This window comes from Aotus nancymaae, unplaced genomic scaffold, assembly GCF_030222135.1.
Source record: "Aotus nancymaae isolate 86718 unplaced genomic scaffold, 86718_ANA_hifiasm-v0.15.2.pri h1tg000053l, whole genome shotgun sequence".
NCBI classification, from domain to species: domain Eukaryota; kingdom Metazoa; phylum Chordata; class Mammalia; order Primates; family Aotidae; genus Aotus; species Aotus nancymaae.
In genome coordinates, this window is record NW_026988467.1 from 17,373,317 (window position 1) to 17,434,264 (window position 60,948).

The 60,948-nt window shown below is 47.4% G+C and overlaps 1 protein-coding gene across 2 annotated transcripts; it reads left to right on the top strand.

Moving 5' to 3' along the window:
* The first annotated feature begins 35,087 nt into the window (after positions 1-35,087).
* Positions 35,088-59,923, top strand: CDA (cytidine deaminase). 2 transcript variants are annotated; one of them, XM_012439739.2, is made up of 4 exons: positions 35,088-35,301; positions 47,236-47,347; positions 54,281-54,338; positions 59,482-59,923. In XM_012439739.2, the coding sequence occupies exons 1-4, from the start codon at positions 35,148-35,150 to the stop codon at positions 59,596-59,598; spliced, it is 441 nt and encodes a 146-aa protein (XP_012295162.1). In that variant the 5' UTR covers positions 35,088-35,147; the 3' UTR covers positions 59,599-59,923. The 2 variants fall into 2 exon arrangements, with proteins under 2 accessions (XP_012295162.1, XP_012295163.2); XM_012439740.3 differs by lacking the exon at positions 59,482-59,923 and adding an exon at positions 55,137-55,211.
* Positions 59,924-60,948: the final 1,025 nt, after the last annotated feature.

Here is a 60,948-nt window from a genome sequence, read left to right on the forward strand (position 1 = left end):
CTTTTAGTCAACATTCTCCCTGATCTTAGGTACAAGATAGCAAAATGAACCCTGAATCAGAGGTCAGATGGTTCAGCCCCTGTGTCTCTCCTCCCAGTGTCCATTTCCTACCTGGAAAATGAAAACGGAGTGGAGCGACCCACTGGTTTTCAAACCACATTCCTCCTGACCTAGATGTCTCAGGGTGCCCCAGGAGCTGCTGCGGGGAGTGATGGGGAAATGGAGTAGGGAGACCCTCCCGCTTCGCTTTTTTTTGTTGTTGTTTTTTTGAGACGGAGTTTTGCTCTTGTTGCCCAGGCTGGAGTACAATGGCGCGATCTCAGATCACCACAACCTCCGCTCCCAGGTTCAAGTGATTCTCCTGCCTCAGCCTCCTGAGTAGCTGGGATTATAGGCATGCACCACCACACCTGGTTAATTTTGTATTTTTAGTAGAGACAGGGTTTCTCCATGTTGGTCAGGCTGATCTCGAACTCTCGACCTCAGGTGATCCGCCCGCCTGGGCCTCCGAAAGTGCGCCTGGCCTTCCCCTCGCTTTAACTAGAGCAGTATGTGTTACCTGTTTGGGGGTCCTGCGATTCCATTTGAATAATGGGATGTACAGACTTCTGAAGCAATTGAAATCACTGAGCTCTCTAAACCTTCCCTTCCAGCCCTGAGGCTGTACGGCCTGTTGGGCTGACTGGGTGTGAGAAGTATTATGGGAGGAGGTCAGAGATTCTCAGAGGCAGTGGCAACAGAGGGCTTTTCAAGAATCACAGGCAGCCAAGGACGATGCAGAAATGTGTCCCCGGGGAGACCAGCAACTCGGGGTCAAGACTCTTCCTGGACCTTTGGGACCTATCTCCATCTCTTCAGCTCCCACTCCATCACTCCAACAAGGCTGGACTGTGACCAATGTGACATGTGACACAGTACATAGCTCACAGAATAAAGTCAGTCGGCCCAGCCACCAGTGCCATCCTGGCCCCCATTGGTCTGCTTCCACCCTGCAACCCTGCCACTCAGAACTGCTCCCTGCTCCCTAGACCACCACGTGTTCTACCTCAGGACACTCTTCTCCTTCCCTGGAATGCCCTTCCCTTTCGCTACACATTTTCTTTTCTTCCTTTTTTCTTTTTTTTGAGATGGGGTCCCTCTCTGTCGCCCAGGCTGGAGTGCAGTGGCGTGATCTCGGCTCACTGTAACCTCCGCCTACCGGGTTCAAGCAATTCTCTGTCTTAGCCCCAAGTAGCTGGGATTACAGGCATCTGCCATCGTGCCTCGCTGATTTTTGAATTTTTAGTAGAGATGGGATTTCACCATGTTGGCCAGGCTTGTCTTGAACTCTTGACTTCGTGATCCACCTGCCTCGGCTTCCCAAAGTGCTGGGATTACAGGCATGAGCCACCATGCCCAACCTGGCGACACATTTTAAAATCCTACCCTTTCTTCAAGGCCCAGCACAAATTTCACCTCTTTGAAACTTGTGTTAATGTATGCCCCTTCTCCACTCCTGCCGAATCTGGATGAGATCTCTCCTCTCAACCTCACACAGGCCTTGGTCTGTGCTTTCTCTTGGTCCTCTTCATGTTTACCTTGGACTACTCTTTATTATTATTATTATTTGAGACAGAATTTCTCTCTTGTTACCCAGGCTGGAATGCAATGGTGTGATATCGGCTCACCGCAACTTCTGCCTCGAGTTAAGCAATTCTCCTGCCTCGGCCTCCCGAAGTGCTGGGATTACAGGCGTGAGCCACCGCGCCCGGTCTAGACTACTCTTTTTATATGAGTGCCTCATCGTTCATACTGATCCACCTTCATTTCCTCACCTCCTTCAGTACCTTGTCCAAGAGTCAGTGCTCAGTAATGATGTGTTGAATGAATACATGAATGAATGAGACAGATGGAAGAGCCATCATAGGACAGGAAACCAAGTGGGTGGAGAAGCATTTCCTCTGCCAAGCTTCTGCCTGGAGATACTGAAGGAGAACTGTCCTCACATGGCCTGTTCAGACGGACAGCTATTCGTGGGGGAGAAGATCAGCAGCCGAAGAAATAAGGCCAGAGGAGGAAACTGAAGCCTCTGTCCCTTGGGTCCGCTCCGCATTCTAAAGTCTCAGGACTGGGCCCTCTGACTCTCTGGGCTCATCCAGGGCACTCAAAATTGTAACAGCAGCTCCTGGCAGTGGGCAGCCATCCTCCAGACACACTGGCTGGGATTTGCAGACTTGGAAAGGGTGTTGAGAGGACCATCAGGACAGGTGCAGTTTATAATGTAGCACAAGCAGTCAAACCTGGGCTTTGGCATCAGAGAGACCTGAATGCCAGCCCCAGCACTGCCACCTGATGGCTGGATAACTTTGGGTAGGCTTTTGGAGCCTTGGTTTTCCAACCTTGAAAATACAGTGCCAGGCACGGTGGCTCACACCTGTAACCCCAGCACTTTGGGAAGCCGAGGTGGGCAGATCACCTGAGGTCAGGAGTTCAAGACTAGCCTGGCCAACATGGTGAAACCCTGTCTCTACTAAAAATACAAAAATTAGCCAGGCATGGTGGCGGGCACCTGTAATCCCAGCTCCACCGGGAAGCTGAAGCAGGAGAATCATTTGAACCCAGGAGGCAGAGGTTGCAGTGAACTGAGATGGAGCCACTGCACTCCAGCCTGGGCAACAAGAGTGAAATTCCATCCAAAAAAAAAAAAAGAAGGAAAGAAGGAGGGAGGGAGGGAGGGAGGAAGGGAGGAAGGGAAAGAAAGAAGGAAGGAAGAAAGGAAGGAAAGAGAGAGAGAGAAAGAGAGAAAGAAAATAGGGATAGGTGAGTTTATTTATTTATTTATTTATTTTTGAGAGAGGATCTCTCTCTGTTGCCCAGGCTGGACTGCAGTGGTGCGACCTCAGTTTACTACAACCTCTGCCTCCTGAGCTCAAGCCATCCTCCCACCTCAGCCTCCCGAGTAGCTGGGACCACAGGTGCATGCTGCCACCTTGCCTGGCTAGTTTTTTATGTTTTGTTTTTTATTTTTGTATTTTTTGTAGAGACAGGGTTTCACCATGTTGCCCAGACTAGTCTCGAGGTCTTGGGCTCAGCAGTCCACCCACCTCAGCCTCCCAAAGTGCACCTAGCCTCTTTTTTTAACACTATGAAATAATTGGGGTTTTATTTTGTTTTGTTTTGTTTTGTGTTTTGTTTTGAGACAAGGTCTCAGGCTGGAGTGCAGTGGCAGGATCATGGCTCATTTGCAGCCTCGCCCTCCCGGACCAAAGCAATTCTCCCACCTCAGCCTCCCAAGTAGCTGGAACTACAGGCATGTACCCCCAAGCCAGCCAATTTTTTAATTGAGTCTTTATTGTATACAGTTGTTGGGGGAATGATGTAAGGTATTACATTTGGATAATTTATTTAGCACAGTGCCAGATACACACAGCAAGTGATGGCTACCGCTATTCTGTTTATTATTATTTTACCTGGAATTCTCCTAACAGCTCTAGGATAAGGAGTTCAGCTGGCCGCTGAGACACGAAATATGTTGTTTGTTTATGCCCCAGATGGTTACCCACCTAAAGTCTCATTCATCTCTAAACCAGTAGATTGCCTTATTAACAATTTCTCTCTCATCGTTCAACCTACATAAGCCTGGGTGCTTCGCCACCAGCTCAGTGGATACAGTATCTTATACTTCCTGTATATCCTTTTTGCCTTAGCACCCAGCACAAGGCCAGGCACACAGTACACACTCAGAGGTGAGGAAATGAATGACTGCATGAAGGATTCACTGCTGCCGACAGCAATGTTGGCACACAACCTTCCCTGCCAAGTTCTTCCAATGGCTGGGATGCCACGTCTTTGTGATAAATGGGTCTGCTTCCCCTCCTGGTCCCTGTTTGCCTTGAACTTCAGGTGAAGAAGAGAATGCTGTTGGCTGAAGGGAAGAACATCAGAAAAGCATCGGATGACTGGCTGCAGACCCGGAAGGTCTCTGGGCCAGAACTGCTCCCTCTCACCTTTGCTCCATTCCTGCCTGTCCTCAGAGGGCTTTGTCATCTGATGCAGAGTGACTGATGTGCATCAGCCCCTAATAATCGGAAGAAGGTTGTGTGGGGATCAGAGGCGAAGCTGAAGCCCAAGCCGTCAAAGAGGAGACCTCAGTTGGGAAGATGGGGCCAATACTCCTACGTGCCAGGAACCCATGACCGAAAAGTCCCAAGGAGCTGGGGCTGTACTAGAAAGGTCAGGAAGACTCTGGCGTTTGCCTGCGTGGCATCCATCCATTCCTCCTTTACAGTGGAGACTGCTTCCTCTTCCCCTAGGCACACAACCAAACTCCCTCTCTAGTCCCGCCTACTTAGGTGTGATCATGTGACCGAGTTCTGGCCAATAGAATTGATGCATGCCATTCTCAGGTCTGGATCCTAGGAAGCATGACCTACCCACCTGGACAGCGTAGTGAGACTTCATCACTACAAAAAATTTTTTTAAAATTAGCCAGGCATGGTGGCATGCATCTGTAGTCCTAGCTACTTGGGTGGATGAGGTGGGAAGATGGCTTGAGCCTGGGAGTTCCAGGCTTCAGTGAGCTGTGTTTGCACCACTCCACTCCAGCCTGGGTGACAGAGCAAGACCTTGTCCCCCCCCCAAAAAAAAAAACATGGTCTTTATTTCCCTGCCTGCCTCTGGATGTTATCGCCTAGGGTTTTCTTGGAAGCTACATGTTAAAGATGACAGAGCCCCTCTATCAGCCTGGGTCTCTGAGCGACCGCATGAAGTAGAGTCCTGTCCCTGCCACCACAGGAAGCAGAAGCCATTTGTATTGTGTTCGGTCACTAACATATTGTCGCTGTTTATTGCAAGCATGCTGCTTGCCTTGACTAACACACTCTCCTTGTAACCCACTACCCTAATGTTTTTAGTGAAATCACCCATTCCCTACTCCCCCTCCCTGGAAGTCCAGTGGAGATGACTCCATATGGGCTCTGGGGCAGGATATGTGATCCAACCGATGTCTGATTCAGTCCTGAGCAATCAGGATAACCCATCTCCCTAGCCACCAAGATTGGTTCAGGATAGGGCGTAAGACACCATCAGAGCCAGTGGGACTTAGCTCTGGGATTTTTGTTGAAACTGTTGGGAAGAGAGATGCTCACTTTCTGCTGGAGTTGCTGAGAAGGTGGGAGGTGTGTCTGGTGCAGCTGGCCGCCTTCCTGCCAACACGAGGGGAGGGCGCCTGAGAAGGAGGCCAGCACAGTGGAAAGCAGGGACCACGTCCAATGGCACTGCTTGAACCCCTGGATCCCACCGAGCCTGCCCAGATCTGTCCTTGGAGTTTTCAGTTCCTTGAACCAGTAAGTTGTACTTTTTCCTTAGGCCATTGTGGGTGGGGCTTTCTCTTCCTGTGTCTGGGAGAACCCTGGCCCCACCATTGCTATTTTTATCCAGTCCCAGTTCTGAGTAAATTCACTGAAAGACTTCGGGGGTCCATCATCACATTACCTGGTTATAGGACATCCAGCCAGCACGTGAGATCTGAAAGCCCCAGACCCTTTCTCTCTCTGGGGCCACGTGGCTGCCCCTCACACACTTTCCCAGTCTGCGCTCTGTGGACTGGCTTCCTTCCCCGTTCAGGGCACCCGCGCCCTTGTGCCTTCCATCAGCACGTGGCTCTGATGCTGACTCCACACACTTCTTCAGTTCAGTCCAACCAAAGCCTGAGACCTCTGTTCAAGTGCTAAGGTGTGAGGCTGATTTGTGGTCACCTGGTGGTCACAGCCCAGTCTCTGGGTGGTCCCCAGATCACAGATCCACCCGATCCACTCAGCTGCAACTGGGAAGTGAGTTCACTGGCTATGAATCCGGCTTACTAAGCCAACCTCTTAGGGGAACTTCGACAGGGAGGGGCACTTCTGAGGATGCAGCATGGGCTGAACAGGCTGATCCTGGAGTCTGAGCCTGGGATTGCCTTCTACTCATCCTGGGACATGGACAACTCCCTTTACTGCTTCAGTCTCCATCTTCTCTGCAATATGGAAGTAATAATCCCCACTGTTCCTGCCTCAAGGATTGTTCTGAGGGGCCATTCAAAGGAGAGGGAATGCAAGAGGACTTTGAAAAGCATCAAGTACTAGCCAAGAGGCAGGGGCAGGACGATTCCTTACTGGCTCTAAGACAAGAAAGCTGGAGTGAGGCAGTAACTTACCTACTGGCCTTCCTTAAAGGCTCTTGCCTGGAGGATGAAGCCCCCTGCCAAGGAAGCTGGCAAAGACTGCAGTGAGGGAGGTTTCAAATGGGCATTTGCAGGGATTTCCTGGAGGGAGAACATGACCGGGAAACAGCTTGCCGAGCTCTAGCAATAAGCTCCCCCACTCCGCTACTGCCCCCTATGATGGGCCTGAGGGGTGGTGGGTACATCCCATTTGTAGTCAGAGGAATGACTAGGAGGTCCCAGAAGACCCTTGCAGCTGGAGCTTCTCATGCCATCATCACGCCTGTGATCTCATATCCCACAGGAATACAGAATGTGATCATTCCGCAGCCTTTGAGTTGGGGGTGGGGATGCAGGGACGGGAGGTGGATATTCTAATAAAATCAAACTGGGTCCTGCTCACTCCCATTCCTCTACTTCCCTCAATCCCCAAAGGACAGAAGACCTAGAGATCTTGCATCACATCAACCCTCTGCCAAAATTCCACTGATTCGCGCAAGCGCAGATGGCTGGCTGGGCCCTGCGATGTCTCTGGATCTCCTCGGGGAAGCATACATGGGGGATGACAGCCATGGGTTAGGCATGGCCCAGGGAGGAGTGCATGCTGTCAGGGGCCAGTAGATGCCTGCAAGGATGTTTCCCTGGCAGCTTGACTCCTTAGAGATGTACTAAGCTCTCCTTCTAAGATGATAAAAGCAAAAAAATAAATAAAATAAAATAAAAGCAACACATTTTTACTTGAAATCAGTGAAACAGCAAATATTCAGACAAAATGGGCCAGGAATGGTGGCTCATGCCTGTAATTCCAGCCCTTTGGGAGGCCGAGGAGGGCAGGTCACTTTAAACCAGAAGTTCAAGACCAGCCTGGCCAAAATGGTAAAACCCTGTCTCTACTAAAAATACAAAAATTAGCCAGGTGTGGTAGTGGGCGCCTGTAATCCCAGCTACTCAGGAGGCTGAGGAAGGAGAATTGCTTGAACCCAGGAGGCAGAGGTTGCAGTGAGCTGAAATCACACCACTGCACTCCAGCCTGGGTGACAGAGCAAGACTTCATCTCAAAAATAAAACATGAAAAATGGATAACCTTCCCTTATTCCCTCTCTATTCCCCATTCCTCATTCCCCACGCTTGTAGCACACACGCACCTAGGTTACTACACTTACAGCCTGGAGCTTGTCTTCCTCCGCTTTTCCCCATACTCGTGAATGTGAACAAAGCCCATACACACATGGATAGAGGTTTTGTTGTTTGTTTTCACAAACAAACAACAAAAAATGACATCATTCTCTAACACACTGTTATTCTGCAACTGGCTTTATTCTCGTTTATATCACGCATGTCCCTCCAGCTCAGTGGATTTAAGTGAATAGCTCATTCTTCTTTTAATAGCTGTGCAACGTATGAGACCATTCCCTGTTAATATATGTTCAGATTGTCTCCTGTTCTCAAAAATGTCTACTACGTGATGGTTGCATGCACACTTCTCACAAGAAGGAACAGACATAAGCAGGACATATCAAGCTGAAAATAAATAGGATCAGGAAGACTTTACATGAATTCCTGGTGCCCCAGGTCTCAGCCAGAAGAGCCCTTAGAACTTGTGGTCCAATCCCCTGGTTTACAGATCAGAAAACCGACTTGTCTAAAGTCATACAACTTGCTACTGAAAAAACTGCAGCCAGAATTTAAGCTAGCTGACTCCCTGATGAATGTCCTGTTACCTTTACAAAAGCTGTTAAAATAAAAGTAGAAATTGGTCCCAGAAAGGTTTGTTTGTTTGTTTGCTTCCTTGCTTGTTTTGAGACAGGGTCTTGCTCTGTCATCCAGACTGGAGTATAGTGGCATGATCAAAATTCACTGCAGCCTTGACCTCCTGGGCTCAGGTGATCCTCCCTCCTCAGCCTCCCAGAGAAAGGTTTATTTAAGCTCACAGATGCCCAAAGTTTAGGGGTCAAGTTAGGAAGTGGGTTATACTCAAACCTCAACGGAGTTAACGGTGAAAGTATAGGGCCTCACTTTATGTTCTTCCTCCTACCGCCCTCCCCAGCATTTTTCTCCCAATGCTCCAAGCTTACTTCTGCCTCAGGGCCTTAGCACTGACCATTCCTCCTCCAGAACTAGTCTGCCCTCATATTTGTGCACGGCTGCCTCTTTCCCACGCATAGATCTCAGCTCCAAGGTCACTCCTCAGAGAGGCCCTCCTTGTTTCCAGCCTCGCCCTCCACTGGAAGCCGTCCTGGCGCACCCGGCCTCTTCTGTCCCCTTTCTGTGCTTGTTGTCTTCACTGCCCTGTCACCATCTGAAATCATCTTGATCATGTCTTTACTTCCTTGTTCATCAGCAGATGCCTCCATTGGAATAGAAGGCCCGTGAGTTACACATCCAGCCTTGGGAGGACAGTGCCTGGCACACAGTAGGGGCTTAGTTGAGATTTGAAATGATAGCACCTGAGTTCTCTGACTGCTGGTCCAGGGGTGCCTGCTTCCTCTGCGCTTCTTAGCATCTTTGCTACATCAGGGCTGCAGAGGCTGGTGGCCCCAGCTCCTGGCAAGAGCTCCTCCTGTGGAGGTTGGGGAAGGGGTAGGGCACCTCTAAGTATTCAAAAGCCTCAGGTGGCCTGGGCACTGTGGCTCACAGCCTCCCGGCACTTTGGGAGGCCAAGGCCGGCAGATCACAAGGTCAGGAGTTCGAGACTGGCCTGGCCAATATAGTAAAACCTCGTCTCTACTAAAAATACAAAAAAATTAGCTGGGTGTGGTCGTGCATGCCTGTGGTCCCAGCTAGCAGGAGGATCACTTGTGCCTGAGAGGTTAAGGCTATAGTGTGGTACGTCTGCACCACTGCACTCCAGCCTGGGTGACAGCAACACCCTGTCTCAAAAAAAAAAGAAGATAAAAGAAAAAGGAAATGTCCTTTGGATGACTCTAAAGCCTGGACGCTCAAAGGCTGCTACCTGATAATTGTGTTTATTCTTCAAAACTGGAAAAGAGGAACCAGGCTCCTTTCTGTGTCTTTGTTTGTTTTTGAAATGGAGTCTCGCTCTGTCGCTCAGGCTGGAATACAGTGGTGCCATCTCGGCTCACTGCAACCTCCGCCTCCCGGATTCAAGCAGTTTTTGTGCCTCAGCCTCACGAGTAGTTGGGATTACAGCGTACACCACCATACCCAGCTAATTTTTTGTATTTTTAGTAGAGACGGGGTTTCACCATGTTGGCCAGACTGGTCTCAAACTCCAGACCTCAGATGATCCACCCACCTCTGCCTCCCAAAGTGTTAGGATTACGGGCATGAAAAACATGCCCGTAATCCCTTTCTATGTCTTACATGAAAAACAAGTCCTGATAAAAGAGACTGGAATAGGCTGCCCTGTGGAAGCGGATAATGACATGGCACCATGGCCTCTTGTCCAGAGGAAGCTTCTCAGCTCCAGTGGAATCTGGGACCTGGTCCGGCAAGGTCTGGGATCCTGGGGTGGGGAATTCCACCCCCTACAGCTTTCCCAGCAGGCAGAGGAGAGACATCTCTCTAGCACCTAACATGCTCTGGAAATTAGACTGCAGGCCAGGGGTCCACATCCCTCATTCATTCAGCTTTCTTTCATTATTGAAATATTTTTTATTGATATGTAATAGATGTACATATTTGAGGGGGTACATGTGATAATTTGATACATTCATGTAGTTTGTAAAGATCAAATCAGGGTAATTGGGATGTCCATTGCCTTAAATATTCATATTTTCTTTATGATAGGAATGCTCTAATTATTTTCTTCTGGTTATTTTGAAATGTACAATAGATGAATGTTAACTATAGTCACCCTACTAATCTATCAAACACTAGGTCTTATTTCTTCTAGTTAACTATATATTTGTACCTCTCTTCATTGCTCTCCCACCATAACCACCAATTTGCTCTCCATCTTCATAAGCTCTACTTTTTTTTTCTTTCTTTTTTTTTTTTTTTTTGAGATGGAGTCTCACTCTGTTGCCCAGGCTGGAGTGCAGTGGCACGATCTGGGCTCACTGCAACCTCTGCCTCCCGGGTTCAAGCGATTCTCCAGTCTCAGTCCGCCGAGTAGCTGGGACTATAGGCACACACCACCACGCTGGGCTAATTTTTGTATTTTTAGTAGAGATGGGGTTTCACCATTTTGGTCAGACTGGTCTCAAACTCCTGAGCTCAGGTGATCCACCCACCTCGGCCTCCCAAAGTTCTGGGATTACAGACATGAGCCACTGTGCCCAGCCAGGATCTGCTTCTTTTAACTCCCACATATGAGTGAGAACATGCAATATTTGTCTTTCTGTGCTTGGCTTATTTAACTTAACATAATGGCCTCCAGTTCCATCCATGTTGCTGCAAATGACAGGATTTTATTCTTTTTATGGCTAAATAATATTCCACTGTGTATTTAAACCACATTTTCTTTCTTTTTCTTTTTTTTTTTTTTTTTTTGAGATGGAGTCTTGCTCTGGCACCCAGGTTGGAATGCAGTGGCACCATCTCGGCTCACTGCAAACTCTGCCTCCCAGGTTCAAGTGAGTCTTCTTCTTCAGCCTCCCAGATAGCTGGGATTACAAGCACCTGCCACCAGGCCCAGATAATTTTTGTGTTTTTAGTAGAGACGAGGTTTCACCATGTTGGCCAGGCTGGTCTCCACCTCCTGAGCTCAAGTGATGTGCCCTCCTCAGCCTCCCAAAGTGCTGGGATTATAGGCATGAGCTATCACGCCCAACCCGAAACCACATTTTCTCTGTCCATGCATCCACTGATACACTGGGGAAGATGGACAACCATATGCAGAAGAACGAAACTAAATCCCTATCTCTCACCATATACAAAAATCAAATCACAATGGATTGAAGACTTAATTCTGGCCAGCTGTGGTGGCTCACACCTGTAATCCCAGCACTTTGGGAGGCCAAAGCAGGTGGATCACCTGTGGTCAGTATCACCAGGAGGTCAAGACCAGCCTGGCCAACATAGTAAAACCCCATCTCTACTAAAAATACAAAAATTAGCTGAGCATGGCAGCACACTCCTGTAATCACAGCTACTCGGAAACTGAGGCAGGAGAATCGCTTGAACCAGGGAAGCGGAGGTTGTGGTGAGCTGAGACTGCGTCACTGAACTCCAGCCTGGGCAACAAAGTGAGACTCCATCTCCAAAAAAAAAATGGATTAAAACCTTAATTCTCCAGCTGGCATCAAATGGCAGTATTAAACTCATATATATTCAAATTGGATAAAAAGCCAAAACCCATTGGTATGCTGCATTCAGACCCATTTCACATGCAACGATACACAAAGACTCAAAACAAAGAGAAGGAGGAAGATTTACCAACCAAACAGAGAGTAAAAATAAACAAATAAATAAAAAGCAGGAGATGCAATTCTCGCCTCTGATAAAATAGACTTTAAAGCAACAAAGATCAAAAGAGGCAAAGAAGGACATTACATAATGGTAAAAGGATCATGCAACAAGAAGAGCTAACGATTCTATAGATCAACGAGACAGAAAATTAACAGGGACATCCAGGACTTGAACTCGGACCTGGAACAAGTAAACTTAATAAACATTTATAGAACTCTCCACTTCAAATACCCAAAACATACATTACCACCTCACACCTATTCCAAAGGTGACTATATAATTGGAAGTAAATCACTCCTCAGTAATCGCATAGCATTTCATAGGTTTAAATGAAAAAAAAAAAAAAACCTTAATTCTAAGACCTGAAACTATGGAACTACTAGAAGAAAACATTGGAGAAATGCTCCGGGACATTGGTCTGGACAAAGATCTTTGTGTGTAACGCCTCGAAAACACAGGAAACAAAAGCAAAAATAGACACACGGGATTATATCAAGTTAAACAACTTCTGCACAGCAAAGGAAACTATGAACAAAGTGAAGAGATGACTCACAGAATGGGACAGAATATTTGCAAACTAACCACCTGACAAGGGATTAATAAATACAATGTATCAAGAGGTCAAGCAGTTCAATAGCAAAAAGAAAAAAAACAAATAATTCTACTTCAAAATGGGCAAAAGATCTGAATAGACATTTCTCTTTTTTTTTTTTTTTGAGACAGAGTCTTACTCCGTCACCAGGCGCCAGGCTGGAGTGCAGTGGCACGACCTCGGCTCACTGTAACCTCTGCCTCCTGGGTTCACGCAATTCTCCTGCCTCAGCCTCCTGAGTAGCTGGGACTACAGGCACACGCCACCAGGCCCAGCTAATTTTTATTTATTTTTAGTAGAGATGGGGTTTCGCTATATTGACCAGGATGGTCTCCATCTCTTGACCTCGTTATCCGCCCACCTCGGCCTCCGAAAGTGCTGGAAGACATTTCTCAAAAGAAGACATTTCTCAAAATGGCCAACAGATATGTGAAAATATGCTTAACATCACTGATCATGAGAGAAATGCAAATCAAAACCGCAATGAGATATCATCTTACCCTAGTTAAAATGGCTTTTATCAAAAAGGCTGGGGATAATGGATGCTGCCAAGGATGCAGAGAAAGGGGGATGCTTTCTTGCACACTATTGGTGGTAATATAAATTAGTATAGCCACTATGGGAAAGAATATAGAGATTCCTCAAAAACTAACCATAGAACTACCATATGATCCAGCAATTCCGCTATTGGGTATATATCCAAAAAAAAAAAAAAAAACAGGAATCAATACATCAAAGAGATATCCGCACCCCCATTTTTTTTATAGCAGTATTCACAATAACCAAGATATGGAATCAACTTTCTTTTGATCAGTATCATATTGAGTGCCTACTACATGCCAGGCACCGTCCCAGTGTGGAGGAGACAGTGGTGAATAAAGCAAAGAAAGCCCTTTGACCTTGGGAGGCACATCCTGGTGAGGAGGGATCAACAATAAACAAGAGGCTTAATAAATGCATAAATTACATTAAAAGATGCCATGCTATTGTGGTGAGAGGTGTGAGGAAAAGTGGAGAAGTGTAACAAAAGTGAGCGCCTCCCCCTCCCCTGGTCCCATGAAATGCAAAATTCCAGTATTACCAAGTCCCTGGGCTGGAAACAGCAGTCATGGCAGAAACTGACTAGATGTTCAACCAAACCCATCACCTCTACTTCCAGAGCCAAAGCAACACATTTCCCAGGTTCCTCTGCAGCTAGCTACAGCCATGTGACTAAATTCTAGCCAATAGGATGTGAGACTCTTTCAAATCTGGCTCATAAATACTTCCTACTCCTTCAGTTCCCCCACCCTGTGAGCAAAACGTGTTCCCTGTTTCCCCATCTGCTAGCTGAAGGGAGGGAACACTGAGAACCTAGAGGAGGGCAGAGCCGTAGATAGAAGGGGCCTGGATCCCTGAAGACTGCATAGAGAGGTGGCCCCCTGGCCCTCACCTGTTAAGACTTTACATGGGGGGACGGCTGATCACTGGGCCTGAAGACCAGAAGAGGGTGGTTTGCAAACCATTTTAGGTAGCAAAGAGAAGCCAAGGGCTTTCAGGGATTTCTTTAAGGGTTTCTCCATGCCACAGGTCTATTTTTTTCCCATTTTCTCCCACCTGCTGCTTGAAATCCCCTATTCATCTATTCATTTATTTGCTTATTCAGTAAATATTTATTGAGCACCTAGTATATCCCAGGCACTGTTTTAGGCACTGGGGATACAATGGTGACAAAGTAGCAACAACCCCAGCTCTCAAGGAGCTAGTAAGCAAGAACAGACAATAAACAAAATGAAAGAAAAGATCAACACCTGTAGGGGTGTTTGTTTGTTTGTTTGTTTTTGTTTTGTTTTGAGACAGAGTCTCACTCTGTCACCCAGGCTAGAGTGCAGTGACCTGATTTTGGCTCACTGCAACCTCTGCCTCCCAGGTTCAAGCGATTCTCCTGCCTCAGCCTCCCGACTAGCTGGGATTACAGGTACATGCCACCATGCCTGGCTAATTTTTCTATTTTTAGTAGAGACAGGGTTTTGCCATGTTGGCCAGGCTGGTCTCGAACTCCTGACCTCAAGTGATCTACCTGTCTTGGCCTCCCAAAGTACTGGGATTACAGGCATGAGCCACTTGCCCAGCCAAGATCCATACCTGTGAAAGAAGTGAAGGAAAAATAAGAGCTTTGTTACAAACCCACTTTATAGATGAGAAATATGCAGAACAAACAAGTTAAGTGACTTAAGCTAATATAACTTTGGCCAACTGTAATAAAAGAAGTGCAGCTGAGAGCTCAGCGAAGATGGACTTGACATCTTGTCATTTCACAAGGTGGCGTCTTGATTCCTCCAGGTGAGGACTTCATTGCCTTTGGAAGTCAGTGAAGATACTGAGGCTGCAAGCAAAGGATTTCTGTTCCCCTCTGCCTTTAGTAGCTCTGGGTCATGGAGCAGATTTCTTACCCTTTCTGACCTTCAGTTTCCTCACCTGTAAAACATGGATAATAAAGTTCTAAACTCTATGGTAGACTGCTTGGTAATGGCCCCAATAAACATGTTTTCCCTTGCGTGGTCTCCTTTCACATTGACTCTGGGCTTGGCTATGTGACTTCCTTCAGCAATAGGACATCAATAAACACAACTCAAGCAATAGCTTGAAAAATGCCATAAGCCTTGCTATCGTGGAACTCTGCCATCGTGTGAAAGAAACCCAGGCTGGCCTGCTGGAGACATGTGTCCCAGCTGACAGTCAGCACCAGGCACCAGACACATGAGCGAGGCCATCTTAGCCCCAGTTGTGCCGCTGGATGATTGCACATGACCAGCAAATGAACCACCCAGCTGAGCCCAATCCAAATTGCTGGCCTACAGAATTATGGGCCAAAAAAAGTTATTCTTTTAAGCCACTAAGTTTTAAGATGATTTGTTATACAGTAATAGATAACTGATTCAACAACTTCAAGGAGCATTTCTGAGACTTGAATGAGGAAATGCACTGAAAACATTTAAAATCTTTTTTGGCACAAAACATAGCCCCAAAATATAGTTATTATTGTCATTATGTCATTTAAAGCCAAGTTTCTTCATTTTTGGAACTCTCCATGTTGGCCTCTGTAGTTACTCAAGTATAAAATGATTGATGTGGAAAATTCTGTGAGATCACCCTGAATCTATCCATGGTGGCTGTGGGCTTGGGAGGTTAACAGTTGCCTTGGATGGACTTTAGTCTGACTACTCTTAAGTAGGGAGAAGAAAAGAGTAGGGAGAAGAATTTCAGATAGTGAAATCATCACTCTCACTGGGAGTTATTTAAGATTAAGGAACCAAGATTAGCAGCTATAGTATGGGCTTTTTGATCTCTTATGGATCCCCAGAGATTGCCCTAAACTACACTTTGGGGGTTTCCTCTCTCCCTTCTTTCTGCTTATGTTTTTTGATCCTCTATTGTGTTCCAGACACAGATCTAGCTACCCAGACAAAGCAGGATACAAGACAGACATTCATCTATTGTTATAGACAGACAGTAAACCCATAACTAAAGTTACCAGACAGCAATAAGTGCTCTGAAGAAAACTGAGCAAGGAAATGGAACAGTGATGGGTGATGGGATACGTAGTCAAGGAGGGCCTCTTGGAGGTGGTGGTATTTGAAGACCACAGGGAAGAGATGTCCAGGGAGTGAGAGTAACTTGTGCAAAGACCCTGTAATGAGACTCACCTTGATATGTCTAAAACCTCCTTGGGACTAGATGTGGCTGTTGGATGGTGGAAAACCAGCAGGGGATGGGGCCATGGAGGCAGGCAGGCTATGACCAAGGTTTTGGGTTCCATTCTAAGTATTAGGATACTTCTGGGATATTTATGTTTTGGAAAGCACACTCAGGCCACTTTTTAAAGGATAGGATTGGCAGGAGGGTGCTACAGTGAAGAAGGCAGTAGGAAAGGAAGCAGGAGAACCAGTCAGCGGGCCCTGCAAGGGTCCAGGTGAAAAATGATGGTACCTTGGACCAGGACTCTAACAGTGAAGATGGTGACAAGTGACTGGATTCAAAACGGGTTTGTGTTGTTGTTTATTTCAACAGTTTTGGGGGAACAGGTGATATTCGGTTACATGAGTCAGTTCTTTAGTGGTGATTTCTGAGATTTTGGCACACCATCATCTGAGCAGTGCACACTGTACCCGATGCGTAGTTTTTTATCCCTCATGCCCCGCCCACCCCTTCCCCCGAGTCCCCAGAGGCCATTGTATCATGCCTTTGCCTTTGCCTCCTCATGTCTTAGCTCCCACTTTGAAGTGAGAACATAAGATGTTTGGTTTTCCATTCCTGAGTTATTCACTTAGAATAATGGTCTCCAACTCCATCCAGGTTGCTGAAAATGCCAGTATTTCATTCCTTTTTATGGCTGAGTAGTGTTCCATGGTGTGTATATATCACACACCACGTGAGATAGATATATAGATATATCATCACTCATGACTGCATATCCCATCACCCATCACTGTTCCATTTCCTTGCTCAATTTTCTTCAGAGCACTTATTGCTATCTGGTAACGTTAGTTATGGGTTTACTGTCTGTCTATAATAATAGATGAATGTCCATCTTGTATCCTGCTTTGTCTGGGCAGTTATAGCTAAGTCTGGCACACAGTAAAGGCTCAAAAGAATATATATATATTTCATATATATATGTCACATTTTCTTTATCCACTCATTGACTGATAGGTCAAAAGAGGTTTTGAAGGTAGAGCCAGGGCATGGGAATAGATCGAATGTGAAGGTGAGGGAAACAAGGCATTCAGGGGCATGTCTCAATTTCTAGCCCAAGTAACTGGGTGATTGGTCATACCTTTAGCTGAAGCATAGACTGGCGTGGGGTGGGGACAGGTTCAGGGTTGGGTGAGGAGTGAAACAGAAGTCACTTTAGACTTTCCTGTATTAAGAGGCTAATTAGACATCCAAGTGCAGAGGTCAAGTGGGCAGTTGGAGCCATGCAAGAGTTTCCAAGAGCAAGGCACGCAGGTGTGGGAGTGATGATTCTAAAACGGCATCTCGAGCTATAACTGGATGAGCTCACCTTGGAGAGAAGGAGCAAATGTAGACAGAAGCCAAGAGAGCTTGGGACTGAGCTATGAGACACGGGCCCTGTAAGTAGCTGAGCAAAACAGAAGGTAGGCAAGGATGGAGAAGGCAGAGAGGTAGGAGGAAAACCAAGAGAACACGGCATCCTAGAAGCCATCAAGAGGCCAAAGCGGGACGATGCTCCAAGCCCAGGAGTTTGAAGTGACAGTGAGCTATGATCTTGCCACTGCACTTCAATCTGGGCAACAGAGCAAGACCCTATAAGAGAAAGAAAGCAAGGAGATAAGTGGGGGGAGGAGAGGGGGGAGAAGGGGAGGGGAGGGAAGCGTGGAGGAAAAGGGAGGAGAGGGAAAGGAGGAAGGAAAGAAGGAAGAAAGAAAGTGAAAAGAAAACAAGAAACAGGGAGTTGACACATCAGATAATCTTCAAAGTTGAAAATGATGGTGTCAGACCTTAGCAAGAGCCATCTCAGCTTCTTGCTGGGAATCAAAGCCTTAGTAGGAGAACATTAAAAAAAGGAAAGGAAGTAGGGAACAGAGACAGAAGAGAGGGGATTTTGCTGTGAGCAGCTAAAAGAAGTGGAGGCTGGAGGGAGATTGAGGTCAGGGGAGCCATTCTCGGTCTCTCATCCCTGTTCCAGCACATGGTCTACTAAACACTAGAAGAGTCAGGCACCATGGGAGAAGCTGCAGGCACAGTGGAGCACGGGACTGTCACCTCCTCAGGCCAAAAGGCCTTCTCATCCTTCCTACCTAAAGTGGAACCCCTGTGCTAGTCCCTGTAACCCCTAAGATATTCTTCCCAGCATCCTCCTTTACAAGTCCTGGAACAAGACCATATACCTTTGACACTTTAAAGATTTTCTCATTCGTATCTACAGGGAAAGAGGGTGGACAGGACCTCTGAGCCATTGTTCAGGCTGTTCCCTCTTCTTGGCATGCCCTTCTCTCCTCAACTACTGCCAAACGACTCATCCTTCAAGATCCAGCTTACATTTATGAAGTTGGAGAGGCCTCTCCCGGGAGACTGACTGAATTACTTGTTACCTCCTCCATTTGTAATTGAAGCCATGATTTGGCCTTAAAGGAAAAACACGAGTGACCAAAGAACTGGGCCCTGACCCAGCCTGGGTGGTCAGAGAAGGCCTCCTGAGGAGCTGACATTTGCCGTGGACCTGAAGGACCCATGAAAGGACCTGAAAAGTGTTTCAGGAAAGAGCCTCCCTGACTCCTGAACAGCATGTCCAAGGGCCCGAGGCAGCAGGGAGTTCAGCGGCTGAGGATCTGGAGAGGTGACCGTGATGGTGATGGTCTGGGAGCCACAGCCTGTGCAGGGACATTTGAAAGAAATGGGGTGTGGAACCACGAGGGAAGAAGACTGGGGGAGGGAACAGGGGTCCGGAGGAGGGAGCCCTGTCCCCGCAGTCTGCGCAGTCGGCACTGTCTCAAAGCCAACACTTGGCAGAACGCTGGCTCCTTTCCGCAGCTCACGCCCTCCATCCCTGAGCGGCCCCGGGGTCCAGTAGGGGGCGCACCCATCCTATCTGGGTGGAATGTGGTTTTAAAAACCAATGGGGAGGAAGTGACAGGGACTGCTCAGCTGAGCAGCAGTGGGTAGAAGAAGAGGGACCAGGCCTTTCTCTAAGGGAGGCGGGGGCACAGCAGGCCTGCTGTGGACGGGTCTTGGTCCTTCCACTGGCAGCTCTGGGCCCTTTTCAACACCCCCATTCTCCATTCCAGGGGAGATTCTCATCCATGGATGGGCTTCATTGCGGGCAGAACCTGGTCCATGTAGACACCCATCTTTGAATCTTTGCTGGCAGGAGGGGCCCCTACCCAGGGGTCCTCTCAAAGCCCCTCTCTTCCACTCACTGGTCTCCCCCAGCAAGTCCCTGAGCATGAAGGCTGGGGAAGGAGGGCATGATGTGTCCTGGGCCCTACAAGGGTGTGGCCTGCCTGCCTGACCCCACAGCCGGTACAGCAAAGGGACCCTCTGCACCCATCCCCAACCTATGCCCCACAGCCCCATCCCATGGGGAGCAGGAAGCCCCTCTATTTAAAGGACAAGGGTTTGGTCCAGGAGTGGCCCAGTTTCTACTGAGTTGCTCATGCTTAGGAGGAAAGTGCAGCTGCCTGTTTTTGTCTTATGTTTTGGGGTCCCTAAAGGGCCCAGATATATTTCCTGTTTGATGTGGTTTGACTGTGTCCCTACCCAAATCGCATCTTGAATTGTAGCTCCCATAAATCCCACGTGTTGTGGGAGGGACCCAGTGGGAGATAGTTGAATTGTGGTGGTGGTTCTCGTGAATAAGTCTCCTGAGATCTAACGGTTTTATAAGGGGAAACCCCTTTTGCTTGGTTCTCATTCTCTCTCTCGCCTGCTGCCATGTAAGACGTGCCTTTCACCTTCCACCATGACTGTGAGGCCTCCCCAGCCATTTGGCACCGTGAGTTCATTAAACCTCTTTTTCTTTATCAATTACCCAGACTCAGGTATGTCTTTATCAGCAGCATGAAAATGGACTAATACACTGTTGAACCTTCTGTGTTCTCCCTTAATGGTAGTTAGGGTCATAAAATCTGAAGTCAAATCTTGCCACTGTTGCTTTCTGAGGGACCATGTGCAAGAGATTTCACCTCTCAGAACCTCAGTTTCTTCATCTGTGTAATGGGCAGCACACCTACCTTGCAAGGTGGCTGTGAGGTGGCTCATGGCCTGGCACATGGTGGGCACTTGTATGAGACTCTGTTGTCCCTCCCTCATAGCTTCCCGATCCAGGCAATCACGGGATGTCTTTTCCCTGGGACTTACCAGAGCCTGGGACTCTCCCCAGCATCCTCCTCTGCAGGCCCCAGAACAAGACCACACACTTTTGACATTTTAAAGATTCCATCATTAATATCTATGGGGAGATAGGGTAGGCAACACCTGGAGCCATCGTTCGAGCTGCTCCCTCCTCTTACCATGCCCTTCTCTACTCAGCTCCTGGGGAACTCATCATCCTTCAGGGTCCAGCTTCAATGTCACCTCCTCTCTGGGACTTTTCCTGCTGCCCCCTCCCCAGGCAGACAGAATCCTCCTCCTTCTCTCCTGTCTTCTCCTTACGGCCACAGTCTATGAGAAGAGGGGCACTGCAGAGACAAATCCCAGCTCAGGCTGGTCTGGAGTGCGCAGAGGTAACCACAGGGGCTACACCTCTGTCTTCTGCTCCCCTGTGGTCTCCTCCACAGGCCAGATTTTACTCCCTCCAGGGACCCCTGGGAGGGAATGGGATCCCACAGGCTCTCAAGGCTGGGAGTTCAGAACTTTAGACTCCCATGGGCCATGTTAACAATAGATCTGCAAGTGCTTGGTGCTGCCCAGGGCAGGCCACACTGCAGAGAGTTCCAGAAGAAATTGTCAGTGACCCCCCAACACCCATTCTCCCTCCATTACCAGCTCTGCCCTACTCCTCTGTCCCTGGGCTCTGAGAAAGGGAGGGACTAACCTTGGAGCTTTGAGTCTGGAAAATGTTTGAAGCAGGGGGGCTGGGCCCTGGGACTAGGAAGAAGTGGATGGGACAGAAAGACGTGGCTTAGCCAAGCATGTACCCAAAATCCTAAGGTTCATAATGATTATAACATCATCATCATCAACAACAGTAATAATGGTAGCTAACCCTTGTGCTAAGTGCCTCACATGCACGATCTCATGTGACCTTCACAACAACCCTGCAAAAGAGATGCTGTGAGGTCAGCCCCACTTGGCAGATGAGGAGAACAAGGCTCAGAGGGAAGTTAGATAATGTCCAAGATCATGCAGCCAGTCCATTGGTCCCCATGTGCTTTTTTTTTTTTTTGAAACAGAGTCTCACTCTGTTGCCCAGGCTGGAGTGCAATGGCATGGTCTCAGCTCACTGCAACCTCCTCCTCCCAGATTCAAGCGATTCTCCCGCCTCAGCCTCCTGAGTAGCTGATATTACAGGCATATGCCACCATGCCTGGCTAATTTTATTGTATTTAGTAGACAGGTTTTCACCATGTTGGTCCAGTGGGTCTCAAACTCCTGACCTCTGGTGATCCGTCTACCTCGGCCTGCCAAAGTGCTGGGATTACAGGTGTGAGCCACTGCGCCCAGCCCCAGGTGCTTTAACAATGAACACTTTTTTCAAATAAAATTATAGGCAATCCCAATATAGAAAACAGAGAAAAGCAATACGTTTTGGGTTTGTTTGTTTGTGATGGAGTCTTGCTCTGTTGCCCAGGCTGGAGTGCAGCGGCACGGTCTCAGCTCACTGCAACCTTCCCAGGTGCAAGTGATTATCCTGCATCAGCCTCCTGAGTAGTTGGGATTACAGGCACCTGCCATCACACTCAGCTAATTTTTGTATTTTTAGCAGAGACAGGGTTTCGCCGTGTTGGCCAGGCAGGTCTCAAACTCCCGCCCTCAGGTGATCCACCCTCCTCAGCCTCCCAAAGTGCTGGGATTATGGGCGTGAGCCACCGTACCCAGTCGAGCAATACGTTATTAATTCACGTGTCTTTTTTAGTAAAATTTGTATTTATTCTAAAGTCAGTCATTGGGAATAATGAGGCTGAGTGTTCTTTTTTTTTTTAATTTGGACTTTGAGGGTCACAGAGGCTACTTCAATCTTATATACACTTCGGCATCTGTTGGATGCTTGTGTTTTGTATGAATGGCTGGTATCAAGTAAATCCTCATTCTCATGGAAAAGCAACTACTAAGGTTATCATTTGTGAGCAGTTTGCTTGCCATTTGAGGATTTTTTTTTTCTGATTCAGAAATTTAAAAGTTGTCTAAGTCTGTTTTGTATTGCCATAACAAAATACCACAGACTGGATAATTCAAAAAGGAAAGAGGCCGGGCGCGGTGGCTCAAGCCTGTAATCCCAGCACTTTGGGAGGCCGAGGCGGGTGGATCACGAGGTCAAGAGATCGAGACCATCCTGGTCAACATGGTGAAACCCCGTCTCTACTAATACAAAAAAAAAAAATTAGCTGGGCACGGTGGCGCGTGCCTGTAATCCCAGCTACTCAGGAGGCTGAGGCAGGAGAATTGCCTGAACCCAGGAGGCGGAGGTTGCGGTGAGCCGAGATCGCGCCATTGCACTCCAGCCTGGGTATCAAGAGCGAAACTCCGTCTCAAAAAAAAAAAAAAAAAAAAGGAAAGAGACTGGGCGTGGTGGCTCACACCTGTAATCCTAGCACTTTGGGAGGCCGAAGCCGAAGGATATCTTGAAGACAGAAGTTCGAAACCAACCTAAGTAACATAGACAGACACCGCCTGTTAAAAAATGAAAGAAAGAACCAGGTATAGTGGCACATGCTGTGATCCCAGCTGTTCTGGAGGCTGAGGTGGAAGGATCGCTTGAGCCCAGGTATTCGAGGCTGCAGTGAGCCCCATGATTGCACCACTGCACTCCAGCCTGGGCAACAGAGCAAGACCCTGTCTCTTAAAAAATAAAAATAAAAAATAAAAAACAGGAAGAAGCAGAAGCTTACTAGCCATCGTTGTCAAGGGAGGTAGCCTCAGTCTCACGCGGAGCTTCCATGCAACATGTGGGTGAGTCTCATTGGCGAGAACTACATCTGTTGCAGACCCTAGGAACAAGGGATTCCAGAAAAGGTAGTTTTTAGTCATTTAGCCTCTTCAATAGAAGTCAGACCATAGGAGGGTCAGAATGAAGGTCAGGTGCCAATGGACAGCATCTAGCCCATTGGTGCTAGAAACACACTTTAAAAGGTAATGGTCAACCCTTGCTTGGTGTTTCATTAAGCCTAGTAAGCAGTGTATATTATAATATGTAATATGTACTTGATTATACAATTTTGAGAAGCAGAATTTTTTTGTTTGTTTGTTTGTTTTTGAGATGGAGTCTTGCTCTGTCTCGAGGCCAGAGTGCAATGGTGTGATCTCGGCTCACTGCAACCTCCGCCTCCCAGGTGCAAGTAATTCTCCTGCCTCAGCTTCCCGAGTAGCTGGGACTATAGGTGCACACAACCATCCCTAGCTAATTTTTGTATTTTTAGTAGAGACAGGGTTTCACCATGTTGGCCAGGCTGGTCTTGAACTCCTGACCTCAAATGATCTGCCTGCCTCAGCCTCCCAAAGTGCTGGGATTATAGGCATGAGCCACCACACCCGGCCAGAAGCAGAAATTTGAGGAACTGGATTCAAGAAAAAAAAAAGAGAGCGAGTGCTTCTCAATGGCACATTAAAATAAGATAAAAGCCAGGCACAGTGGCTCACACCTGTAATCCTAGCACTTTGGGAGGCTGAGGCGGGCAGATCACCTGAGGTCAGGAGTTCAAGACCAGCCTGACCAATATGGTGAAACCCTGACTTTTTAAAATAAATAAATAAATAAATAAATAAATAAAATACGATAGAATGCACCAGGCTTGCTCCAGGATGTAAAGGCCTGCTGTGGCTGTTCCCTCTACTGGGAACACCCTTCCCTAGATACCTGCTCGGCTCACCCCTTCACCTGCTTCAAGTGTTTGCTTCTCAATGAGGTCCACACTGACTACTTGACTGAATAACATGATCTGCCCCTCCCCGGCCATTACCTGTCCCCCATCTCTGCCTACTTGTCCTTTTTTTCCATGGAACTTATCACCTTCTCACACACTGTATAACGTGAACATTTGTTATGCTCATTTCTATGACCTTTCTCACTTGTTAGAAGGTAAGCTTGGCCAGGTGCAGTAGCTCATGCCTGTAATCCCAGCACTTTGGGAGGCCAAGGTGGGTGGATCACTTGAGGTCAGGAGTTCAAGACCAGCCTGGCCAACATGGTGACACCCCATTTCTACTAAAAATACAAAAATTAGCCAGGCATGATGCCATGCGTCTGTAATCCCAGCTACTCGGGAGGCTGAGGCGGGAGAATTGCTTGAACCCGGGAGGCAGAGATTGCAGTGAGCCGAGATCGTGCCACTGCACTCCAGCCTAAGCAACAAGAGGAAGACTCTATCTCAAAAAAAAAAAAAAATACAAAAATTAGCTGGGTATAGTGGCAGGTACCTGTAATCCCAGCTACTTGGGAGGGTGAGGCAGGAGAATCGCTTGAACCAAGGAGGTGGAGGCTGCAGTGAGGTGAGATCCCACCACTACACTCCAGCCCGGGTGACAGAGTAAGACTCCTCAAAAAAAAAAAAAAAAAAAAAAAAAGATAAGCTTGAGGGCAGGAGTATCTGTCTGCTTTGATCACTGATGCATCCTAAGAGAGAAAAAGAAAAGGAATAATTTGCAAATGAGTAGAAGGAAAAGCATCAATGTAATAAAAGGCAGAAGAAGAGGGGGTGGGGAAGAAACAAAAACAAAAGATAGTGACTGGTCAGGAACATAAGAGCACACAAAAGTGTCTGGCACACGATAGTTACTCAATAAACACATGCTGAATGTCTCGCTCTGTTGCCCAGGCTGCAGTGTAGTGGCATGATCTTGGCTCACCGCATCCTCTGCCTCCCGGATTCAAGCAATTCTTCTCCCTCAGTCTCCTGAGTAGCTGGGATTACAGGTGCATGCCACCATGCCCGACTAATTTTTGAATTTATAGTAGAGATGGGGTTTCACCACGTTGGTCAGGCTAGTCTCAAACTCTTGACCTCGTGATCTGCCTGCCTCAGCCTCACCAAGTGCTGGGATTATAGGCTTGAGCCACCCACCGTGCCCGGCCAAAATAACAGTTTTAAAACAATTGTATGGAAATAGCTATCAGAATAGTTAAAATATTTGTGATATTATATTGTATTTCCTTCCTTCCTTCTTTCTTTTTCTTTTCTTTTCTTTTTTTTTTGTGAAACAGTCTTGCTCTGTCGCCCAGGTTGAAGTGCAATGGTGCTATCTCGGCCCACTGCAACCTCTGGCTCCCGCGTTCAAGTGATTCTTGTGCCTCAGCCTCCTGAGTAGCTGGGATTACAGGTGTGTGCCACCATGCCTGACCTGTCATGCATATATTTATTGATGGTTATAATTTTTCCCTTTTCTTCCTCTACTATTTTGAATAACGTGGTTGGTTGATAGTAAACTTTACAATTTAATGAATAGATTATAGAATATCAAGACGGGATTGTGACTAAACCAGAGAAGAAGTGAACATCACCCAGGTTCCTTGGAGTGGGAGCTGGAAGCAGTAACTGCTGGGGCTTTAGATGTTCCTGTCTGAGCGAAGGATAAGAGCGTTTCTTGTTTGATTGAGGTACGTTTGCATTACAGTGGGCGGTAACATGTTGGGGGTGTTTCATGGAAGTTTAAGAAAGGAATACAGGTCAAAAATGGAGATTGAGTGACGAAGAGTGAGTGGACTGTGGCAAGGGCTGAAGATGGACCCCACTCAGCCCCTCTCCAAACCTCTTTCTTTCCATCATGACTTCTTGTACTTTAGAGGCTGGACGCCTAGGGAGGACATTTCCAGACTCTTGTACAGCTAGGATTTCCACATGTCACCTGGCTTCTGCCAAGAAAATGCCAACAAACCAGAAAGAGAAGGCACTGGGAGGAAGTGGCCAGGCAGCTCTTCAGGCTGCATCGTGGTGGAAGCGTTTCAGTTCTTTGGAGGCGGCTGCCAAGGAGGCCCTAGTTCCAGATCAACTCCTGGCTTCTTGGTGCTTCGCAGGTGTCAGCAGCTTCATGACTTGGAGCCTCCTGCACAGCAACATGGGTAGTGAAGGTCTTGAGTCAGCAACAGTGGCAGAAGCTCTCCAGCTAGGCTCATTTTGCAGTGAGATTCAGGGGTTATTCCTGGAAGGTCAGCCTAAAGAGAGTTGGCTTCTCGACCCTTCCAATGTGTCTGAAACCAACCCGATAACTCTAGTCAACCCATTCTGGTTAGCCTGCTGGGTGGACACTGTTGTCTGCAATGGAATATATTCCTGACCAGTCACTATATTTTATTTTCGTTTCTTCCCCACCGCCTCTTCTTCTGCCTTTATTACATTGACACTTTTTCTTCTACTCATTTGAAAAGTATTCCTTTTCTTTTTCTCTTTTTAGTGGTTAGACATAATTATTTTTTGTATTTATGTTAATTTCCCCTGTCAGTTTCTAAAGTTTATCGACTTTTGGCTGGGCGTGATGGCTCACGCCTGTAATCTCAACACTTTAGGAGGCCAAGGTGGGTAGATCACCTGAGGTCAGGAGTTTAAGACCAGCTTGGCCAACATGGCTAAACCCCATCTCTACTAAAAATGCAAAAATTACCCAGACACGGTGGCACATACCTGTAATCCCAGCTACTCAGCAGGCTGAGGCAGGAAAATCATTTTAGCCCAGGAGGCAGAGGTTGCAGTGAACCAAGATCATGCCACTGCACTCCAGCCTGGGTGACAGAGTGAGACTGTGTCTCAAAAAAATAAAATAAAATAAAAATCGTTATTTTAGAAAAGGACTCATAGGCCTCAACACAGTCTACAGTAAAATAAAGGTTAAGAATCTTAAAGGGATTCCTAAACTATTAACATTAATATCAGAAAGAAAAGGATTTAAGATTTTAGTAAAAAGTGTGAAAAATGGAGAGGGACATTATATACAAATAAAAGAAACAATCACTTAAGAAGATATAATAATAACAAATATATATATGTACCTAACAATATAGCTTCAAAAGATATAAAGCAACAACTAACAGGAATACATGGAAAATACATATAAATGAAGAGTTGTAGTTAGAGATTTTAACAAACCTCTCTCAGAAACTGATAGATCAGTTAGATGGAAATAAGGGAGATACCATTTTTTTGAAGAGCATGGTTAATAAGTTCTAAATATCATATAGACCTTTTGCCCAACAAACCTAAAAATATACAAATTTTCTTATACCTATGGAACACTTGCAAAGATCAACTATGTGTTAAGTCACAGATAAAGATCAATATATCAGAGATTTCAAAAATAAGAATAGAATATTATATGTAATTTTATGTCAATAATTTTGAAATTTTAGATGAAATGAACTAATTTTTAAAACAGGCCACAGCTGATTTACTAAAACTGACTTCAGAAAAAAACAGAAAATCTGAATAGCCCTACAATTTTTAAATACATTAAATTGATAATTTAGGTTAGATTTAATTTTTTTTTTTAAGAGACAAGGTTTCATTAAGTTGCCCAGGCTGGTCTCAAACTCCTGACCTCAAGGGATCCTCCCACCCCAGCCTCCCAAAATGCTGAGATTACAGGTATGAGCCATTGCACCTAGCCAATAGTTTAGGTTTTTTTCTTAAAATAAAATACCAGGCTCCAGGATGGTGTTACAGAAAAATTCTACCAAAATGTCAAGGAATAGACTATTCCAACAAATTCCTCCAGAGGCTAGATAAGATGGTTGTCAAAGGAAATTGAAAAACTGATTCTAAACTTTATATAGAAGAGCAAAAGCCCAATGGGGAGATAAATCTCCAGAAATCAAGACTTATTATTAAACTGTAATAATAAAGACAGGCATGGTATACATGTAGGAATTAACAAATTCACCAGTGGAACAGAATGGAGAGTCCAAAATCATTCTCACTCATATAGATATTTGAAATTTAACATAGCTGGCATTGTAGTTCTCTGGGGAAAGAAAGGAGCATTCAATTAAGAGTGCTGAGATAATTGGATGAACATATAGAAAAAAATTAAATTGGATCCCTGCCTTATACCAGAATTAATAAAAATTAATTCCATATGAATGAAAGACTTAGAAGTGAAAAGTAAAACTTTAAAACTTTTCATAGCCAGGCGTGGTGGTTCACGCCTGTAATCCCAGTGCTTTGGGAAGCCGAGGCAGGTCAGGAGTTTGAGACAAGTTTGGCCAACATGGTGAAACCCTGTCTCCATTAAAAATGCAAAAAATCAGCCAGGCATGGTGTTGCATGCCTGTAGTCCCAGCTACTCAGAGGCTGAGGCAAGAGAATCACTTGAGCCCAGGAGGCAGAGGTTGCAGTGAGCCCAAATTGCACCACAGCACTCCAACCTGGGTGACAGAGTGAGACTCTGTCTCAAAAAAAAAAAAAAAAAAATTAAAAAAAATAATAATAAAACTTTTCAAAAGACATCTTCATTCAAATCTTCTTATGGATACAGGTAAGAGTTTCTGTGTTGACCTAGGGCTGGAATCACTGAATCTCAAGGTAAGCACATACCTAATTTCACTATGCCCTGCTAGATTGCTCTCTAGAAGGTTGTGCCTGTTTGAAATCCCAGCAGCAGCGCATGAGGGCCCCAGTCTCTCCTCTTCTTTGCCAGCACTTATCATTATCCAACTTTTTTTCTTTTTGCCATTCTGATGGGTGTAAAGTGACATCTCACTGTCTTAATTTTATCTCTGAATATTTAAAAATATTGTACAAATACTTCCCCCTTCTGTAAATTGTCCATCCATAACCTTTGACCATCTCCCTATAGAGTTCCTTTTCTTTTTCTTGTTGGTTTGTCATGAGCTCCTTTCATAGTCACTACATTAATAATTTTAATAATTCCAGCCATTGAAAAGATTTTTGTTTGTTTTTTGAGACAGAGTCTCAATTCTGTCACCCAGGTTAGAGTGCAGTGGCTCAATCATGGCTCACTGCAGCCTCAACCTCCCTGGGCTCAAGCCATCCTCCCACCTCAGTTTCCAGAGTAGCTGGGACTACAGGTCTGTGCCATCATCCCTGGCTAATTGTTTTGTATTTTTTTGTGGAGACAGAGTTTTGCCATGTTGTACAGGCTGGTTTGGAGCTCCTGGCCTCAAGCAATCCTCCCACCTCAGACTCCCAAAGTGCTGGAATTACAGATGTGAGCCCCTGAGTCCAGCCAGAAAGATCTTTATTTCCAGCATTTTTTTTCAATCTTATACTGGCTTTGTCCATGAAATCCTTAATCAAACAAAACTCCTTAATTTTTATGTAGCCAAGTTTGAAGACTTGAATATTTGTAGTAAAGTTTTTTCCATTCCCACCTCTTCCGTAAAATACCTTTTCAAGTCTTTTGCTTACTGTTCTATTGGGATGTTTGTCTTCTTCTTACTGGTTTTTAAGAATTCTTGATATACTATGGATCATAATCCTTCCATTTCTGGCCTACCCTATGTATGGGATGAGCAGACCCACATGCCCAGGGAATACTTAAGGTAAGAAGCCATGGGTATGTCTAGGAACTATCCATTAAAGCTGTTGGTGACATCTGGGATGACTAAGGGGGTGTGGGTGAGGCGCCAACAGTATTTTCTCTACCCACGTTGTCCAGTATTGCAGAGAACAAATCCTGACATGTGTGATGAATTATATTGTTTGCTGAGAGCAGCAGCAAGAAAAACCGAGCTGGCACACAAAGCAGAAAACTGCTCAGGGCATTCTAAAGCAGTAAACAATATGAATATGTCTCATACCACATGAACTAGTTCTTTGAACACAGGATATGTGACTGTCTCCTATGTTCCCTCATAAAGAATGCTTAGGCAGCAAATCACACTGCCATGTATGCACCTATGCAACAATCTTGCATGTTCTTCACATGTACCCCAAAACCTAAAATGCAATAAAATAAATAAAATAAAATAAATAAATAAATAAAAAAGAATGCTTTCTAGTTTATCTTTAACCTATAGTGAACATACACTAGCTGCCTGGTTAGTTTACCTTTAATCTATGAAAGAACACAGAGCATCCGCTTGTTAAACTTATCACTCGGATGCAAAGAATAAATACATGGGTCAGAGTCTGCTCTGGGCTCTCAGCTGGGAATGCTGTCAGCCCCCTGATCCCACCTTTGCACTCTATCTCTGTGTCTGACTCTTAATTCCTTCAGCACCACCTGGGTTGGGGTCTCCATGACCAAGCTAGTCTCAGCACAGTATGAAGAGCCACCCATCATTTAAGACTCCTTTTATTCTTCTGTCATCTGGGAAGTTTTCCCTAACCTACCTACCCTACCACTCCTTCCAAACAATAGTTTTTCTGTTTTGCTATAGGACCCAGTACCTAATCTCATTTTATTGTGTTTTATATCTGTCTGTTACCTTATCTGTCTCCTTCGCTAGTGTGAGATCCTCAAAGACAGGCACTGAGTCTCATCCACCTCTAATTCTGTGGTACCAAACACAGGACCTGGCACACAGTATTTACTATAACATGTGCTAACACTTGGTGAGCACTTACCATGTGCCAGTCGCATGCTCAAAGCTTTACATATATTATCTCACTTAATTTTTACAACAATCCTAGGAAGTAATATGTTCCTGTAAACACCATAGGATTGACAGAAACAAAACTCAAACAAGTTTAAGATAGAAGTGAATTGTATTGGCTCAATTAAAGGAAAATCTAGAACCATGCCTTCAGGCATGGCTGGATCCAGATACTCAGCGAGCAGTCGGGGTTCTTTCCCTCCATCTCTCAGCTCTGTTTCTCTCCACCAGGCTTCATTCTGCAAGCAAGCTCTCTCTACCAAGAGGGGGAAGCCAGATGCCAGCAACAGTCATATCTTCTTAGCTTAACAACCACAATGGGGAAAGCCAACATTCCCACTGACTCAGCAGAAAAGCAAGATCTCTGACTGGCACATCCTGTGTCAACTGCCTGTACCTGCTCACGGGGTGGAAGCACAGTGATTGGCAGCCCACCAAGAGGTCTCACCTAAAAGAACCAAAATAAAACAAAAGAAATGGGAAGCCTTCCTGAGCAGAATAAAACCATGATCCACCATGGGTGGGTCCTTGTGCTGTCCCATTGTATAAATGAGGAAAGGGGCACAGATCACTTGCCTGGGGACACCACTGGTGATAAGTAGCAGAAAAAATATTTAAACTAATGGGTCTGATGCCAAGCCCTGCACTCCTTGCCAGTTCGTTATACCAGCTCCTCCCATGAATTCTGAGATGGATGAGAGCCCAGGATTCAGATGACAAAGAAACTCAGGTTTAAGATCCATCATCATCACTATTATTATTATTATTATTACTAAATAGGGTCTTGCTCTGTCACCAGACAGAATACAGTGGCAACACCATAGCTCACCACAGCCTCAAACTCCTGGATTCAAGCCCCCCACCCACCTCAGCCGCCTGAGTAGCTGAGACTAAAGTCATGCGCCACCATACCTGGCTAATTTTTTGGTAGAGATGGGGTCTCCCTATGTTGCACAGGCTGGTCTCAAACTTTTGGTCTCAAGCAATCCTCCAGCCTTAGCCTCCCAAAGCACTGGGATTACAGGCTTGAGCCACGGCACCCAGCCTGAGATCCATTTTTGAGGCTGTGATCTCTATGAATTCATATGTCCTCATCAGTCAAATACGAGCAATAATAGTATCTCTATCTTGTGGTGAGAATTAAATGAAATCATTCAAATAATGTATTTAGCATGGGGCCTGGCACATAAAAATAGCTAAATTAACGTTAGCTTCTATTATCAATAACTATTCATTGAATGAATGAGTGAATTGTATCTGGACTCTAACATGAAGACTCTGGTGGTTCATCTCAGTGTGAAGGCCTGAGAGTAGGGTTTAAGGGAGAGCTTTAGACCCTTGAAAATCTCCACCACAACTCAAAACACTCTCTGTGGATATTTCTATTCTTTGAGCTGGGCAATTAACTTTTCTTAATCTTTCTTTCTTTCTTTCTTTCTTTCTTTCCTTCCTTTCTTTCTTCTTTCCTTCCATCCTTCCTTTCTTTCCTTTAACTTTTCTTAATCCTTCCTTCCTTCCTTCCTTCCTTCCTTCCTTCCTTCCTTCCTTCCTTCCTTCCTTCCTTCCTTCCTTCCTTTCTTTCTTTTCTTTTTTGAGACAGGGTTCATAATGTAATGTTTCCCAAGCTGGGGTATAGTGGTGGGATCATAGCTCACTGCAGCTTCAAACTCCTAGGCTCAGGTGCTCCTCCTGCATCAGCTTCCTGAGTAGCTAGGATTACAGGTGCACACCAGCATGCCCAGGGGATTTTTTTTTTTTTTTTTTTTTTAGAGATAGGTCTTGCTACATTGTCCAGGCTAGTCTCAAACTCCTGACCTCAAGCGATCCTCCCACCCTGGCCTCCCAAAGCACTGGGATTACAGGTGTGAGCCACTGCAACCAGCCAACTTTTCTTAATTCTACGTAAAGTGAAAATAAAAGCATGTTTAGAAAGTCCTGTTCATATTATTGATCTGTAACTTAGCTCTAAGCAAGTTTCCAAGCCCACTTTCTCCCTCCAACCAGATGGCCACCCCAGGTCCCTTCCATTAGGAATTCTAAGCCGGATGCAGTGGCTCATGTCTACTATCCCAAGACTTTGGGAGGCTGAAGGAGGCAGATCACATGAGGCCAGGAGTTCGAGACCAGCCTGACCAACACAGAGAAATGCCATCTCTACTAAAAAATATAAAAAATTACCAGGGCATGGTGGCGCATGCCTGTAATCCCAGCTACTTGGGAGACTGAGGCATAAGAATTGCTTGAACCCAGGAGGCAGAGGTTACAGTGAGCAAGATTGTGCCATTGCACTCCAGCCTGGGCAACAGAGCAAGACCCTGTCTCAAAAAAGAAAACGGAATTCTAGAGCCACCACTGGCACCCATGCTCCATACAGATGGGCTTGGAATGAGCGCTGTCCCCACATGTGACCACGAGCATGTAAAGAGCTTTGAAGGTGCCAAGGGCCATAATTAGCTCAGGAGGTCATCTAGGTTCTCCTAGCACTGTGGAGTCAAGGAGTCCTGAAGTCCAGTCCCAGGCCTGGACAGGGCTAGGTGTAGTAGACTGAGACAGGGCAGAGGACAGGAACAGGACGACTTATTGAGGTCTCTGACAGGCCTGGCAGGCCAGCAGGGCACTATAACTCTTTTCCCAGTTGCAGTGACACTTGGCCCCCAAAAGCTTTAGAATTATCCCCACATCAAGTGAGCACACAATGTCCTAAGACATCCTTGGCTTTCTGCGATCCAGGAAACTGCTCTAGATGCCAAAGGTACAGAGACAGGAGCAAAGTGCATGAGTGGAGCGGCCCTCAGCCCCAGCGGGAGGGAACAGACTGCCTGGCCGAGGGCTGGAGGCAGGGGGAAGGAAGGGGATCCGAGGGGAGGAGAGGCGAGGAGGAAATGAGCGAACTTTACCCAACTCTTTAGCGGCCCAGTTGGATGTCTGTGGTGTCCACATACGGCTGACAGCTCCAAGTCTGGGTCCAGAGATGCCAGCATGCGGACACGAGATGCTGCCTCGTCTTCTCCTCCTTTCCCCTGCCTTTCCCCCTTCGCCTTCGCCATTCCCCATCCAAATCCTCCTGCTGGTCGGGGGTGTGGAAACAGTTGGGTGTCTCTGGCCACTCTAGCTGCAGTTCTGCCCTCTGCGATCTTGGCCGACAATAATGACAATAACCCAGTTTGTGTGGAGTCACAGAGGGTGTTCACATCGTGACGTCACCAGACCCTCCAACCACACCCATTGCACACGCATTATGTCATTCGATCCTCATGACAACCCTGGAAGTGAAATAATATTAGTGCACCCGTTTCACAGATGAGGACACTGAGGCTTAGGGAGATTGCGTGTGACCTTCCCAACGTCATACAGCTAATGAATGGCAGGACTGCGATTCAAACCATGGTTTACTAAACGTCAAAGCTGGAGCTCCTCTACAATCTCAGGATCTAGAGCAGGGAATATTACCATCCCTGCTGTTGACATGAGGAAACTGTGGCTCAGGGAGGTCAAGTGACCTGCCAAAGCTTGTACACATGCAAAGTGGCAGAACCAGGATGCAAACACATTTCTTTCTTTCTTTCTTTCTTTCTTTTTGAGATGGAGTTTCGCTCTTGTTGCCCAGGCTGGAGTGCAATGGCACAATCTTGACTCACCGCAACCTCTACCTCCCAGGTTCAAGCAATTTTCCTGCCTCAGCCTCCTGAGTAGCTGGGATTACAAGTATGCATCACAATAACCTGCTAATTTTGTATTTTCAGTAGAGATGGGATTTCACCACGTTGGTCAGGCTGGTCTCAAACTCCCAACCTCAGGTGATCCGTCCACCTCGGCCTCCCAAAATGCCAGGATTACAGGCATGAGCCACCGTGCCTGGCCAACAAACACGTTTCTTTTACCACCAACATCAATGTCTATTTTGCCAACAAAACAGTGAGGGGCCCAAGTAAATGATCTCAACGGTCCCTCCACCCTCCAGCTGAGATACCTTTTTTTTTTTTTTGAGACAGGTCTGACATTCACCCGGGCTGGAGTGCAGTGGTACAATCTGAGCTCACTGCAGCCTTTGCCTCCTTGGCTCAAGCCATCCTCCCACCTCAGCCTCCCGAGTAGCTGGGACTACAGGCTTGTGCCACTATGCCCAGCTAATTTTTGCATTTTTTGTAGAGACAGGGTTTCACCATGTCACCAAGGTTATTCTCAAACTCCTGGGCTCAAGCAATCCTCCTGCCTCAGCCTCCCCAAGTGTTGGGATTACAGGTGTGAGCCACTGCACCTAGCAGCTGAGATACTTTTTAATTCTGGGCTGGGGTAAACAGAAGTTGGATGGAAAATGGGTGAAAATAAAAAAGGTCTCAGTCTTACTGCAGCTTGTTCATGCCTCCTACCTCAGGATGCCACAGTGGCTGCCCCAGCCCTGCCCTTTCAGCCTCATTCCTTCCCTCAGTGAAGGAGAGAAAAAGTGATTTAACAAACTGAGGGCTGTCAGCCCTTGGAGTTTGGACCTCTGAGATCTCACACTGACCTACCCAGCAGCTTCCTCCCTAAGAAATGTGTGTTCACGGCTACCTTCTACAGTGTCCCTAAGGCAGAGTGTGAAGCACACGCAGGCACCATCTGACACACCACACCTGCTGAGTCCAAACCGTGGGAGGCTCCTCTCCTAGACCCTGCATCCTGAAAGCCGGCACCTGACAGCCTGCCGGCTGGCTGCAAGAACACACCCAGGGGGAGGAGCTGCAGTCGTGTCTGGGGCCCGGCCCAGGCTGGCCAGAGCTCCTGTTTCTGCTGCTCTGCCACCTGCCTGGGGTACCAACATGGCCCAGAAGCGTCCCGCCTGCACCCTGAAGCCCGAGTGTGTCCAGCGGCTGCTGGTTTGCTCCCAGGAGGCCAAGAAGTCAGCCTACTGCCCCTACAGTCACTTTCCCGTGGGAGCCGCCCTGCTCACCCAGGACGGGAGGATCTTCCAAGGTAACGGTGGGCACACCAGGGTCCCCAGCCCAGCAGCCTGGGTGGGGGGTCAGAGGAGGATGTGCAGGACGGGGTGCAGGGACACAGGCAGTGGCAGGAGCGCAGCTCTGTCCCTTCTTCCCCCAGCCTCCACTGGACCGCTCCACCCTGCAAACCGCCCCAGACCACACTCAAATGTGGCTTAATCCAGGGGCTTTCAATGTTTGCTGGACTGGGATGAGGAAGGAAGTTAGAAGGAGGCAGAAAGGGGAGGCCATAAATCAAGAACATCAACAGTCCTGGGGTGCTGGCGGGGAGAGAGTTAATGCTTTCCCAGCCTGGGAAGTGCCTGGCACCTTACTGAGGCTTCCACCACACTACGTCCACACCTCCTACCCGCTGACCTAGGAACATGCTCACTTTTAAATGAAAACTACCGAGGCCAGAGAGGTGACATGACTTGCCCAAGGTCACACAGGGCGCCGGTGGTGAAACCCTGGACTGGAGTTTCCCCAAAGCCCTGCTCTCTCCTTCCACCTGCTGTGCTCAGTGCTGGCCAGGGTGGTGACCCGTTCGTCGGGGGTGGTCCTTGCGGAATCTTGGAGGAGAGAAGCCAGATGGGGTTTCGCAGTCCAGCAATGAGCAGTGCCCTGCAGGGCCTGGGCGGGTAGCGAACCTCAGGCCACCTGAGTCTGCTCTAATCTGTTCCTAAACTCTTTTCTTCCGTTCATTGCTTGTGTAGAAAAGTTCACGTGAACTTGTTTTAAACTCGTTTTTGCTAAGCTTGGGGCAGGGGGGGACAGGGTGTGGAGGTGCCCCTTGGTGTCATTCCTTGTCTGTTGGGTGTGACTTGCCTGAGTCTTAAACGTCTTTGAGCAGGAGAAGCAGCCTTGATTGAGTGCCAACAGCCTGTGAAAGGAAGGTGACTAATGCTATGCATTTAACCCCTGCAACCCTGAAAGGCAGAGAAGGAAACAGGTTCAGAAAGGTTCAGTGCTCTAAATCACAGAGCTGGCGCTGGAACCCAGAGTTCCCGACACCAAAAGCCGTTGCTCTGTGAAGAGTGAAGGATCTCTGAGCACCATGCTGAAATTCAGACCCGTTTTGGTGGCTGAGATGCATATTAAACATTAACCACCAGCACAAACAACAAACATTAATTAACCACCACTGCAAACACCGTTGCAACTCGCAACGTTACAGAATCTTGAATGTGGAATCCGCCCTTGACTCTTTCAAAAAACACCTTCACATCCTTTCTAGACGGCACAGAAAGGACCCACACTGACCCCTCCCGAAGTGCTTATCACATGGTGTCATCGCCGTCCACTTACGTATCTGCCTCTCCCTTGGGACTTTGTGCTGTAGAGGGCAGGGGCTGTGTCTTGAATCTTTGTACCATTGACTTTCTCCTGCTGTGATCCAGCACCTGCCTGGCCCAGAACAGGCACTCGATAACTGCTGAGTGACTGACCGGATGAATGAATGAGATGAGAACGTTTGGAGAAGCAGAAGGAAGAGGGATGGGGGGCCAGCGGCGGTGATGGGGCTCAGCATGCTGGGCCACGGCATTTCCTGTCCTGTGGGGCCAGCGTGGCTGCATTCCACCCATGCTTTCCAACACTGACACTGGTGTTCTGCTTGGACCAGCAGGAGGTCAGACGGCCTCATCATGCCTCCACAGCCAGGGGACCCCCATGCCAGAAAGCTCTGGTCCTTTCTTGTCTTAAAACCCACAATATGTTCTCACTGTTCAACACCTACTTATGAGTGAGAGCATGCGGTGTTTGGTTTGCTGTTCTTGTGACAGTTTGCTGAGAATGATGGTTTCCAGCTTCATCCATGTCCTGCAAAGGACATGAACTCATCCTTTTTTATGGCTGCAGAGTATTCCGTGCTCTATATGTGCCACATTTTCTTTATCAGAAATACCTAATGTAGATGACAGGGGGCTGGATGCAGCAAACCACCATGCCACTTAGTATACTTATGTAACAAACCTGCACGATCTGCACATGTCCCCCAGAACTTAAAGTATAATAAAAATAAAATAAAATAAATAAGAATAAATAGAAGGTAAGATAAAGGAGGCTAAAACTAACAACAAACAAACAAACAAATGACCCACAACAAAGGAGGCACACTTGCACTCAGAAGTGACACCTGGGAGCTCCTTCCAGCACAGTTGACGCCTCTGTCGCCCTCACGCTGATCATTCAATAGGTATTTGCTGAACATCAACTCTGTGCCAGGTAAGGTGCCAGGTGCTGGGGATATCACAGTGAGCAGGGATGACACAGTCTCTGTCCCCGTGGTGGGTCCCTCATCTTGCACAGGTGATGAGTGAAGGTATGAGCAGAGTGAATGGAGGAGGTGAGCAGGACTGTGGCCCATTTGCATTGCAGGGAAAGACCTGGTGTCACCAGAGAAAGGGTTGTGTGGTGGGGATTTAGGGAGTGGAGGCTTCAGAGGCAGAGGTTCCTGGGTTGGAAAGCTCGTGTTTACCAGCTGTGTGACACTCACCTTTCTGAGTGTCAGCTCACACATTTATTTATTTATTTATTTATTTATTTTGAGATGGAGTCTCGCTCTGTCACTCAGGCTGGAGTGCAGTGGCGTGATCTTGGCTCACTGCAACCTCTGTCTCCCGGGTTCAAGCGATTCTCCTGCCTCAGACTCCCAAGTAGCTAGGATTACAGGCACCCGCTACATACTCAGCTAACTTGTATTTTTAGTAGATACGGGGTTTCATCATGTTGGCTGATCTGGTCTTGTACTCCGAGGTGATCCACCTGCCTCAGCCTCCCAAAGTGCTGGGATTACAGGTGTGAGCCACTGTGCCCGGCCAGCTCACACATTTTAAGCCAGAGATCATAACACCTACCTTTCAGGGTTACTGTGAACAGAACCGGATCAGCTCGTATGCCTGGCACGGCATAGTAGGCAGCATCCGCTCTGATTCATTGGTGCCTATGCTGAATATGTTGAATTTCACCCCTGGTTGTGAGGCTTTAAATGAGCAAATGCATATAAAATGTTCAGCGCATTTTCTGCCTCGTAATGAGAATGTCACAAATGGTGGCTGCTTCTGCTACCACTATTAATGCTATCATTATTCTTATTATCTGGAGGCAGATTGTGGAGGGCTTTTGGAGGCCAGAGACACTAAGATTTGAAGAGGTAGGAAGTAGGGAGCCAAGGAATGTTATTAAGAAGAAGAATAACATAAAAGTGGTGTGTGATGACAATTAGTGTGACAGGTGCACCGGAAGGGCGGGGGCAGAGGAACAGTGTCGGGGGACAGTATCTGCTCTGCCCACTGACCTGTCTGCAGTGTCAGCCCATTTCCCGGGCCATCATTGGGCCTGGTAAGGTTTGTTGAACACACGAATGAAAGGCTTGGACTAGGACTGGGGCAGGTAGATTGAAGAGGAAGGAATGATCTGGGAGATACTGTGCGGGACAATGGATCGGGCCTGGCATGGGCAGTATTAGAAATAAAGGAAAAGTCTGGGTGTGGTGACTCACGCCAGTAATCCCAATGCTTTGGGAGGCCGGGGCTGGAGGATCACTTGAGTCCAGGAGTTTGAGACCAGCCTGGACAACACGGCGAGACTCCATGTCTACAAAAAGTACAAAACTGAGCTGGGTGTGGTGGTGTGCACCTGTGGTCCCAGATACGTGGGAAGCTGAGGTGGGGGGATCGCTTGAGCCCCAGGAGTTTGAGGCTGCAGTGAGCTGTAATCTCACCACTGTACATCAGCTGGACGACAGAATGAGACCCTGTCTCAAAAAGTAAAAAATAAAATGAGAAATTAAGGAAAGGCATATGGCTTTAGGATTTCCAGCCAGGTGGCCCAGGGGAATGATGACGCACTGACCGAGGCGAGATGCTGAAGGCATGGCTGGACCGTGCTGGGGATGTGCCGGGCAGGGGCCAGCAGCAGTATTCAAAGCTCCAATGGAGTAAGCTCACTAAGGGCTTCGTATAGACGACCTCTTGTAATCTCACAGCCACCTCATGATGGGAGATGATGACTTTCACATGCATTAGTCAGAGCACTTCCTAAGGTCAACGTCAGAAAGCAACCAGAACCAGAACCAGCAAGGGTAGAGCTTGCCTCAGAGCAGCTGGACCCAGGAACGCAAACATCACCATGCCCTTCTTTATCCTTCTGGGTGCTGGTCTCTTTCTCTTGTCCTGCAGGTAGCCTTTTTCCGGGCATCAGGGAACATGCGTGCAAGCAGTCTCTGCTTTCCATTCTTTTGTTTGTTTTAGAGGCAGGGTCTCTCTCTGCCTCCCAGACTGGAGCGCTGTGGCACAAGCCTAGCTCACTGCAGTCTCAAACTCCTGAGTTCAAGCGATCCTCCTGTCTTAGCCTCCCAAGTAGCTGGGACTACAATTGTGTACCACCCTGCCCAGCTAATTTTTTTTTAATGTAGAGATGAGGTCTTGCACGTTGCCCAGGTTGGTCTCGAACTCCTAGCCTCAAATGATCCTCCCACCTTGGCCTCCCAAAGTACTGGGATTACAGGTATGAGCCACTACACCTGGCCTGTTTATCATTCTTACAGCCTCAAAACCAGAGAGGACAGGACTCTTCCCTACCAACTCTACGTGGAAAAATTCCAAATAAGAAGTCCAATTGGTCCATCTCCAATTACAGGCACATCCAAAGGCCAATCACTGTTGTCATGTAGTGTGATTGGCCAGCTAACTCAAACTATCCCCTCCGTGGGGAGTGGGTGGGTCTGTTGCCACAAGAAGGGGTGGGGAGAGCTGAGCAGACCAAACTAATAGCCAAAACTCACTCACATTTTATCAAAGCCTGGGGATACCTGAGGCTCAGTTTCGTCTGATTCTAAATGTCCTGCTCTTTCTGCCACTCCTTGCTGCAGGGTGGGGATGGAGAAGGGACAGAGAGACTTGCACTGAGAAGGAAGGGGGACACATGCAAGGTGTTTATGAGAATCCCTGGATCTCTCTACCGAAGTAGGAAGGGAGGCCAGGTGCAGAATAGGGGGTGGATGCAGTAAGTTGGGGCTTGGAGCAGGGGGCGCCTGGACACCCAGAGGAAGCCTGGTGTGGCATCATGCAGTGAAGCAGAGCTGATCAGGAGGCAGAAACGGCACAGCTGCGTTTAGACACTGTGAGTTTACAGCTTATGGCGGGACAGGTCTGCCCAGGGCTGTGACTTTCTCCAGCTAAACACAAGACCAGCCCCAGTGAAGGCTTCCCCACTCTCCCTAGGCAGCTGGCATCCTATCCAATTCAAAAGCAGGCCTGGCTGCAAAGACAGCCTTGCTGTCACGACTTCATAATCATCATCATTTTCTCTCTGTTACTCCCGACCCTGGCCGGGACCTTGTGCCTCTCACAGATGGGCCACTCAGGATGGTGATTAACAACTACAACAATTAGGTTCTCAAGATGCACCTCCGGCTGGTGACATTCGTGACTGCTTGTGGAGAGAGCTGAGGGAGAGGTACAGAAAGAGGAGCTCACTGGTGAGAAAAGAGCTGCTAAGGGAAGAGGAAGTGAGGACACAAAGCGGAGAGTGAGATGACATCGAAGGAGGATTGAGAAAGCAAAGAAAATGGGCCGGGCGCCATGGCTCACACCTGTAATCCCAGCACTTTGGGAGGCTGAGGCGGGTGGATCACCTGAGGTCAGGAGTTCGAGACCAGCCTGGCCAACATGGTGAAATCCCGTCTCTACTAAAAATACAAAAAATTAGCCGGGCTTGGTGGCAGGCACCTCTAATTCTAACTGCTTAGGAGGCTGAGGCAGGAGAATTGCTTGAACCCAGGAGATAGATGTTGCAATGAGCTAAGATTGTGCCATTGCACTCCAGCATAGGTAACAAGAATGAAACTGTCTCAAAAAAAAAAAAAGTGGCTCATTACAAAGGCTAGCTTTACCACAGCCCCTCGACTCTATAGCTGAGTTCAAATATAATTCATACCTGAAATGGCGCATTTGCAGTGGGAGGAAATTAGGAACATGGAGAGAGTGTCATATTTCTTCAAGTATATGGACAGGACATTCCTCATGTGATTCTCAAATGTGGTGCTAGACCTGTAGCCTCAGGAACTCCTGGGAACTTGCTAAAATTTCAAATTGTTGAGCTCCATCCCAGTCCAGACCTATTGCATCAGAAACTCCAGGAGACAGGCTGAGAAGTGTGTTTTAAGACGCCCTCTACTCAGGAGGCTAAGGCAGGAGGATTGCTTGAGTCCAGGAGTTCAAATTCCAGCTGGGCAACATAACAAGATTCTGTCACTAAAAAATATATAAATAAATAAATTTTAAAAGAGAAGCTCTCCAAAACATTCTGATGCCTGTTTGCTTAAGTGTGAGAAATACTGCTTCAATCTTGTTAAGATCCCTCAGAAAAGAGAGCGGGTGCAGTGCTCTCTGGCGTCACTCTTTTCTCTGAGTGGCCTGGGCCCAAAATGCCTCACTGTGAGCTGCTTTCCTTTTGTCTTTCTTTTTTTTTTTTTGAGGCAGGGTCTCACTCTGTTGCCCAGACTGGAGTGCAGTGGCACAATCTCAGCTCACTGCAGCCTCGACCTCCTCAGCTCAAGCAATCCTCCCACCTTAGCCTCCCAAGTAGCTGGGACCACAGGCATGCACCACCATGCCTAGCTAATTTTTAAAATTTTTTTGTAGAGATAGGGTTTTGACATATTGCCCGGGATAGTATGAAACTCATGGAATCGGCCTCCAAAAGTACTGGGATTACAGGCATAAGCTACCACACCCAGTCTTGCTGATGTCTTCATCACATCTGACCCCAGCCCTGCCTTAAGCACCAAACCACCTCAAAATATGGCCTTCTTTCCTGCAAGGCTGTATAGAATAAGAAGAGACTGTTGTATCTCACAGGCCAGGATGCATGCTTTGGCCTCCTGCCACTAGCCTCCACTTTTACCTTCTATAAAATGGTGTTATAATAGTATCTACCTTACCCAACAGTTAAAAGGATCAACTGACATTATGCAGTGAAAGTGCTCCACAGAGTGCCTGGCAGATGAGTGCCCAGTAAAAGAAAGCAACTAGTAGGCTCGGCTCAATGGCTCACGCCTGTTATCTCAGCCCTTAGGGAGGCCAAGGCGGGTGGATCATGAGGGGACAGAATCCACCCCTGTCAGGAGTTCGAGACCAGCCTGGGTCAAAATGGTGAAACCTCGTCTTTTTTTTTTTTTTTAGATGGAGTCTCGTTCTGTCACCCAGGCTGGAGTGCAATGGTGTGATCTCAGCTCACTGCATCCTCCACCTCCTGGGTTCAAGCAATTCTCTTGCCTCAGCCTCCTGAGTAGCTGGGATTACAGGCACATGCCACCACACCCAGCTAATTTTTGTATTTTTAGTAGAGATGGGGTTTCACCATATTGGTCAGCCTGGTCTCAAACTCCTGACCTCGTGATCTGCCCACCTCGGCCTCCCAAAGTTTTGGGATTACAGGTGTGAGCCACCATACCTGGTGTGAAACCCCATCTCTTCTAAAAATATAAAAATTAGCCAGGCGTGGTGGCACGCACCTGTAGTCCCAGCTACTCAGGAGATTGAGGCAGAAGAATCGCTTGAACCCGGGAGGTGGAGGTTGCAGTGAACCAAAATTGCACCACTGCACTCCAGCCTGGGCAACAGAGCAAGACTCCATCTCAAAAAAAAAAAAAAAAAAAAAAAAAGCAATTAGTAATACTGGCACTAGTGCTATTTGGTCCAATCTTATCATTCTGGATTTCTAACTCAGAACCATCCCAGTCTCTCTCATGTGTGTTTTGAAGTAAGCAAAGACAATTGCAGAAACAGAACTGATTTGTCTGGTCAGATGACAGCCTATTTTCTGGGCTTAGAGAAGCAAAACAAAATCACCCAGCATTTTAGGACACAGTATGTGGGCAAGGGCCTCCTTCCTTTGTGTCAGTTGCCTTTTCTTTTTTTTTTTTTTTAGCAAGAAAATTCAAAGAAATGACTTGAATTTGGTAGAGGGTCCAAATAGAGTTATTCCTCTGCATCTTAGACATCTAGCACTGAAGTGGAAAACTCCACTCTTTCAATGATGGTTAGCCATCTCAGTCAACTCAGCTCATGCTATGGTTTGAATGTTTGCCCCTCCAAAATGCATAAGCGTACATTGGAGGGCTCCTCTTTTCAAATGTATGTGTTTATACATATTTTTAGAGACAGGATCTCGCTATGTTTAATTGCCAATGCAACAGTGTTGGGAGGTGGGACTAATAGGTGTTTGGGTCACGAGGGCTCTGCCCTCATGAATGGGTCCATGCCACTATAAAAAGGGCTTTCAGAGTGGATTCTCACTTTTTCACTCTCCTGCCCATATCCCAACTGTATTAACCAATCTCTGTACAGTTGCAAATGATAAAAATACACATGAAGGATTTTAGACAAAAGGAGGAGGTAGCGGTTCCTATAACTAAACTGTGGGAAGAGCTGGAGTGTAGCCAGATCTCAGGGGCAACTGGCACCAGCCAGACTCTTTTCTTTCCATCTGTCATCTTTCATCCATCCTTCTGAGTGTCCATTTCAGCCTCTCTCATTGGTCTCTTCCATAATGAATGGAAACATGGCAGCCCACACTCAGTGTCTTAGAGAGAAACTGAAGTTCCCACACAGAGATGAACTCTGATTGGCCAGTTTGAGTCAGGTGCTCGTCTTTAAGCCCATAGCAAGGTCATAGGAGACAAGATGGCAGCTCCCATTTGAACTTCATGTTGGGAAATAAGATAAGGGTCATTCCTCAGGGGGAAAAAAAGTAAGAGGTTCTAAGTTGTCAAAACAGAAGATATTCACTATAGTCTACCCTTTGGTGCTCAGTATACATGCCTGCTCTTTGTCCCCAAAGCAGAATTCCAAACCAGCCCCCACCTTACACCATCTCATGCACCACTGTGACCTCACTCACCCTCACCTCAGCAAGGGACCTGCAGCTGTGGCACCAGCGCTGTCTAATGACATCCATCAACTCTGGACATGAATGCCTGTGATCCTGAGAACAATTACCTAAATGACTAATCACTCCTAACATGCTAATGTAAATAATGAAGGGACAGGGAAGTATATGAGGAAAAATATATAAGAAGGCAATGACCAAATAATTCCCAAATTTGATAAACACTGAACAAAATACTGCATAATCACAATGAAGACTTGGACTTAGAAAAGGAAGGGTAGGCTGGGCACCGTGGCTCACATCTATAATCCCAGCACCTTGAGAGGCCAGGGCAGGAGGATCACTTGAGCCCAAGAGTTTGAGACTGGCCTGGGCAATAAGGCGAAACCTCATCTCTACAAAAAATACAAAACAATTAGCCGGGTGTGGTGGTGTGTTCCTGTGGTCCCTACTACTCGGGAGGTTAGGATGAGAGCCCAGGAGTTTGAGGTTGCAGTGAGCTATGATCGTGCCACTGCACACCAGCCTGGGCAACACAGTGAGATGCTGTCAAAAAGAAAGGAAAGAAAAGGGGAGGAGGGGGAGGGGAGGGGAGGGCAGGGGAGGGGAGTAAGTTGATGAAATAAATAAGAATACAGTGACTCGAACAAGATAGTTGCTTATTTCTCTTACCTAACAGACCAGAGGTGGACTGAGTCCACAGCATAGATGATGCATTTCTCTGTCCTGCAAGGTTGTCCTGGAGACCAGATTCCTTCTGTCTAGGTGTCCCACCATCCCAAGTTGTGTCCTCATCTGCATGTTCAGACTGACACACATCATCATCACACCCTCATCATGGGGTTTTATAGGCCAGACTTGTGGCTTCTTTGGCAATCCAATTCTATCAAAAACTTAGAAACATCCTGATCGATTTGCTTCCAATCATTTCCATACAGAAGTGCCACACCCAAAGAGCCCTTCTGGACACGGTCCTCAAGCCTGCGAACTCTCTCATTTTCCTAACTGGCTTCCATGCCTGGCCCACCCCTGCTGCCCCATCTTAATGCTGGCTATTGTGGTGCCTGAAACAACAGGCTGGGTGGGCAGATGGCACATCACTTCTTTGCCACAGGGCTGATTCCCATTGCCAGGGAGAGAAATTTTAGTGGTGGGTACCACAGCCTGCCTTCCCTGTCATTGCAGGTGGGGCTTTACCAAATAACAGACTAGTAGAAGTCACCGTGTGGCCATCTCGATTCGTCTGTGTTTTCTCCTTCATGTTGCTCAACCGCTAAGCCAATGTCACATACTTTAGATTTTTTTTGTTCAAGTTGCATCTCACTTTCACACAAATGTCTGTATTAGGTATGGGTTACGCTACTATAACAAACAGATTCCAAGATGCAGTGACACAAACATGATGGAATTCTGTTTTTCTCTCACACAACAATTCAGAGTTGGCAGTGGGCCCCAGGCAGACAGGCAACTCTGCTCCATGAGTTGACCAGTTTTCCAAATTCCTTCTCTCTCCTGCTGCTCCTCCATTCCCATGGCCACCATTCCCATGCAGTAAAGGTGTCCCACCCCATCACCTCCACCTTCCAGCCTGTGGAAGGGGAAGAAAACAGAAGTAACAGGCAAGCAACCTCCTTACCAAAAGTAAGATCCAGGAATTTCCCACATCACTTTGGGCCACATCCCATTGGCCAGAGCTACTTCACGTGGCCACACTGTGCTGCAAGGGAGTCTGGGAATTATAGTCTCTGGCTGAGTAGCCATGCTGGAATGGGGGACACTTGTATTACTTAAAGGAAGATTTAGGAAATGCATACTGGGGAATAATTCGCATCTCTGCCTCAGGGAGAAAGGCAATTTATAAACAATGATACAGACCATATACCACATCTTGCCAGTCAGGGCAAAGCTCAGGTCCCGTGGTGATTTGTTGGTGGACTCACTTCCCTGAAGAGGAACTCTCTCTTAGCCAATCTGGTTACATCAACATTTTGTTTCCTGGGAGCAGCCCTGGCTCATTGTCCCCCAGGAACAACCCTGAGAGAGCCACTAGGAGAGACTCCCTTACTGAGAGCTGGGCCATCTGAGGAGCCCACATCCCATTGGAGGCCTGAAGATTGCCTTAAATCTTGTGCAATCACAGACAACTTGCACAAAGTTCGGGGCAGGGGTGGGTTTTGTTTGTTAGTTGATTTCGTTGATAGTTGGTTTGCACAGTTTGTCTTACAATAAAACTAACATAGAACCCTGGCTGAACTCTGACAGCCAGTACCTAGCCCCCAAAATTTTGTCCAGGCTTACACTTGGAATCAGGATCTGTCGTAGTCTGTTGAGCCTGCTATAACAGAATACCGTAGACTGGGTAGCTTATAAATAACAGAAGTGTATTGCCTCACAGTTCTGGAGACTGGAAAGCCCAAGGTCAAGACACTGGCAGATGCGGCGAGGGCCTGCTTTCTCATAGGTGACTCCTTGCTATGTCCTCATGAGGCAGAAGGGGCAAGGCAGTTCTCTGGTTGTATGAGGGCGTGACTCCCACTCCTAGGCTTAGTCCCCTTCATTCCGTTCTCAGTATCTAATCATGCCTCCAAAGACCCCACTTCCTGATACCATCACCTTGGGGGCCAGGATTTCAACGTATGAATTTGATGGGAACACATTCATACCATGTGGCTCCTAGCTCTCTTAGATGCAGGTGTGGAGGCTCTACTTTACTTTGATAAGCCTCAGCATCTCCCCTGGCCTTGACCTCTGCAGGGGAGATGGGGCTGCCTAAGGTGCCTGTTGTGCTGCCCTGCTCCCAGGCTGTGCTTCATCCTGGAGGCACTGGGTAAATTAAGACAGTGCGAAGTTCTTAGGAAGGGCCACTACCATGGGCCAAAGGGTCTACCAATGCCCCAGGTCAGTTGTCCTTTCCTTCTCCCCACCTCATTTGGAGTAACCAGTTCCTGCTCTGGAATGGGGCAAGCCTCTTACTCAACACACGTGCAGGAAGTGGCTCTGCCGGACATACCTCTGGACTCTCCTCTCTTCTCAGGGTGCAACATAGAAAACGCCTGCTACCCCCTGGGCATCTGTGCTGAACGGACTGCTATCCAGAAGGCCATCTCAGAAGGGTACAAGGATTTCAGGGCAATTGCTATCGCCAGGTGAGTGGGAAAGCCAGGTTGCAACAATATTCATTCATCTCCTCAGCCAACATCCCCCTTACACATATTATTCATTCATTCCTTTATCTGACTTGTTTATTGTGGACTTCCTATGTGCCAGGCACTGTATAAGGCCTTGGGCTGAGTGCTGAGGATAAGGAGATAAATAAGGAAATGGACTCTGCCCTCAGAGAGCCTGCAGTGTAGGCAAATAAGCAAGGCAACTCTCATCCAAGGGCCGGTATGCCCTGTTCCAGCAACAGAAAATCATACAGATTCCTCTCCTAAAAGATATAACAGAAAGGCAGCATTAGGAGGCAGCACACATAAAGCAGGAGGGACCTAAAAATCACCTGCTATAGACTCCCTTGCCACCAACCCCATTTTATAGCTGATGAAATTGAGGCCCAGAGAAGTTGAACAACTTTCCTGGGAGTTAGTGGCAAAGCTGGGACAAAACCCAGGTTCCAGAGTCTCACTGCAGGGCTCATTGCACTGCGTCATGCTGTGCCGGGAGATGGAACCCTTTTCCCTGCTCTCCTCAAGCTGATGCTAGGATCCTGAATGAGCCACTCAGCACTGCTCACTCCTTCATCTGGCAACACTCACCTCACGGTGCAAGAACCAGGATACAAAGACAGCCAGGTAAACACCAGTTATGGTTCAAACTCATCAGAGTCCAGCCCAGGTTCTGGCTGAACAAGAGACCCAATCAATGCTCCTATGTGTCCCAAACAGAAATATCCTAGTTGGCATGAGCTTACTCTCCAAAGGAGCATGTTGAATTCTTATTGGCTCTGGCCCCAGACTCAGTGGTTTCAGGATTCAAGCACGTAAATGAGCTCTTTTTCTAATTTGGACTCCATTAATTTAATGACTTAGTGGTGAATTGCTCCTATCTGCAACTTTGCATTGTGTATGACAGTTTTCTTAACAAGTTAATGAGGAAAATGACATGGGAAATGTTTATCCCACCTAGAAGGAGGCTGCATGCCTGTTGGTCTTTAGGGACATCTGGGTGCACAGGTCACATTCTACGAGGGAATTGTCTCTTCACTCATAGTGGAGTTAATTCCTGTGGCAGAGCTACAGCACCTTTCTGGCTAAAATGCAACCAGCAGAAATGCAGGAGTTTAGTGCAAGGCCAGTGGGGACTGCACAGAACCAAGCCCACGTGCCTTTTCTAAGATCCTAAACTTTGCCTCAGTCTGGCCCGGAGGTGACCCAGCTTATTCAAGATTCGTTTCCGAGTAGGTGAAGCCCCAGGGGCACTTAAGGAGAAGGACTCTACCCAAGAGCCTTCCCTGTGACCGGTGTCCTGGCTTCCTTTCCGTTTCCAGAGGAATAAATGATGCTGTACTGAGAACATTTTGTGCAGAGAGGCCAAGATCATGATGTGAATTGCACTTTATGAAACGAAAAGGAGGGAAATAACTCAATTTCAAAGGTGATCCAAGAAAATAATGATATTCTAGGGAAAAAGAGGCCAAAGTCAACCAAAGGATAATGATGCCTCGCTCTGTTTAGAATTTTCCAAATGAGAGGCTTTTTCTCTTGGTCATTAACTACTTTTAAACACAGCTAAGTGTCACTAGCAGTGATTAGCAAGTGTCCTTATTTACATAAAACCCGCCATTTTCCCAGCACCCAACTGCTGTACTCTGGGTATGCAGCCTGCATCAGCTTCCCTGAGCCAGAAATGTACTCATTATCGCACTAATGATTTGTTAAATTGAGAGCATTTGTGGACTTAGAGGATGAATGCGAAGTGCCAACTCCCTTGTTAATATCGGATGAGTCTGAACAACCTCAGAGAGAACGCCTCTGAGATCTCTAACAAGGGTGACCACACTCAGGAAAGGTGCAGGTGCGTGTGTCTTATTGCTCACAGAGTTAAGCTTGCCCCACTGGGGTCCCAGCTGTAGTGATAGAGTCTAGGTTTCCAGCTCGTTTAGTCTGATAAGCACGGTCTCAGTGTGTGACCAAGGTGAGCACAAACCACAGAAAACTGTAAATAGCCAGCAAAAGGCAGGACAAAGTGAAGGGCAGGGGAGAGGGAGAAAGGGGGAAGCGTGAAGAAACGTCCTGATGTAGCCAGCAGGTGCTCACTCTTGAGTGCTCTCTCTTGGCGGGAACGTTGAATAACAGAAGCCCAGGCTTCAGGCTCAGTGAAACCGGTTTTCAAATTCAGCCACATTGTCGACCTTGGGCATGTTGTTTAGACCCCAGCCTGGCTTCTTATCTGTGAAATGGAGGACACTGGTCTGCTATGGGGGTCTCGTGAAACAATTTCTGTAAAGTTCCTGACACAGAGTGTGTAATAAATTCAAACCAATATATAGTTTTTTTAGCTTTTTGTTCCGTTCTATTTTGTTTCGTTTGAGAATAAGTCTTGTCGGTGCTGCTCAGGCTGGAGTGCAGCGGCAAGATCTCAGCTCACTGCAACCTCCGCCTCCCAGGTTCAAGCGATTCTCTTGCATCAGCCTCCCAAGTAGCTGAGACTACAGGTGCCGGCCACCATGCCTGGCTAATTTTTGAATTTTTAATGGAGACAGGGTTTCATCACGTTGGCCAAGCTGGTCTCAAACTCCTGGCCTCAAGTGATCCACCCACCTCAGCCTCCCAAAGTGCTGGGATTATAGGTGTGAGCCACCCCCACCAGCCTCAAACTATTATATTGTTTTAAAGTTATCGTTATTTCTTCTGCCACAAAACTACCAAAGGCAGAGTGTGTAGATTTGGGGTTCACATCTTGGTTCTGCCACTTACTAGCTCCGTGGCCTTGGGCAAGTCGCTTCACCTTTCATGATCTCCAGCATGCAGGTGATAAGAATGCCCCGTCCCTTCCAGGGTCGTTGGGGGATTAAATGAACTAATACACTTAAGGTCCTGAGCACAGAGGCTGGCACACAGAACCACCATGTACATGTCAGCCGTGACTGTTAATGGGCTGTCTGCATCCTCAGTGCTAGGTTGCCTGGGAACATCATCCTTGACTTCTGTTGTTGAAGCCTACACCAAATCTGCCTTCCCAGTGGAATGCATGCTTTCCCACCTTGGAATCTCTGATGCAGGTCACCTTGTCCAGGGAGCTAGCCATTGGGTAGTGGGCCACACATGCCACAAGATTCAGAAAGGAAGCGGTGAGCTCAGCAGGGGTCAGATCATACAGGGCCTTACAGGCCGTGGAAGGAAGGCTGAATTCAGAACAGCTTTCCCATGGCCCTAACCATGCCCTAACCATGCCTTTGTTACGGCATTTACGTGAAATTTTATCTTCCCCTCTAGAGGGTAAGCTCCAGGAATGGTCCGATTGGTCTCTGTGGCTCCTTCCCATGCCTGCCTGGCATAGAGAAGGGTTTTGGTCAACATGTGTGGAATGAAGTGAAAAATAACCCCCAAAGAGTGTAGGAGAGGCCCCGGCTGCAATAGCTGTCACTCAGTAATTGCAAGAGTTCACTGGTATCCTGGACGGGAGTCCCCATCCTCTCAGGTGCCCATGAGTTTTTCTTCTGAAGCTGGAAGCATGCTCAGAGAGGACCCCATCTTTCCATAGAACAGAACCTTTCATTGACTGGACCCCCACATATAAAAGGTAGTTATGGCAAGGATTAGGGAAAAGAGCACCACGGCTGTTTTATTCTAATCATATTGTCTATCTCTAGCTCCACTTGACACCTTGGCTGGTTAGTTGGTAGGTTGATCAATTGCCTACCTCCCCTCACTAGTCTATAAACTCCTAAGCATAGTGAATTTTGTCTGTTTTGTTCACTGCTGCACTCCTAGCACCAATGACAGTGCCCGGCACATAGTAGGTGCTCAGTAAATATTTGTTGGTTGAAATGAGACGATGCATATAAAATGCTTTGCAGAATGCCTGACACGTTTTAGGCACACATTATCTTAATAACAATTGTTGGGCTGGCACAGTGGCTCACACCTGTAATCCCAGCACTTTGGGAGGCTGAAGTGGGCAGATCACATGGTCAGGAGATCAAGACCAGCCTGACCAACATGGTGAAACCCCGTCTCTATTAAAATAACAAAAATCAGCCGGGCATCGTGGCATGCACCTGTAATCCCAGCTACTCAGGAGGCTGAGGCAGGAGAATCACTTGAACCCAGGAAGCGGAGGTTGCAGTGAGCCAAGATCGCACCACTGCACTCCCGCCTGAGCGACAGAGTGAGACTCTGCCTCAATTAAAAAAAAAAATTGTTATTAAGATATAATAAGGTGAATTATGAAATAGTACATAAAGCGCATAGTATATAATAAAACCGTATATGATAAAGCACCAAAATTATGACAGAGCTTACATATGTAAGGAAATAAATGTCCAGCAATTAGTACAGGCAGTAACAATGTGTATACAGCATTCTAAAGTTTACAAAGTCTTCCTTACACCTTATCTCATTTTATCTCCTAGCATTCTTACAAAGCAGATGACATATCATCCACAATTTACAGCAAATAAATGAGCCTTGGATGAGTTAAAATGACTTAGTCAAAGTCACACATAGTAAAAGGAAGAGCCAACTAAGAACTAAAATTTAAATCCTGTGTTCTGCCAGGCGTGGTGGCTCGTGTCTATAATCCCAGTACTTTGGGAAGCCAAGGTACAAAGATCTCTTGAGCCCAGGAGTTCGAGACCAGCCTGGGCAATATAGTGAGATCCTATTTCTACAGCAAATCAAAAATTGAGCGGAGTATGGTGGTGCATGCCTGTAGTCCCAGCTACTCAGGAGGCTGAGGTAGGAGGATCCGTTGAGGCCAGGAGGCAGAGGCTGCAGTGAGCCATGATTGTGCCCCTACACTCCAGCCTAGACAACAGAGCAAGACCCTGTCTCAAATAAATAAATAAATGTCCTATGTTCTTTGAGAGATATTACAAAGCTATGGGTCCAGAAAAGCAAGGCAGATGGTGGCTGCTGGCTTCACCTGTGGTGCTCCAACAGGCTTGGAATTTTCCGTCATCAAAGCCACCTGTTTTAGGGACCATCCCTTTCCTGCTCAAAGCTAGAGGTCTGCTTACAAGAGCCTAAACTCTCACAGGTAATCCCTGGCTGGTGAGCTTCTCTTCTCCAGGCTTTCTCCAGTGCAAGGAGCCCATTTTTCTCTCTGAGTCACTTGCACTTTATTCTTTCATGCCTCAGGGCCTTTGCACATACTGTTTTTTGTTTGTTTGTTTTTGTTGTTGTTGTCATTTTGTGAGACAGGGTCTCACTCTGTCGCCCAGGCTGGAGTGCAGTGGCACAATCTTGGTTCACTGCAACCTCCACTTCCCAGGCTCAAGTGATCCTCCCACCTCAGCCTCCCAAGTAGCCCACACCACCACACCCAGCTAATTTTTTGTATTTTTAGTAGAGACGGGGTTTCGCCATGTTGGCCAGGCTGGTCTCGAACTCCTGACCTCAGGTGGCCCACCAGCCTTGGCCTTCCAAACTGCTGGGATTACAGGTGTGAGCCACCGCGCCTGGCTGCACAAACTATTTATTTCCTTTGCCTACAACACAGAGAAACACAGAGCTTCAGAATAGCATCTCTGCCTCTTCATCACACTGAACCTATCTCCTCACCGTTAAAGTGGCCATTCTGACATTTAGGCTGCTCTGAGAATTACACGAATTAATGAATGTTGAGTGCCTGGTACAGAGCCTGGCATACAGTAGGCACTCACTCAATGGTGGCTTATGAACTCTACACTTCCTCCAAGGATCAGGACACATGACTCCTTCTCTATAAAATTTTCCTTCTCAGTCCACAGGCAGGGATTAGCTCCCTCATACTGTGTGTTCCTGCTGCATTTTTTTTTTTTTTGAGAAGTTTCATTCTTGTTGCCCAGGCTGGAGTGCAATGGCGCTTTCTTGGCTCACTAAAACCTCCACCTCTCAGGTACAAGCTATTCTCCTGCCTCAGTCTCCTGAGTAGCTGGAAACTACAGGCGCGTGCCACCACACTGTGCGACCCCGGTTGTGGGACCCCGACCCACGGAGGCAGGCAGGCGCTCGACCGACACGAGGAAGGAAGCGTTGTGACCAGTACCGACTTTAGAATCGCGCGCGCTTTCTTTGTTCAATCTGTTTTATAGGGGCAGAGGGCCTGGGGCGGCGGGAGAGCTGATCTGGCAGGTAGTGATAGGCTAGGGGGAGTTGACCTGGCGGGTAGTGATTGGCCAGGTTGGTTACTAGGCAGGAAACCTGCCGGGCGGGAGTTTGTGGGAGGGGAGGTTAAGGGAGAGCTGATGGGGTGGATGGTGATTGGTTCAGTGACCGGCCGGGCGGGAAGGTTGCTGGTCTCGGGCCGGGCCTGGATGGAATGAGATAAGGGCCCCTCCCTGCCGGGGAGGAAGGGCTACCTTTGTCGGGAATTAGGCCCTTTCCACATGGCCGGGGAACGGGGCCAAAAGTCCCCTACCAGACACACACCCAGCTAATTTTTGTATTTTAAGTAGAGACAGCGTTTTACCATGTTAGCCAGGCTGGTCTCAACTCCTGACCTCAAGTGATCCGCTCATCTCAGCCTCCCAAAGTGCTGGGATTACAGGTTGGAGCCACCACACCCAGCTGCATTTTGTTTAAAATGATAACTCAGCTGGTTTTTTACATCACGCATTGGCCTGAACAATCTCCTGAAGACCAGAGACACATTCTCTTCGACCTTTGTATTCCCAGGGTGTGGGTGACGGTAGGTGCTCACTAAACGTTTATGGACGGCACTAACGAGAAGTCCCGCCCATGGCCCTGCCTTGTGGCAGTGTGGAAAGCCACCACGAGGCCTTCTCAGCCTTTAGGACACAGCGTGTCCGTGAATCAGGAACAGCCTGATGGGGTAGGACTCGAATCAGGAACAACCGGGACTCAGGGCCTGAATATTAGCAATTGTCCTCAGGCCTTGGGAGAGACTAATTTGAGTTTGATTCTTTGCTTCCCTAGTGACATGCAAGATGATTTTATCTCTCCATGTGGAGCCTGCAGGCAAGTCATGAGAGAGGTAAGCAGCTTCGCTTGCTTTCTGGAATGCAAACCTCTTCCTGTCACAGGCTATGGGAGCCACGCCAAGCTGCAGGCGTGGCAGGCGTGGAGATGCAGCTACTGTCCTGTTGGCTGGGTTGGCTGACTTCTAAGGCCCCTCCCTACACTTGCATGAGTCACTAGAAATTATTCCTTCATTTAACAAATACTTGGCCGGGCGCCGTGGCTCACGCCTGTAATCCAAGCACTTTGGAGGCCAAGGCGAGCCGATCACCTGAGGTCGGGAGTTCAAGACCAGCCTGACCAACGTGGTAAAACCCCGTCTTTAAAAAAAAAAAAAAAAAAAAAATACTTACTGAGTGAGTGTTGGCCCTGTGCCAGGCACTGAGGTAGCTCTGCGGAGGCAACAGGGAAGAGATGGGCCAAGCCGTGCCCCACAGAGCTAACAGACTAGTGCAGGAGACAGACGATAAACAAAGAGCAAAATAAATAAAGGAACGGTTTCTGAGAGTCAAGAGGGCCCCAGAGGAGGAAAAAATGCAGAAAAAAAAGTCCAGTGACAAAGGGGCAAGCAGGGGACACTGCAGACTGGGGCCAGCGAATGACAGCCTATGGGCCAAATCCAGCTTGCTGCTTGTATTTGTAAATAAAGTTTTATTGGTACACAGCCACGGACATTCATTCACCTGTTGTCTATAGCCACTTTGCCCTGACAACAGCAGAGGTGAGCCATTATGACAAAGGCCACGTGGCCTCTAAACCTAAGGTATTTACTGTCTGGTCCTTGACAGAAAAATGTTTGCCAATCCCTGTTTAGATGTCCAGGAAGGTCGTCTTTTTGAGGATGACATTTGAGTAGAAATATAAATAATGAGAAAAAAAATGAGACAGACAAAGGCCTAGAAGAGGAGATTCCAAGGCAGTAGAACCAGCAGATTTCACGCTCAGACTCTTGGTGAATTTGAGAAGAGTCAAGAAGGCCCCCAAAGGTCTATGGCCTGGTAAGTGGAAGGAAAGCAACGGGATTAAGTCAGAGGGGACGGCAGGGGCCAGATCACAAAGGGCCTTGTAGGCCATGGGACGAAGGGTATATTTTATTCCAAGGATAAAGTAAACTGAAGTGTACACAAACATGGTTAAAATGGCAAATTTTATGTTATATATAATTTATCACATTAAATACACTGGGTAAAAAGAGAATAGAGGTCAGCCATTGGGTATTTCTAGGAAGAGTCTTGGGACATCTGAAGTACTTTTTATAAAAGTCTTCTTGTTGGAAAGCTGCAGTTTCTTCAATTCTAAAAACAAAAGCATAGGCCAGGCATGGTGGCTCAGCCTGTAATCCCAGCAGTTTGGGAGGTAGAGGCAGGAGGATAACTTGAGACCAGGAGTTCGAGACCTGCCTGGGCAACATAGCAAGACCCTGTTCTCCACACACAAAAAAAGAATAGAACAAAACAAAAACATGAAAACAAAGAGATAGTTTAGTTCATGGGTTCTTAATCCAGGCTCAGGGGAAGGTTTTCATCTTTATATGTACATTTGGGGAAAGGGGAATGTCAGTAACTATTGTGGATTCTCAAAGAGATCTGTGTCCTCTAGAGCCTCAAAAGATGAGAGAATACACAGGCCCTGAGCTCCAGCATGATACCATCAGCCCCTCGAAATACAGCATCCTGTGGGCATGGTGGTTCACACCTGTAATCCCCACACATTGGGAGACTGAGGTGGGAGGGTCACTTTAGCCCAGGAATTCAAAACTAGCTTGGGCCACATAGTAAAACTCAGTCCCTTCAAACAATTTAAAAATTAGCAAGGCATGGTGGGGCATGCCTGTGGTCCTAGCGGCTCCAGAGGCTGAGGTAAAAGGGTCACTAGAGCCTGGGAGGTCAAGGCTGTAGTGAGCTGCACTCCTGCCTGGGTGGCAGAGCGAGATCCTGTCTCAAAAATAAATACATACCAAGGGCCAAGTGCGGCGGCTCACGCCCGTAATCCCAGCACTTTGGGAGGCCAAGGCGGGTGGATCACAAGGACAGGAGTTCGAGATCATCCTGGCCAATATGGTGAAACCCTGTCTCTACTAAAAATATAAAAACTAGCTGGGCATGGTGGCACACTCCTGTAGTCCCAGCTGCTCAGGAGGCTGAGGCAGGAGAATTGCTTGAACCCGGGAGGGGGAGGTTTCAGTGAGCCGAGATCACACGACCACACTCCAGCCTGGGCAACAGAGTGAGACTCCTTCTCAAAAAATACATACATACATACATACATAACAGCATCTTGTTTAATCCCCTCCCCAGGACTGAGGGAAGTGCATGTCATTATTCCCATTTCCCAGTGACTACTCTGAGGCTCAGAGGAGTAAAATGACTTGCTAAGGGGCCCCCTGCCAGGCGGTGACACACGAGTAATCCCGGCCCATGAGGCTGACTCTAACGCCCATGCTCCTGACAGCTGCCTCTCTGTCTTTGTGGTTCTATAAGTTGGACAAAATTATTTTCAGCCATGGAGGAAACATAATGGTATTTTGCCTTGTGGATGCTGCTTGTACCGTGGGAGTTTCTGCTTTTGGAGTTGTGTTTTGGGAGAGAGGAGGTTGTTTTAGCTTTGTTTTTGTGCCGTGGGGTTTCAAAGCATCTGGGAATACAGACATTTCCATCTTCCTCCTGCTTCCTGCCAGGAGCGTAAATCAGACACATTTCCCAAACCCAAAAACATACCGCCAGGAAAGCAGTGAATTTATGCCATGGAATTTGTCTCACTTAAGACGGGCAGAAATAGCCGCCCTGCACGGTGGAAACGTTGAAGATCACATAAGGAAGCCACGACAGGGCGCCACGTCCCTGGCTCCCCAGGCCCCGACATGATCCAATTGCTCAGTGCTGTTTTCTTCGAACAGATTGGACGTTGGCAAACGAGAGAAGGCAAATGAAAAAGCTGAAGGAGGCAGAGGCGAAACTGAACCAAAATGCAAATAATAAGAGATGATGTGTTGGGGCCAGGGACCCAGCACAAAACTCGCCTCTGCTCAACTTTCATCCGTACCCTCAGGCAGAGCCTGTCAAGCAGAAACATTTCCCTCCTTAAAACATTCATTCTAGGCCAAGTGCAGTGGCTCACACCTGTAATCCCAGCACTTTGGGAGGCCGAGGTGGAGGGATCACCTGAGTTTGAGACCAGCCTGACCAACAGGGAGAAACCCCTTATCTAAAAAATAAAAAAAATTAAAAGGTGAAAAAAAGTCATTAATTCTAAAAAAGCCAGAAGATTGTGTGCCCGGCATTAACTTGGTGATTGAGAGAGAAGTGTGGAAGAACAGGAGGATACAGACCTGAGCAGTCACTGGCTACCAACATAATCAGTAAGAATGGCATCTATTAACTGAGCACCTACTATGTGCACAGAAATGCTTTACATGGGCCGGGCGCGGTAGCTCACACTTGTAATCCCAGCACTTTGGGAGGCCGAGGCAGGCAGATCACAAGATCAGGAGTTAGAGACCAGCCTGGCCAATATGGTGAAACCCCATTTTCACTAAAACATACAAAAACTAGCCAGGCGTAGTGGCGCACGCCTGTGGTCCCAGCTACTGAGGAGGCTGAGGCAGAAGAATCGCTTGAACCTGGAAGGTGGAGGTTGCAGTGAGCTGAGATCACGCCACTGCACTTCAGCCTGGGTGACAGAGCGAGACTCTGTCTCGGGGGGAATAAAAAAAAGATGCTCTACATGAATCATCTCTGCATCTCACAATACCTGGCCAGGAGGAGCTTGAGTCTGACAAGAACCTCCAGGACTCTTGCTTGTCATGATGCCACTGCTGATTTATCTGTCGCCTACCATCCTGCATTCTCCCAACCCTAAAACCATTCCAGGGACCGAGAGACTGAGTGAGCCCCAGAAAGTTGTGATTTTCCCAAGGTCACACAGCAAACAAGCAGTGCTCCTCATAGTACAGGAGAAAGATCAAGAGACAAATTAGTCTTTGCTGACTTTATCCTGCTAAGCTTCAGTTTCCTTATCAGAAAAATGGGCATTATAATAGCACTTACCTCACAGTGTCATGAAACTGTGATCATGAAACCATGCATGTGCAGTATCTATGTGATATGGCTTGGCTGTGTCCCCACCCAAATCTTATATTGAATTCTAGCTCCCATAATTCCCATGTGTCATGGGAGGGACCTGGTGGGAGGTAATTGAACCATGGGGGTGGGTCTTTCCCATGCTGCTCTCTTGATAGTGAATAAGTCTCACAAGATCTGATGGTTTTATAAATGGGAGGTCCGTTGCACAAGTCCTCTCTTGCCTACTGCCATGTAAGACATCCCTTTGCTCTTCCTTCATCTTCTGCCATGGTTGTGAGGCCTCCCAGCCATATGGAACTGTGAGTCCATTAAAGCTCTTTTCTTTTTTGTTTTTTGTTTTCTTTCTTTCTTTCTTTTGGACACAGAGTCTTGCTCTGTGGCCCAGGCTGGAGTGCAGTGGTGTGATCTCGGCTCACTGTAACCTCTGCCTCCTGGGTTCTAGAGATTCTCCTGCCTCAGCCTTCCGAGAAGCTGGGATTACAGGCACTTGCCACCACACCTGGCTAATTTTTATAATTTTGATAGAGATAGGCTTTCACCATGTTGGCCAGGCTGGTCTCAAACTCCTGACCTCAGGAGATCTGTTCAGCCTCCCAAAGTGCTGGGATTACAGGTGTGAGCCACCGTGCCCGGCCTAAACCTCTTTTCCTTATAAATTACCTAGTCTTGGGTATGTCTTTATTAGAAGCTTGAGAACAGACTAATACACTGTGTGTACGTAGCAGGCACTTAACTTCTCCTGGTGTGAGGTGTGAAGGGGATACTGTAAGGGAAGCGGGTGTTAGTTGTCATTTGTCATAGCAGAAGGAGGTCTGGCTCCAGGGTTGGCTGTTGCTCTTATAAAGTCCTGGGTGAGTCTTTCATGGTGCCTGTTCACAGTGTGCCGTGCACTGATCAGCTTCACAGCATTCTTTAATTTCCTCCTCCCTACAGCTCTATGATCCAGGTACAATTATGGTCATTCCCATTTTACAGATGAGAAAATCAAGGCAAAGAGAGGAACATTAGACAGTGAGTGGTACAGTCAGACCCTGCAGCCACACTGCATCTCTCATGCCGGCTTTGCCTCTTTTCCAGTTTGGCACCAACTGGGCCGTGTACATGACCAAGCCGGATGGTACGTATATTGTCATGACGGTCCAGGAGCTGCTGCCTTCCTCCTTTGGGCCTGAGGACCTGCAGAAGACCCAGTGACAGCCACAGAACACCCACTGCCTGTGACAGCCACCTGGAGCACATCATAAAGATGTCTCACAGCCCTGGGGACACCTGCCCAGTGGGCCCCAGCCCTACAGGGACTGGGCAAAGATGATGTTTCCAAATTACACTCCAGGCCAGCACCCCTCCTAGCAACCTGCCTTGGGACTTAGAACACCCCCTGCCTTTCCTTTCCTTCCGGTGGGGCCCTCTTTCAAAGTCCGGCCTAGTGTGGACTGGTTCCCCATCAGCCTTCCCAAGGTTCTATCTGGTTCCAAGCAACTTTTATAATTACAAACATCACAGAACATCCTGAATCCAAGAGTGTGTCTTGTTCTGTCTCTATGCTTGCTTGCAGCTCTGAGGAGGGACAGCATGATTTGTCTTTATAGGAAGACCTGGACTCTTTTTGCTGGGAGAGGAAATGGGTCCCTTGGAACTGTGGGCCTTGTGGTGCGGACAGCTGAGGTTTTAGGTGACTTGTCGACCTGCCCCGCCCCTCCCCCATTCTCTAAATGGGCAGCTCCCCTGGGCTGGACCTAACTGCCAATAACCATCCTAGAGTGTGTTTTTGTCTCCTTGTAGACCTGAGCATTGGATGGCGTGACTGAGAGATTCCAGAGTATAAAGGGTCAGGCACAGGTTTGTCTAGACAGTGTAACAAATGTTTCTCTCGTAGCTACTGTATGTCAGATACTTTTGTGTGCATTATTTTAAGTTTAAAGTGCTCCACAGGTCTGTGAGGTGGGTGTGGAGATGCCCCCTTCTCACAGATGAGAGCACTGGGCTTTGGAGAAGTTGAATACCCTGCTCCAGGATGATGGCAAAGCTCAGAATAGAATCCGGGGCCCTTGACCCCACTGTGGTCTGGAAACACTGCCTGCTTTTTGCCATGCACTACATTGAGGTGTGTGACCTGTGTGGACCTGTTCAGTCCTCATTTATCAAACTCAGAGGTTAATTATTAGTGTTCTCAATTTAGCGATAAGCAACTCAAAGCTTATCAACTCAAAGTGATTGAGTTGTTCACCCAAAGTCACATAGCTAATGTGGCAGAACTGGAATCAGAATTAAGTACATCTGGGCCGGGCATGGCGCCTCATGCCTGTAATCCCAGCACTTTGGGAGGCCAAGGAGAGCGGATCACCTGAGGTCAGGGGTTCGAGACCAGCCTGACCAACATGGTGAAACCTCATCTCTACTAAAAAATACAAAAACTAGCTAGGCATGGTGGCAGACACCCATAATCCCAGCCATTCAGGAGGCTGAGGCAAGAGAATCATTTGAACCTGAGAGGCAGAGGTTGCAGTGAACTAAGATCGTGCCATTGGCCTCCAGCCTGGGTGA

Coding starts and splice junctions, on each gene's coding strand:
- CDA (XM_012439739.2), top strand. CDS start 35,148: ATGGCCCAGAAGCGTCCCGCCTGCACCCTGAAGCCCGAGTGTGTCCAG. Junction 35,302..47,235: donor GGACGGGAGGATCTTCCAAG/GTAACGGTGGGC, acceptor CTCTCTTCTCAG/GGTGCAACATAGAAAACGCC. Junction 47,348..54,280: donor AGGGCAATTGCTATCGCCAG/GTGAGTGGGAAA, acceptor TTGCTTCCCTAG/TGACATGCAAGATGATTTTA.